We start from the raw sequence: 72,089 nt of genomic DNA, 5'->3' as shown, positions 1-72,089 counted from the left end.
TGCTGGTGGTGGAGCGGCAGCGCGTCATGGCCGCCCAGGTGGCGCTCCGACGGCAGCAGGCCACCGAGGTGAGGCGGCACGGGATGCGGCGGGGCGGGACGGGACGGGACGGACGGCCTCTGTCTGACGGCGCCATCCGATCGCTCTCTTAGGACAAGAAAGGGCTGACGGGGAAGCCGGCAAGTCTGGAGCGCAAAGCCGTCTACCAGAGGCACGTCCGGACGCCCAGCCTCTTGGCCAAGAGCATCCTGGAAGGTAAGAGCATCCCCTACCCCTCCACGGCTTCCCGCAGCACCGCTGGCAGGGGGGAATCCCCGCTCTGCCCCGGGAAGACCCGCACCTCCCGTCCAAGGCGTGAAATGCAGCCTCCTTTCCCGAAGCAGGCGTTAAAGCGCGCCGCGCTACCAGCGCCGGGCGACGGAGACTCCTGCCCTTCGAGGCTGGAGCCGATGAGGCAGAATTTCAGTTTCTTGCCCTCTCCGCCCAAAATAATGCCTGAAATGCTTGCAACGGTAGTTCGAAATTTGAGAGTTACTGTTACAAGCTGGCAGTCTTTTTACACGGCTTTTTACACAGCGTTTTGCAGTACAGGGTAATTTATTTTCAGGGTAGTTCATTCGCGGGTGTTTTAATCAGCAAATGAGTAAATAGATTAATTTTTTCTTTTTCTCTGAACGCCCAACGCAGCAGTTCCATTTGAGACATTATCAAAAGTAAGATCTGCAAAGTAAGGTGCTTAGTTTTTTCACTGTCGAAATTATTAACTGTGGAAGAATCATCTTTTAAAGATCGTTATTTTAGTGAAAGGGTGTATTTCTTCCACCACGCCAGTTTGGGATTGTGCATATATTTTTTCCTATGTGTGGTTTAATTACTTTCCAAACCATATCCCCATAAATAATTGTAATTCTCAATTAATTTTTTTTTTCTGAAATAGAAGGCTCTTTTCTTTGTCTGTTCAAGCTCAATTAATATTTAGTCCTTTTAGAAACCTCTAATTTACATCTACAGTTCATTTTTTGGAAAACTTTTCTGTATTCTTTCCTCTGATTTATCGTAACTGTCTTTTTCTTTTCTCCTAGTTCTCCTTGGGATTTTCTACCATCTCTAGCAATGTGTACGTAGTGATTCATCTTTAGAAAATAGCAAAGACACCAGCTGTAGATATAGGTATCATCTTTGGAAAAGGGGAAACGTGTATGAGAGGAATGGGGGTGAAAACAGGTAAAATCCTGTTCTCCTGACTCATGTAAATACTTCCATTAATTCAATGGAATTACTTGTCTGGGTAGAGCAAACAGGATTGGATCCTATCTGTTACATTGAATTAAGCCAGGTAGCTTGGTAATTGAATGCACTGGATACTGAATTTCTATGTTTTATTGAAATTTGAGTTCAAAAGAAATAAAATAATTGAATGCTTTCCATATGTGTTAAAAGTGAATGGTTATCTCTCTCCTTAAGCCTCAGAATACCAGTCATAATACACCATAGGGCTTTGCCTTTTTTTTTTTTTTTCTTCTTTCTCCTTCCTCAATTTGTTTGTCTGGATCTGCTTTTTAAAAAACTACTAATCAGCTAGCTTTGATGGATGCTAAACACGTCAAAAAAGCGGGGCTTGCTTATCAGCACTGAGGAACTGAATGTGCCTGATCCCTAAGCCTCTGTGTCATGGTGACTTCTGTAGGTGCTGATGGTGACCGGGGTCTGTGGCAGCACGGTTCTTGGTGGGACTGGCTCATGGAGCTGTTTTACAAACACAGCTTTAATGTTTACGTGGCTTAATTCCTAATGCTGCTTTGTTGTTTTAGGTTACCGTCCTATTCCAACAGACTCTTACCTGGGAGGGAATTCGCCCTTGCCACCTCCTGTAAGTGACAGGATGAGAAAGAGACGGGCTTTTGCTGATAAGGAGTTGGAGAACATTATGCTAGAGAGAGAGTATAAAGAGAGAGATATGATGGAAGCTACGCAAGCAGCTGCCCTTTTTCTCCCTAACCGTATGGTGCGTGGAGCTGAATACAATTCGTATAAAACAACCTTCAACACTACTCAAGCTGATAGTCCAAGCAAGGAATTTTCAAATTTTTTACCAACCTGCCTTGATCTAACAATGCAGTATTCAGGACCTAGCAACATGGAACTAATTTCTTCAAATGTCAGTGTAGCTACTACCTACAGGCAGTATCCCCTGTCTTCTAGGTTCTTAGTGTGGCCAAAATGTGGCCCCATTAGTGATGCTCTCCTCTACCAGCAATGCCTGTTAAATGCTACTGCTGTCCAAGCTCTCAAACCTGGGACAGGTTGGGATGCCAGGGTCTCACAAAGTCAGGACTGTCCAAACACTGAGCATGACATCATGCCTCCAAAACTGGAAAATTCATTAGTTCTGACTCACACGCGAGACATTCAGCAGTCACGTAATGAAATACTGTGCCTTCATCAGGAAGCTCGAGAGAGGTCAGCTTTCTCTCCTCCAAAAAGGACTTTCTCCCAAATTTCTGATAAGGGTTCTCTGTCTCCTCAGGAGCAGGCATTAAGCAAGATCAGCAAAAACAGTACCAAACCCCCTCCACCGCTCAAGTACAGTGCATTTCAGTCACTGTTCCATCAGACATTTCCTGACACTCCAACAGCAGAGTTAAGAATGTCATTTTTGAAGGAGACTTTTGAAGATGCTTCTAAGAAATACAGGGAGTGTGCTGTTAAAGAGAACCAAAAATACAAGTTTACTGTAGACAAGTGTGCAAAAGACTTCTTTGGAGCCAAACAGGCCACAACAAAACTTTCAACAAGTGAGCCACTGTCATTTTCAGTTGAATCCATCCTTAAACGGCCTTCTTCTGCTGTTACTAATGTCTCTGAATGAATAAACTTTACCTTCAGAGCAGAGAAGCTTTCTAAGCTTTGCTTTCTGCAGAATTGCTCCTGCCTGCCTTATATCTTAAAAGATTTTTAAGGAGGAATTTCTGCAGTAAATGGTAATGCTTTCTTTTATTTCAAAATTATGTACAAAAATATGCATGTTTTCTGAAAAACAAATTTTTTAAAATTGAAACTGCATGTACAGTTTGTAAAGTGTTTTTATTTTAAGCAGCCCTTCAAACCATTCAATAAAATGAGTTTATTTACAAGCATAGACTGATCTCTGTCATGTCTCTAGCATCTTGCAGGCAAGTATGCCCTACTTTCAAAATACACTTCTTATTTTATCTGCCATTATAAATGTGCTTACTACTTAAGTTGCTTGGGTAAGCAGTCATTTCTCCTTTGAACCTCCAGTAGCTATGAGAGGAGGTAACAACAGTTCATGTAGTCTAGTGTGAATTCACAAGACTTTTTATTTATGTAAGTGAGGTTTGGATCAGATTCCATATACCTTTCTTATTCTGAAGGGGGAGTGCAGGCTAGCACAAAAGACTAGTCTATTCCACACCTCTATATAAAACTTCTGTTACTAAAGTGGGAGAGTTACTAGTTTGATTTTGAGGGGAATGGCTCTAGTGAGCTTTTGATAAAAAGTCAGCATTTTTTGAACTTCAGTTTTTGAATAAAAGTCTGCTTTTTAGAATCAGTTTTTACATTGTTTTAAATTTTCAATGCACTTTTCTTCTAATTTCTACTCCCTTCAATACTTCCCTTCTAAGAACATTTCACTTTTGACCGGCAAGAGCCTAAGAGTCTTGTTTTTTGTAGTTGAAATGTAATTGTAATTTGTAATTGAAGTTACCTTCAGGCTGTAAAAATGATGCACAGAATCATTACTGCTAATGAGAAATCAAATAATGGCCTCTCAGTTTTTTAATCCTATGTCTGTGTGTAGGGATAGAAAATAAAGATAGAAATAAAGGAGAATATCCAACCAAAATTATCTGAGAACTGAAATTGCCTCAGGGTTATGGGAAAAGGCTTTGGTAAATCTCATTTTGACAGAGGTCGAAGCTTTCTAAATTGGTGACTTTTTAAGTTTTTTCCCTAAATGCTGCTGCCAGCACATCTAACTACTGCTAACAGACAATCTGTTAGTTACTTTTCCTCCTTAACATTTTAGTCCTGCACTCAGTGCTCATCCAATTGAAAGGAGTTGATGCTTGTTCTTGATTTTCATGGTTTTTCTAGGGACAATTTCTGCTTGGTATTTGTAGGCAGAATGTAATATTTTCTAATTTTATTACACTCTCTGCACAGGTTAAATGCTTATTTTGCCTGTGAATTCCAGATTCTGTGACTAAGTCATCTCTTAAGTGTTTAGTGTTGCTGTTGGGCATGGTGTTGGAGAATACCAGGACCCTTTTTGTGTACGGGAGGAATCGTCTGCCCAGAGTGCTTCTCTAAGCTAGTTTGTAAAAGCAACAGACAGGTTAGAGAAAACACATTTTACATAATGTGTAAATTTTTGCATAACACGTCCTACAAAGCTCATAAAAACTTTATACCAGAAATGCAAAAAAAAGTTGTAATTTAAAAGAATCTTGGGCACTGGCTAAAGTTCCATTTTTCAAAATAAATCATACCAACATTTTCTTATTGAAAAATAGGTTTCAAATACAGTAAGTTGTTTTTAATTTTTTCAATCTGTCCTTTACCTAGTTGCCATTAGAGGGAGTTTTAACTTGCTTGAGCTGAATCTGCTCATGGATCTGTTTAGCAGTCAGACCAAGTTAAGCAGCTTTTACCTGCAATAAATGGAGAGATATTCCTCATAATTCATATTTGTTTGTTTTCACCACTGTTTCCTTCTTTGGCTTTGTTGAACATTAAATGCTAGAAAGGAGGTTTACTTAAGCAGGACTTTTTTTGTAAAAATGTGATTTGTTTTGGTTTTTGAGCTGTTGGTATAAACTAGGATCACAGATGAAAGAAAGTTCAACAGTCTATATACTGAACCAATATCAGATACTGGAATTAGTCCCATGTAAATATTTTTTCTGCCTGACAATGTGTGCATCTAACATTGTTCAGTTTTTCCTCTGAAATATGTTTCCAGGCAATCACTTTTCTTTATTCATCTCCTAGTAAAAAAGACCAGAAAACCAAAGGCCTCTTACAGACTGGTACCTCTTGATCTTTTTAAGAAAAAATCGACCTGAAAAAATTCGAATCCTGAACATATACCAAGCATTTGTATTTATAAGTATATATTAATATTTGTGTGTACACACATGTTGTGGTTTAAATCCAGCTGGCAATTATGCACCATGCAGCTGCTCACTCTCTCCCCTACTCTCTCCACAGAGGAGAGAAGATCACAAAAAAAAACCTGTAAACTCGGGTTGAGATAGGAACAGTTTACTAATTGAAACAAATTAAAATGTAATAACAGTAACAACACCAACAACTATTCTGTAATAGTTGTAATGTCGTAGCAATGAAAAGGAGAGACAGAAGAATGAAACTGAAGAGGGACGAGTGATGCAGAATGCAATTGCTTACCACCCACTGACTGATACCCAGCCCATCCCCCAGCAAAAATCAGCCACTGGGCACGACATTCAGTGGTGTGGAATGGCCCTTTGGCAGTTTGGGTCAGTCACCCAGGCCATGCACCCTCACAGATTCTGGTGTGTCTGCTCAGTGCCAGAGCATGAGACACTGAAAAGTCCCTGACTTTGGGGAAGAGCTACTGAGCAAAAACTAGAACATCAATGTGTTATCAACATTATTCTCATACAAAGCACTGTACCAGCTACTGAGAAGAAAATTATCCCCCCACCCAAACCCAGGACAACACACTGTTATATATAGTATATGTATGTCCCAGATTTTTTTACTCAAATTCCAGTCATCAGAAGATGAGTGATATTTCTACTACTATTTGAAAAAATTGAGATGAGACTTGGACAAATTGCTTTGATAACAAACAAGCGTCACTGGAGTCAGCATTTCTTACAGTCACTTGTTCATGACTTGCTACAGTTTCATTACATCACCCTGTACTTTGTTTCCTTTTCTTTCTTAGACCCTGGGCCCTACTTCTCATTCATCTTGAAAATTTGCTGCATCCCTAGGTTTTTTTTCCTTTCCTTTATTAAAAGTGTGTAAAAAGTCTCTTACTCATGGGGAGGACGATTAGTAGCTTGAGCAAGATGATTATGACTTAGGATATGATTTTCCTCACTCAGTTTTACAGTGGTTGTATAGCACTCTTTAAGCCATAAGCTTCTCTAGAGGAGAAGTAGCCAAGTGCCTACATCTGCTGGTGCAGCTGTGCAAACTCACGGAAAAGAGGAGAAGGCATTGCTCTGAAATTGTCCAGCTCTTACTGCAAGCCACTGTCCTGGCAATAAGTCAGCTGGTAAAATATCTCATGGTCCCCCTACACTCTCTGCTTCTTCTGTACAATTTCTGTGGCATTTTTGGGTGTGTGGATGCCTGTATCTCCTGTACGGTGCAACTGGTTTGAGTACAAGATTCACATTTGTGCTGTAGTTATGGCTGTCAGGTAGCATTTCTCTTCTTATGCCCTTCTGGCTTCTACTTCACAGCTTTTTTCATGTGATGGCAGAACATGACTCTTGGGAAGTTCCACTTTTGGTGTTTGGACAGGAGGCCAAGAACCTCTGCTCGCTGTGGAGAACAAAACAGCTGTGGAAAGTAGTATGAACAATTATTCACTAGGTCTGCAAATTAGCATGCCTGGGAGATGGCATAATCAGAGACAGCCAGCTACTTTTGGAAGTATGGGCCCTCTATACACATACTGAGACAAAAATTTTTATAGGTGTGTAGAGGTGTATAAACATAGAAAACTAGAGGAATTCAGAATTAATAGCACTCCAGGCAGTACCTGGCTTATTGCCTGGCATTACTCCCCTGGCCCAGGAAAAAGCTGCCTCTTTCCCCCCGGCATCTTTTGTATAAGAGCAATCCTTAAAAATACTCAGTTCTTGAGCTTGACTCCAAATTTTTGAAGTGGACTCCTGAAAATGGATAGCAGTGCCCTTCCTTGGCAAGGAAAGCATTTAGCCTCAGTGCTGGTGGTGCAGAAGTTAGGCTGCCCTGGGGAGGTAAAGGCAAAGCAACAGCTTTCTGTAGTGCTTGGGCAGGAATGGGTTTGCTGGGAGAAGAGGTGGATTATTGACGGCTACTGCAGTGACAGTGCTTGTCCCTTGTGAAAACTGAGCACAGGAAAATTGCGATAGGGGCTGTGGAAGGTGTGGGGAGAGTCCCTGCTCTATAGGTTGGGTTACCAGCTTTACCTCAGGTATTGGCTTTACAGAGGTGGCTGCATTGATATCTTGACAAAGTCTGTCTTAAAATTGTCCATTGTTTTAGATGTCTTTGAAGCTGCAAGTTGAGGTGCTGGGCTTGAGGAAGATACAGCCAATATAACTGGATAACCAGAAACAAGTCACTCAGCTGGTGTCAAGAGCCAAAAGCTTGTGAAAGCACCAGCTGAAATGTCTTTTCATTCTGGCTTGAGAATAAGATAGCCCTGTGCAGTCTGCTTGTCCTTCTGCTATGACAAAGACCTCTCCAAGTTTTGAGCTCCTCATCTCCTTGTGGTCATAAAAGCAAGTCACTTTTTGGCCAACTGTGAAGGAACAAGTCCTGGTATAGTTAACAGCTCTGGAGCTTGAACATGAAACAGATCCCAGCTGTTCTTGTTCTGGAATCAGAGAATTTGACACTGCCTCAATTTCTTGATTTTAGATATAAAACAGAGACGTATATTCTCATTTTAATTTGACAGCTTGTTTGATTGACCAAGCCTTTCAGTTTCTGTACCAAACACTTTCCATTCAGCTGACCTGGATGTGAAAGCTGGCACCAGGAGCCATTGCCCATGAGGTACGAGATTCCCACTGTGTCACTGAGTTTCTCTGTTAAATTTCTGTTAGTTGAATAGGATAAAATACACATAATGCCTCCTTTAACTCAGATAGTAGTGATCAGCTATTTTCTGTTTGCTTGCATTGAAACCCGGACAAACCATGTCTTATGCAAGAAGGGCCGCTGGGGAAACATGGAAACCAGTGTCAGGAATGTCACTGTGACTGGAGAGACAGGAACCAGTTGGTGTTTTATGGGAGGAAACATCCTTCTTAAACAGAACTTCCACAGTGCCCAAGAGAAAAAAAAAAGAGTGGTTCCTCATATTCAGTTATGTTGAGATATGATGTTGGAAGAATTGGAAGAATGAAAAATTACATTGAAAAAGGGCAATGGCCCTTCTCCCATTTTTATAAATACTAATTTCCACCTAATGAAGAGCAAAAAACTGCATAGGCAAGCCTACAGATATGTTCACCAACAGGAGCCCAGAAAGTATGCACTTATCCATGAAAGATGGAATCAAGAAATAATTTTAGAAGAGATGCAGAGGTTTTAGGAATGGTAAATTTTATGGTCACAGTGTCTGGCTGACAGCCTCTGAATCTATACCCTACTGCATTTAGTCAAATCTGGGCTTAAACTAGTTTCCAGTTTTTCACTCATTCTTTGCCAGTTTAGTTGAACAGGAAACAGGTACGTTGAACTACTACCATGTGTGACGTACTCTCTGTATTCCTGTATCAAGAGCTAATAGTGGCACCATTTACACCCTTCCTGATTTTTACCTATCCATAAAACCTCCTCAATGAGGTGGCCATTTCCAGTCTCCACTTTTAATGTCAGACAGAAGACGTGGGTGAACTGTTCACCTTCAGAGTTGGTTTGCTATTGGGTTGTGAAAATCACACTGGAGTTCATGTTCCGTGGGAAGATGCTCTCAGTAGTCACAGAATCATTGGAACATAGATTCAGAAAGACCAAAAGTATGTATACAGAGAGAAAACCAAAATCTTAGTGTAAACTATTGGTAAATCCAACCCCTTTCGGGAAATTTTAGACCTGCAGCAGAATGTATGAATGGAGAGCAGAAAAGCATCTTCAGAAGATCTTAGTGTCTTGGAGACAATGAATGTACAGGAGTCTTACACTTCAACCCATGTGCAAAAACGATTTAATCTTTCATTTAATTTAGAAGTTTTATTTACACTTATCATTTCAACTGTCCTTACCCTGTAAAGCAATACTACTTCCTCTAGTATATCCTCAAACACATTTAGTAGTTAGAAGGTAGTGCTGCATGAAAGAGCTGCAGGGTAGAATTGTGGTGGCACTGAGGCTGGATGGCAGCTCTGGAGGCCAGTGACACTCCTGCCCATAGCAGGCTGCTCAGGGCTCCATTCATACTGGATTAAAACCACCTTTAAGGATGGAGGCTCCACAGCCTCCCTAGGCTGCCTGTTTCAGTGTTTGAGCACCTGCATAGGAAAAAAGATTTTTTTGTTTGGGTGGAATTTCCTGTATTCTAGTGTGTGTGCCTGTTGTCTTTATTCCTGTCCTGGACACCACTATAAGATCTGTCTTCTTTTCTCCCACTAGATAAATAGACAGTGATAAGGTGCCCTGAATCTTCTGTTCTCCGGGTTAGAAAGGCCCAGTTCTCTCATCCTTTCCTGATATCAGAGATGCCCCAGTGCCCTAACAGTCTTCAAGGCACCTTTGCTGACCTCACTCCAATAGGTTCTTTTGTACTGATGAATCCAGCGCTGGACACAGTAATCCAGATGTGTCTCGCAGGGCTGAGTAGAGAGGAGGGATCAGTTCCTTCCATGGGCTGGCAATCCTGCCAAATACAATGGATGTACTTGCCAAAGTATATGCCACTGCTGCCTGCTGGTCAACTCAGTGTCCACAGACCACCCTGACTCGGGGCATGACCTGAAGAACTTGTATTTCCCAATACTTCTGTAATTTTCACTGGAATTAAATTAATTCCTCTTAAATGACTGCATACTAGACTATATTCATGATGAGCATTGATTCTTACAAGAGCAAGAAGAAATTACTTCCTATGACTTTAATACTTCAAGGTCTAAAAAGAAAGTAAGAAAATGAATAGTTGTGAAATTCTTAAAGCATATCATCAATCATACTGCAGACCTAAGGAAACCTGAGTGGTTTAAAGGGATGCTAAAACTTCATCTGGGGCTCAAGATGGGGGTAGTTGTGTTAGAACACAATTAAAAACTTTATGCTAGGGAGTTTCCTCAGCTTCAAACACAAGGTCCACACCATCTCTTACTGCACCTTTCCATAGTACTCTTTTATAAATGGATGGAGAAAACAGAAGTCATAATTAAAAATCATTTCCATTCTCAGTCTGGCAAACTGGTCTAGGATTTGAATTTGGGGAGGCAGGGATTCATATTGAGATTGCTTAGCCATCAGTCTACCTCTAGGATGTACACAGAGAGATAGGATAGCTTGGTCTCTTTGGAAACTGTCTCTGTTGGTACAAAGGTACAGGAGAAAACAAGATCAAAACTGACAAGAGGGACTAGTGGGTGAGCCCTGCCGGACTTCCTCATTCTTCCTGGCCTTTGAGAAAGTGGGGAATGGCAACAGGGTCCTGCTGGTGGTCCAGCATCCACACACTTCCATAGTGCCTGCCCCAGCTGGGCATGGAGAGCACAGACACAACCTGAGCGCCAGCCTTGCTGCAAGAGGACAGCCAGCTGCTGCCACAGCCAGTGGGTGGGTGGCAGCCAGTTTTGGAGCCTGCTGATGGAGATTTTTCTGTCAGAAAACTTTCGTTTTTTCAGACACTGGATCTGTGTTTTTTCAGATGCCCCTCCATGCCAAACCACTTGCTTACAAAGCTTCTGTGTCCTGCATGAGCAGAAAATTTGAACTAACAGCTTGCAGATGTAGCAGTGGGGGAGCGTGCTCTGCTGGGTACGAAGGTTTAGTCAGAGGCTCTGCAACACAAAGAAGTGAGAGGAAAAAAGCTTTTGAGATAAAACTCCTCTTCAGTCCATTAAATTACCTGCTCAGAATTAGAGGAGAGTGGCCCAGGGATTTCAAACTAATAACAATGGAGAGTAGAGCCATGGGGCAGTGAGCACTGTTTGTAATGATTTAACCTCAAAGCCATGATGGTGTAGCTAACCATAAAGGGGTTTGTGTCTAACAGAGGGTAGGAGCCAGAGGTTATGCTGAGTGCATGATCTTCTGTAATTTATGGCAACTGGTAACAAGTCCAGGCTTACAGAAAGGAAAGCATACATATGTTAACAACTGGGTCCTTGTAGCAGTGTCTTAATTCAGCTTCTGGTGTTACTCCCAAGCAGTGGGACAGAGCAACTCTGAGTTGTCTCTTTTGTGGGAGCGAGATGGGAAGGGGAAGGGAATACCTCTGCAGGGCAGTAGTAACAGACAGCTAATCTTTGCACTCCACCATTTCTAACTGCTCACTGCACAGCAGCTCACACTTCAGCAGTAAAGCACACAATTAGTTGATATGGCTTAATACCAATCCAGCAGACACAAAAGAAGTGGAACATTGGCATGTGTTTTCTCAGCTGTGTTGCTTCAATATTCCCTCGACACTTACTTTGACATCTGCTAATGCAAATCAAGCCTTTCTGCAAGACACACCTTGAAGCCAGGGTCCCAACAGAAGGTTAGGAGCTGGATTCTCCTTTCTTTGAGCTGGATTCTTTGAGCTGGGTTCTCTGTAAAACCACTAAAAAGTGGGTTTCTCCTACCATTAGGAGAGGGCTTTCTCCTACCATTTTTTTTTCTCTTCGCATGGAGACATCTGTTTGGAGTATCTTCTTTATCCAACATACTATATCAGTGAAACTTGTTCAATTTGCTGTCCTTGAGAATGCTGCTGTCTGCAAATGGACTGAAATAATTTCCAAAGCAAAGTTGAGTAGATGTGAAACGTTTTGGGAAACTGTGTTAAAACTACATTTGTTCTCATGTGCTTTCCTGTCATCCTCTTCCATGCAGCTAATCTTACCTACTTTCCTTAGCTTCTTCTCTTCCTGCCACATATGATATTTCCTTCTGCCTAGGGCATTTGAGCAACTCCTCCAACATAAATGCTTGGCTCTTTGCTTCCCTTTACAAGTGGCAGCAGTTGAGTATCAGCACTACTTGTTCTTAGGAGTGAGCTCTTGTGCTACAAAACAGCCTTCCTCAGAGCAACTTGTAAAGACTTTCTACAAAGCAACCAGATCAGCATGCTTGTGTGGAAGCTTCAAAACAAACAAGGAATAATAACATATCTCCTACAGCTGCAAAATACCACATGTGGATGAAGATAATCCCTTCATTAGTTTCTGAACACAGTCTCACCAGAGACTATCATAAAACCATGTGATGTCCCTGAATGCTGGATTTTTCATTTGGGCATATGAAGAAACTGAAAAATGTGTAAAATGAAAATCACATGTAGTGCAAAGCAGCCCCATAATGCTGGAAGTTGGTAACATCTGAAAGTGAGTAGTAAAACTGACACATAAAGATGTGTTCTGAGCCAATTTACAGCAAAGGGTAAAGATCATACCGCATTTGAGTCAGAACAGGGAAGGTACTACTCCCTAGTGACTGTACATCCAAAGAGTCTGTTGTGTACTGATTATACCAGAAAATGTATGGAATACATTACAATCTTACATGTTCCTCTGACATGCTATTTCAGAAAACACCATGAGAGTGGGGTAAAATGTAGGGCTCAGTCTTTCAACCTGCAGTCATAACCATCCCAATTTCCATTGCTGTCAAAGATGAAGCAGAGATGTTCATCTCCACACACAGCCACTTGTTAGGAGACATAAGTATTCTGACAGAATAAAGATTTTCAGCAGAAGCATTTTTAAGCTTTTTGGTGCTTGTTTGGACTTAACAGCCAAGTCCAGAAGGCAGATCTCCAAAGTGCTTGAATGGGGCATTCTGCAGTTGCTTATCATGCTTGCTTAAATTGAAGTGGTTATCTTGAAACTGTTGTGTCATTGGTTTGCTCAAGAGCTTCCAAATGTGGTTTAACTCTTCAAAGCAAAGCAAAACAAAACAAAATAAAACAAACCAAAACCCCCAAAACCACAAACAACCAAAAACCCAAAACTCCTCAGTCATGTATTCGATATTTTATTAAGCAGATGATCTGATTAATTCCTTCCTATAGTTATTCTGAGCCATTGTCTCCTTGCAGCTGTTTTATATGGAGGAAATGTGGTTTTTTGTTAAGCAAATATGACTGCAGTGTGTGGGAGACTAAAACCATGAGGCAAAAAGCTGAGGTACATGCAGAAACTTGTATTTGAAATTCAGTGAAAATGAAGGCCATCTGCTGTGCCATCCACAGCATCTTACTGCTAAAAATGTCTATGAAAACAAGATACAGTGAATAAAGAGACTGATAGTTTGACCGAAAGAAAGACCAAAAATACTGTGTTCAGCAAATCCAGTACCTGCATGTAAAACAAAGTCATCTTGACTTCTGCCAAGTTATCGTTAGAGAACATTGATATTGGAAATATCCACTTATTAAATTCTTCTAGATTTTAAATTGCTGAACAAGAAGTGTCACTGATATGGAAACTACCATAATTTCCAGCTCTGTTTGGCAACTCTTCACTTTGACAGGGAGACTGGTGACTAGTTAAACTTACTGAGTAGTAAATACAGGCCATCTGCTCCTGAGAAGAGGGCAGAGCCGGCAATGCCCTCCTTTGGTCTCTGCCAGCTGAAGAGCTCAAATTCATGGACCTAGAAGACAGAGAGGGTCTAGTAGATCTATGCATAGGAGCATCATATGATCACAGGATATATGCATGAGAGCATCAAGATGTGTTGCATTTTCTTAAGAAAAACTTTTATCAAGAGAATGGTTGCATCCTAGAGAGCCACCCAGAGTCAACATCTGGTGATCTACTGCTAGCCATTCCGGATCTGGGTAGATTGTGTGAAACCTGGCTTAGACCTGGCAAGGAGATGGCTTCCATATTTCAGCCTGGTTTTCACAGACTGCAGGACAACATGCCATACAAGCAGGATTCTTGTCTCTGCTTCAGACAACTTCCTGGTGAAACTTTTATTTCCAATCCTCACCTGAAAGGTGGGAGAAGAGTACTCTACAAACAAGGACAGTTTGATGGGGTAATGCTCTGGTGTCAGGAGCTTTGATGCCATGAAAACTTTGTCCAAGGCCTAGTAAATACAGTACCTGCATGTGTGGCTTCTGTGTGTGGAGAGGAAAGGGTGAATCAGCAGCTGTTCTGCCAGTGTCTGCTTTCCAAACAGCAGCCTGATGGCTACTTCTTCTTGCTGGGAAGAAGCACATGCAGACTAATATATTGTTAAAAATGAGCATCCTCACATCTATCTACAGATCACTGTACTGACAAAGTGATGCAAGACCCTCACAGTTCTCCCAGCACATACAGAGATTTCCAGAGTACTGATATTTGCCCTAGGCAGAGGCTGTGTGGTTCACTGTGTCCTGCCTAACACGAGACACCTCCCTGTGGGATGAGCTTTGAGAAAGTGTGTTCACCTCTTTGATCTCTTCTCTACAGCCTCTTGATGAGGGTAGAGACACCTTGTTAAGATTGATGGACTTCACTGAAAAACACGGAATGTCCTTTTCTGCTCTGATAACTCAAAGAACTTCATAAGGACAGTAGGAAATTCCATCCCATGAGGAGATTCTTCAGCAGTTTGAGGGGATTTCAGGGACTTTGGGTGGCTTGCTGGGACAACAGGGTGAAGCAGACTGTATTGTGGTCTAGAACAGACCCCTTACCATAAGTTGTTCTCAAGTGGCATCAGGAAAACTTCCCCAGGGTCTTCAGTGAGGTGTGGAGGTTGGTCTCACAGTCTGCACAGCACCACACCTGGAGGCAGAGCCACATCCAGACACCCAACATTTCAACTCTCTCATTTCACTGCTAACCCACACCTTCTGTGGCAACGTAACTTTAAACAAATGTAATAAAAACAAGCTTCCACATGGTGTAATCACTAGACATTTTCCCTCTCAAAAGGGATATGTACATGAAAAAAGTGAAGCACATGCCAGGGATAAGAAAAGAGCCATGTAAAATGAAAAGAGCATGTGGCTGCTAACACCAAAATCCTCAACATTTATTGCATGATGCTTCGTGCCTTCAAATGCTTTGCAGGGTTAGCAGAGTCCAGCCAGGCCCTGATAGGAAGCGTGGCTTGAAGCTGACTGGAACGTGTGCAGTGCTGAGTGAAATTTCTTCAGGACTCACCTTGAAAGCAATAAGCTGAATAGTGAACCCTGAATGAACTTTGACTGAAGTGTTTACTTCAGTGCAATCAAGTGACTGGAATAATAATAACGATAATAATCATTTTTACTGTTGCAATATAATTGCAATGAAAGCTAGCTAGATACTCTCAAAGCTTCTTGGAAGGACTTCCTTATAATTTACACCCCATAGCTGAAATACAGATCCTGGTACACTCGTACCATACATCTGTTCTCCTGACTTTTTAACCATAGAGTGCTAGTTTATTACTGAGCTTAAGGATAAAAGAAGCAAGAAATGAAAGTAAAAAAAGGTTTCCTCTCCACTAAGTGCATTCAGATGTCAGCCTCCAAGAGCCCTAGACAATGTTTCATTCCTGGATTGTTTTACCTTCCCACTTCTGAGGCAAGGTTGTTATCAAATAGGTTTAAATACAAAAGGCTTGGGTTTTCAAAATGGAGAAATATTATTTGAAAATATTATCAGTAAATTAAATTAAAATTAGCTGTAGTGTATCAGCATGTCAAAGCTTCCAAAAGGACAGATTCGTGAAACAACTGTTATGAGTCTTCCATCAATCCTTGCTTTGGTGAAAGTTTTCAAGAATGTCCGGGCTGGAGGTGGGAAGTCCAGCAGTGATTCATGCTACACATGAACATACACCTGCTCCAAACAAATATTGCTATGGTCAGTTGTTGTCTAGAGTTGCTATTGTCAGTTGTGGTCTCAGTGTAGCTGACCACCGGACAGCATTTAGAGTTTGTGCCATCTCACACACTGAAAGAGAATAAACTTTTCAAGAGCTCCCAAGAAAACAATTAACATTTCCATATCTAGCTTTACAAGGATCCTTGCCAGCCATGTGCAGGGACTTCCCATTCTTCATATTCCTACCCTAGAAAGCATTCAAATATAGCATCTGCCTGTACCCACAAAAGATACGCACTACACAAGAGCACATGAATATATTTGTCTTTTCAGGCAACTCTTCAGTGGAAGTGATAATGTAAACCTTCCTCTGGTGGCTTAGTTTAGCCAAAAGAGCATTTCAGCTAAATCCAACCTCCTTCTACCAGTTTCAGAGACAGGCAGGATTTTAATGACTTTTGCATTTTTACACCACCTTGCAATTCCTTCTGATTCTGTAGGCAGTCTGGAACCACAACATTTGACTTATTCTGTGGAGAACTTGAACATCTCAGCAGAAGTCTTTTGGCTTCATGGAAGACTTATTGTGATAACAGGAAGGATGTATACATGCTTAGTTTAAAATGAATTTGAAAAGCTACTGATACTGATTTGTGGACTCCTTTTTAGTATACAGAGCATCCTCTTTTTGCTCTCAGCTCCTTACTCACTTTCCTGAATGTCTTTTCTCCTAGGATACATGAATTGCTGAAGCCACTTTCTTTTCTACAGCCTCCTACATTTCTTGGAAGAGTCTGACAAGACAAATTCCTCTTCCATGCTCCACTTTGTGCAGCTGGAGTAGCCTTAACAGAAAAGGTTAAACTTTGAAGTCTCTTTATTACAGAGATACATTCAGAAACAGATAGGTTGCTCAAAACATGATAACAACCAAAGTATAGAGATGGGTCTAGAGACTGCTAAACTGTCTTGTGCCAAAAATATGTTTCAGAGGGTGCAACAGATCACCTTCTGGGTGAAAGACAAGGAGGTATTTAAAAGCATTTCTAGGAAAGCTGAATGCACATGTACTCTATCAAGGTATGAGGGGTACCCTCATTCTTCCCTGTGTGAGCAGGGCCAGCAGTAAAAGAGTAGAAAATAATCTGTCTAGAAAGATTAGAGAGTCACAAATGAAGTGTCTGTGCTAGGAATTCAACTTTTTGGTGCCTGTGATCACAAGTATCAGGCTGTGGGCTATGATTGCTTGCTTCATTTCTCCCACAGTACATGCACACTGCGCTTTAAGGGTGCCACAGCATGCGACTAGATAGCTATAGGGAGAGAAAGTTAAATAGGTCTGAAGTGCAGCAAAATTTTAAGTCAAGCTGAAGGGATAATATAGCAAGGAGAGGCCCCCCTGCTGTTTGCACCCTATTACTGCCTAGGTAAGGAGTTATATGTAAACTTCTCATGGTCTCTCTCTTGACAAGTTCCTGATCCTGAAAGTCTCTTCTGTATGTTGCCAGAGACTATCTAAGCCTGCTGCTTCCCTCTCCAACCTGAAATATTCACAGGTTCCTTGCCAGGGGCACACACCTTTGCACGTTCCTCTACTTGAAGCAAAAAATTTAGTGTTTCTCTTTAAAGTAGTCCAGCAAGCTAGACAAAGAAACTGACATATAAATTGTAGTAATTTGGGCTTGTAGTTGGCACCTGTGGATATGGCCCTGGCAGCTAATAAGTCCCAGCTGGGCTGATGAGCCTCTGGCTTTTCTATGTTCTGCAGGCAGTCAGCAGTAGAGCAGGATCTGTCTCTCAGATATCTATACACCCTCCCCCTGCCCAGAGCTCACACTGCCTTGGCTGACAGAGCAGGGAAGTGCAAAGCTGCCTGAGATGTGATGTGTGATTCTGACCTCTTAGACAAAGTTGAAACCAGTGTGTTCTGTGCAACACAAGGCTAATGCTGCTGGTCAGTGGGAGAGAGGAAGGAGCACAACCACCTTCCCAAGAGCTGTCTTTCCTGACACCTTAGATGTGCTGGAGGAATTGCTATGACAGCAGTTGATGAACAGGAATTTCTTGCTGATGAGCACTTTCTTTGCTAGCACACGGTTGAGGCACCGTGTATTCCTTTCATTGCTACTACCCTAAAATTTCTATTCCATTTCTAGTCCTGCAGCTACACATTCCTCAGATGTGCCCACCCTCCAACACTGCCTTCCAGTTATCCTCGTGCACATTTTGTCACATCCATACATTTCATGCATCAAGTGTCTTTATCACAGACATCTTAAATCCAGCTTTTATGAGGGATCCTAGTGATGCCTTTTCCTGGTCTTAAAAACTGAGAGCCAGACACAGTTAAGGGATAAGGGGTTTTACCTTGGTATTTAGAAGGATCCTTATGGTGCACCACTTCGCCAAGGTGGGATGCACCGCAATGCACCCCCACGACAGATGGTGTATACAATTTATAGACCTTACAAATTAGCATATCTAACAGGGGTCCCCCATGGGAGGCCCGGATGAATGGTGTGATATTCTCCCACCCGTGGCATTCCCCCCTGGATGGGCTGAGTCTTTAGTTTACAGGATGTGTTCTAGGCAGGACCTTGGTTTCCCAAGACAGTGTAGGGTTTTCTGGCCTCCTACCACAAGGCCTTTGGGATGTTTGGTCTCCAGCCGAACAGAATACTAGGGCTGTGCTAAGTTATCAGACTTAAGGAATTACAAACATGCGCGCTAAGAATATTTAGGAGATATAGAAGTTATATAAAAGATATGTAAAAGAAAAGGCAAAAAAATCACCTTGGCATCACTAGTCATTCTGTGCTGGACCAAAAGGTGCTCCTCTACATCCACCCGTATGCTATCTGTAGGCTGCTAATACCCTCCCTAGCAAGGGTAATATTTTTATTTCCCCCTGTGATGTATGCATGTGGCATCCTTTAGACACAAACCCTTTTTGAAGTCTGACGCTAAGACTGGACCTAGCAATACTTATGTTCCATCAGCAGTTTAGAATATAAGGGGTCCACTGTGAATTTTCTGACTCAGTGGAAAGGTCTTCATGACTCTTTTGTGTCTCTGGTGTAAATAATTCTAAATTTATTCTAATTCAATGTGTCCTTCTATGTTTCATCCATGTAGTGAGTAATAGAATGGATCTTGCCGTCAAACTTCGGGAAGCTGCATTTAAAAAAATTAATATTAAAACCATATTTGCTAATACCTCTGAGAGTGATTCTCTAAGTGACCTAACCTACTCCTTTGCAACACTCTGGGTAAGGTATTCACCCACTCAAAGGCTGCTTCTACCTCTTCTCAACTCTGCAAGTTGTGTTCAGCTGAGCTGCTACTGAGCCTTAAGTCCACTAAAAGACCTGTCTTATTCCCTGACATACACTTTCTTCTATTTGGCAGTATTACTCTAGTTCAAGTTTGATAATGTATGTCTTTTATAACTAAGGCCATAGGACTTGAGTTGATTCTACTCATCCTACTGTGAGCTTTTTGTGCTCTGTGTGAGTGAGCCTCCTATATATCACAAGTAATCTGACTTCAGCAAATAGAGTGCTTCCATGTGAATGGGCATGGGTCATGAGAATACATGAAAGCACGATTTGCAGGCTGGCACTGCTTAGTCTGCATCTGTTTCTTGTGTTCTTGCCCAGTGAATTTGCCCTTACCCTTTCCAGCTGCTTTTGTGAACCGGGAGGTCGCACGCTGAATGGAATGGCCTGTGTGAGCACTGCAGACACATTCCCAGTCTGATGGCATCCACACGGCTGCTTAAAACTCATGCTTTATGCAGGGGCACAGTAATTTCATATAAAGCCAGCTTACAGCCCACATCCCCTTCTCTACAGAGTCATTTTCTCATGGTGATTAAGACCACAATCAGCTTTGCTTGCTGTTTAAATAAAGCTCAGATTTGGGAACAGACAGGCTGCTTCCCTCTGCCTATAACTGAGAGCTGAAAGCACAGCCGTCTGAATCCTATGAAGATTTTTGGCCAGTTTAAAAATATTTTCTGCATTTGCCATCCAATATAACTGCATTATGAATAATGATGCTGTGGTGCTTGAGGGGATACAGATCGGAAAGACAATATATAACTGCAAATGAAGTCACTGTTTACTATGCACAAATACGAACACTGAAAAAACCTGATGACTTTTCTTTCAAATGTAAGTAGCTTGTTTAGGTGATGATTCAGCCCGAGGACTGGAGCACTGCTTTCTCTGCATCCACTTACCATTTGTGCATTCATAAAACAACAAACCGCTAATTCTCAGCAACCATGGAGAGGCAGAATAGCGGTTTCCTCTCTTACATTCTTTTTGAAGACACTATCCAAACCTGATTTTTTCCCCCCCAAGTTCATGTGTTCTCAGTCTTACACCAATTGTGAATTAGGACTGACTCCTTACCACCCTCGCAGCTCAAATCAGAGAGTGGGGTCCCTTTTGCGGCAGCTGCCTGGTGTTTGGGATGGATATGACCGGGCTGCAGCGCAGCTCCCGTACTCTCGGTCCTCGCTGCTCTCCTCCGCTGGCCGCACAGCGGTACTGCCTGCATCCGTGCTCCGACCCCCTGCTTACGCCTTCCTGAAGCAACCACCAGCGGCCTGCCGCATCCCTATTTCTCCCAATGCCCACTAGATGACGCCTCTGATTTTAACAGGAGTTGTTTAACCATAGGAGTGGAAGATTTCATAGCTTCACTCTTAATATTCCGCATTCTACTTCTGTGGGTGTGTGCGTGTGTGCGACTGAGCATGTGTGTGTGATGCAAAGAAGACTTGAGATCAAGTAAGACAGGAAAACATCTTCACTGGTGTGTGTTTTCAAAGGCTCTGAGGGGGCAGGGACACATACACTTTCACACCTTGTCACTTCCTGGCTTGTGGAATACCAGTGGCAAAGAGACACTGTTAAATAACCTGCTGCAAAAATAATACTGTGGACATGTGCAACCTGAGACCAAACTCAAAAAGAACTTTAAAAAGACAGCAACAACATCAGTAAACAGGTGCATTACAGGCACTCTGTCTTGTAGTGTATACCTTATTTACATATTTACATATGCAGCAATAAAGGAAATGGACAATGGAGGACAATGGAGGTCTCAGTCGCCAAAGTCCTTTAACTGCTGGTATGCCTCAGAAATGCCTGCAGCAGAGCTAAGTCAGTGCCCTAGTTAAAGAATAGCAAGGGACACTCCTTTTCACCTACCTGCCTTTCAGCATAAATGTATTTGAGCCTATAAAATCAAGACAGAATTTTATTTTAAAGTTACACAAAGCAGTTAAGACTAATGTTAAATACAGACCATAAAATAGATTGACTAGTCATTGTTACTAGTTACAACAAGTTTATTTATTTAAATTATCTTGATTGGTTTATAACAGGCAATTACAACTTCTTCCTCTAGAAGCAGGTGCTCCTGCTTCCTTTAGTTATTTCTTTTCTGCAAGTGACATTGTAAATGTGGGTGGGGAAAATCAAAAGTTTTATACAGCAACATATTCCTGTGCTTGGATAGTACAGCCTTCAGTTTACAAAGGGCCGAGGGTGAAATCCTGTCATTAGAAACTCAAAGTGTGTGCTGGCTATGGGAGGACTCTGCAGTGAGAAACACAGCACAAATGGAGCGTGGCTGTTTTCTGTGACAGACCTGGGCCTGTCCCTGCAGTGCTTCAAAAAGAGCAAAGAGGAAAGGTAGGTTCTAATCATGAGGAAGTAAGTGATCATGATGCTAGAAATAGCAAGCAGTCACAAATACTATCACGTCGAAGACATTTTCTGAAAGCTGTTTCTTTCTGATGTATTAGGAGGAACTGAAACCGTTCACAGGTTGACCTTCCAACCTTCCATGGCTTTTCTTTTTTAACCCTGGGATTCTTGAGACTGACAAGTGATTCCTGCCCTGATTTCATTGTCAATCCTCCTGAGAACTTCAGAAATGTCAGTTAGCACCACTGTTGGCCAGTAGTTGAAGGAGCAACTGTGCTGTTTCATTACCTAGGTGACTTTTCTTTTTCATATGTGTGAACCATACTAAAAATGCCTGGAGAGTTTTATATTAACTCAGTTTCACCCTCTGTGGTACCAATTATTACTGCTAATCTGTACTTCTGTTGCTGTTTACAGCCTCTTCTGTAATGCACAAAACTGTTTCTTAATGTGAAAAGAACAACAAGCAGGCAAATTGCCCTACATCTCTTCAAATGGCAAAAGTGTTCAGGACTTCCTTATGCAATAAGAAGAATGGGCATATGTCCAGCATTTTTTCCTGTCCAAAAATGCATCCAAGCACCTCAGGTCATCTCATCCCTTCATACCTTCTGAGTACTGTAAAACATCACAATACCCTTACATTCACAGTGTAGGCAGGCTCTGACTTGTGACTCCTCAGATCTGTCTGAAAAACTTTACTTCTAAACAGTGCTATATACCTTTCTCTGCAAAAAAGGCCTCAGTGATTTCAGGGATTCATAAAGGGAGGGAGATGTCTAGACTATGGCCTGAATTGCTTTTCTTTCCCTTCAGTTGGGTAGAAAATGGATAGAAATGAATGTGATGTATTAACATATACTCCTTTTGCTCACTGTCCTGGAACATGACATGGGCAAAGTAGCATTCCAGTCTGCAGTTGTTAAAACATGCTGTCTCGTACATTGCTTGACATAGCTTGCTTTCTTTGGTTAAACGAGACCTACAAGCAAGCCTGCTAGACATGATTTTCCCCATAATTAATTTTTTTTACATTCTTCTGCAATAGCATTTGAGGTATTCTTGCCTCCAGCTAAAGAGAAAAGTTGAATTTCTTGGTCTCAAGGTGGTATCTAAAATACAGCTGCACAGACTTTCTTTAGCTTCCAGTTCAGGGTCTGAGCACCCTGTGGCCTTGTGCAGCCCATGGGTGATGTGGAGAAGCACTCCTTTTGCTTGCCAGGCATGAGAGATTTGGGTACTGGGTTGGGTTTGAGGTGGAGTGGGAGATGAATAGCAGCTCTGCTTTGGGCCAGTTATTTGTCTTCTCATTACCAAGCATGAGCAAGCCTGAGCAAAAAACCTGGTAAGGTTGATGCACATAGGCTCAAGACAATGCATAAATTCTCTGTCAGAAAGCTCCTTGTGGGGCTGTGGTATGACTCCAGAGTCGGTTTGCTACAAAGCGTTTTGCAAAACAAGACTTCTCTGAAAAAAAAATCAGGTCCAAGATGAAAGGACAGTGAGTTATCGTAATCATTTTTGTGGCAAGTTTTTATGGAAAAAATTTCTGCTGTGAAGCGGCATGAAAGCGCTTATTCTTTGTGTTCCTTCTTTCTGGGGCAGTCACACTTTTACTGACATGCTTGGTGATTTAAATTTCCACAAATAACATGCTGTTGATCTTCAGCACACATGGCTGGTAAATCCCAAATGCGTAACACTAATCAGTAAATTTGAGAGCCCATCCTGGAAGCACTGATTGTACCTTGTACAATCAAAGACCTTGTTCTTGGATGTTCCTCAGACCATCTTCAAGATCATACCCACGAAACCTCTCACAAAAGCTTGATGCTCTTTTTCCAATTTCACTACATTCATGTCCATTCTTTCATTGAACTTAGAAAGAAAAATAGGAGGAATGCTCTTGATTTTTGTTGAATATGTTCTTATATGCTTAAGCTCTTTGAAATCAACAGAAGCATTTATATGTAAAAGTGTTGTTCAGCACAGATAAGGAACACAAAATAAGGGAAATGAGTTGCATATCTGCTGCCTTCTGGAGTGCCATTTAATCAGAAAGCATTTTAAAAGGTTCTAAAAACATTATCTTGGTCAGAAATGTCAAACATGCCCCCTACAATACTTTTAAACAAATGCTATCTGTAAGAGAAGTGTAAAAGCTGCCCTCTAATGCACAGCAACCTGGATGGGGCAGAACCTTCCCACATCTGTTGCAGAGAACTTCTCTGTCCCTTTTTTTGCTCATTATCAAGCCGCAAGACTCTACCTGTGCTTCACAAAGAGCAACTTTTGTGGTGTTTACACAGGTGGGCTAGGCAAGGGGGTGTGAAGGCTTTTGGCAGCTGTGCAAAATGCTGATGTGAAACTATGAGAACATGAACATTTCTAGGGTTGAGTTATTTAAAACACACATTTTTGAAAGTGAATTGAATTCCATGCTTGCAAAAGATAAATATAATGCTAACACAACAGATCAGAGACTGCAGTCTGGTATTCATTGCCTGAACACAAGTCAGAGTGACTCTTTAAACCTTCCCACAGCATCTGCAGCCACCAAACCTTCACCATGGTCTGGAAGGATTACTTGTGGAGGGTGAGAGCTTAGCTCATTTCCTCTGCCCTTGCAGGCCTTGGTCTTTCTGTTGAGGCTGCTGCTTATGTGATAGCCTGAACAGCTGGTGTGTAATGGGAATATTCTTGAGAAATTCAAATGGGGGACTTAGATACGGAGGGGCTTCCTCCCCTGCAGAAATTATTAGAGTTGCAGTGGTAAGAACAGAATTTTGGGGGTTCTCTCTGAAAAGAGAAAGGAGAAGTGCAATGTGGAGGCAGGGAGGGAAGTGTGGCACCTTATGGCCACCTTGAATCTCCTGGGCTGCAGTACTGGTGGGTCGAGGCAAGCAGCAGCAGAGGCTGAGCCTCCCTGTTATGGAGGCTCAGTGGAGCAGAAGTGAAGGCAAGCTGCATGCAAAGCTGGGCAAAAGGCTGTGCTTGGTGAGCCTTCCTATCCTCCAGGATCAGAGGTAGGCACAGAAAGAGTTATAATCACGATCACTCCCACTCAAGACATTTTTGAGTTTATTGTGTATTCCCCCATTCATGCATAAAGCAAAAACACAGGGAAGGAGGCAGACAGAGAACAAATTGACCAGGGAGAAGGTGACTGAAATGGAGATTTGTTTCTCAGAAAGCAGAGCTAAATTCATGGACAGTATTCATAGAGTTGCAGGGTGGCATTTCATGGTTGTTCTACTTATATCCTTCTTTGGCACAGATGGACACTCAATGAGCAGTAGCTCTCCTGGTGTGACCCAGGAGTGATGCTCTCTGTGCTTTGTACAGTAAGAGTTTCTCTGAGGTAACTCAGGCTGTTTTTCATGAAAACGTTGGCATCTAATGGAACACAGATTACTGTACAGAACTACATACAGACTGTGTGCAGCTCCACCAAAACTTGCAAAGGCTCTGGAAAGAGATGCTTTTCTTGTCTGCCCTAGTTTTGGGTCCCTATTGATTTCAGTGCCTCAGGATCAGTACCAGGGATTGAGGGGAGGGCATCCCTTCTCCCTGTGGTGAGTCACAGTGCCATTTGTCAGCCTCAGCTGCCCAGCCATGGGTTGGACATGTTCTTTCTCTACAAGGTGTGATCATAACTGAGCTCCCTGGTTGAAGCAAACATGCTGAGAAAGGAAGTCTAATTGAGCCAGCCAAAGCCACAAGATTGATCCATCCCAGGGCCCCGGTGCAGGACTGAGGACTTCCTGGCCCTCAGTTCTGTGCTCCAGCCACAAAGATGCATCTCTCACATGGTTAGTAATTGAACATCATTAACATCACTTCAAGATGAAAATGTGGAATGGCAGCAACTAGACTTCATTACACCTTCCCCCACACCCCTTACCTTTGTTTCTCCTTTTCTTTACATGTTTACACTCAGATTCACCAAAAACTTCCAAATCTCCTCCTCCTGCATTTATCCAAGCTGCTGTAGTGCAACACATATTTCTGGGGGAGGATGCTGAAGTGTGACTAGCACGAAAAAATTTACTTTCTATGCAGAGCTTCCTGAGACAATAACCCAGTTTTTGGCCAGTCCCTCCCATTGTTTGGCTCATGAGATGGGTGGGCAAGGGAGTGGGAATCTCCTGTTGGACCCTGGCGCCTGTACCCCTGCCAGCAGGGAAGCTCACAGCTGGGGACCAGGGCTGGGCTTGCCTCAGCTGTCCCCTCTGCCGTGTTGGCCACAGGCACTCGTTAACAATGTTTGGGCTGCTTAGTGTCAGGGCCTTTATTGTGCCAGTTCTGCTACCTTTACAGGCTGTGCTACTTAAGCTAACAAAAAGTTTGTAAGAGAATAGGATATGAAACACATAAATAAAAGTATCAGGTATCTCTAAAACATGTGTGGATTAAGCTGGTGAAAAGGTGAAATTTCTCTTCCCTGTGAGTTAATGTCTGTTTTTCTTGGAAACTGTACTTTGAGGGCTGCCCCCACTTCTGCTAAAGTGATAAAAGATATGTTTTCTTATCTGAATGCAATGACATTTTAAAAGGCTCCCTTTGTTGTTTCTAAACCTCCATGTCAACAGTTATACCTCTTATACAATTTTCTTCATATTTACTTAATATAACTCTACATTGTGTTGATATAAAACTAGACAGCATACTTTTAACTTCTCAGTACCTTTGTTGGATGGAATTCTTTACAATGCCAGACTAATCTTTCAGAACTGACAGCATATTGGCATGGCATGACAATTTAAATCCACGTTGGAATATGTTTATCCATCACCTGGCATTACGATACTTTTTTTTTTTACTTATGGCTTCTAGACGCTGTAACTTTTGTTTCAAGCTGAGTGTTCTTAAAGGTCAGGTGTCTCACTTCTAACTCTTTGTTACAAAAAGGTTTTGAAACTGTTTATTCATTGATATCAGGAAGGTATTTCTCAAAAGAAATAAGAAAAACCCTTTGGACATAACTTTTATTTTTCTAGCCTTTGTTAGGTAATTCCTCTGTTAATAATATACTTGTGAATTTGAACAGAAAAAGTTTATTCTATGACCATAAGGATGAAAAATTCAATTGTTACTTTCTAGTAAATACAAAAGGATCTACTTTTTCAGGAAAAGAATCATTAGGATTAAGTGTAGTTCGGGTGAAAGGGAGGGAGACATCCTGATATGGGAAGAGAAACTAAATTAAAATTAAAATTCCTCCAAAACCCATTTTTTCCTCAGCAGTAACTATCAGCAGAAATAGTCTGCAATTCTGCAAAACTATACCTGAGAATCTCCACCCTGATAGTGAGACACTTCCTGCCTTTACTGGAAGACAACAAACACATGACCTGCTTTGTTTCATTTAAAACTTATTCAGAAAATGCCACACTTCCTGCTCTTTTGAGGCCAGGTGAATATACAGTTTGCTAATTGGATCTACCCTTTAGTTTAAAGCTCCTTGTTAGAATGATAACAATGACCCACTGCCTGGCAGCCCTTGTCATGAGCAGCAGAATGAATAAGCTATGGTCAAAAAAGGACAATAGGTTTAGCCTGTGACTAAATGGAACAGAAGGAGCAGTCATGAGTGGTAATGAATGTTATACAGAAGATGCAGAAGGAAAAAAATCTGTGTTATATGGAAGACGCAGAAGGAAAAATCTGTGGCTGCCAGACTTCATTGAAGAGTTTAACTCACTTTTGTTCTCTACTTCTCCTATGTTCTCACTCAGCTCCTGGAAAAAGAGCAGACATACTGAGACTCTGTTACTTTAGCTTGAGACAGAGCAAAGCTAGGAATTTGCTTTTTCCTGTCCCTTCCCTATGAAGATTCAAAGTGCTGGGAAATAACTTGGGTATTAGTTTTGAAGAAGCAACCCAGCTAAAAATCATCACCAAGCAGAATTTTCCTCAGAAGCTACAGATTCATGATCACACAGAGAAGAATATGGGCTGAAATTTCTTAAAATGGAAAATATTATGCAGCCATCAACAAGGGTGATTACTGAAAGAAAAACTAAAAGGAGAATACAATTATTCCTTTACAATAATATAAAGGGGGAAAACACAGCTATGCAGGAAAGGATTTATTAGGTAAATTCCCATGCTATGAGCAGCCTAAAGATGAAGTCAGTGTTATTAGTATTTGTTTTGACAATAGACAGTATGAACTTTGCTCATCAATGTAATAACAGAAAATAATTCATGTGTGTCACTTTTGCTCGCACATTTTCAGGGATAAGTTCCTGCTGGATTACTCTGCACTATGATTTCTGCTATCACTGTTGACTGAAAACAAACCAAAGCAAATTAAAATCCTGCTATTTACAACCAGCCTGGAAAAATACGATCAAAACAGCTAATCCTGGGTTTGAGTGTTCAGTTAAAACCTACATGTGAACGGAACCACAGATAGAAAAAACGATCTGCTTCTACTCCATACTTCCGAGTGGTAGCCCTTGACCTTGAGCTCTTTTTTGGGAAATGAACTTGGTACAGTTCAACGTCTTTAATGCCCAACCAGCAACATCCTTGCTTCTGGCTTAAGATATTCCAAGTACTAATCTTAGAAGTAGCATGGGCAATGCAATTATAGAAGTTTACATGAGCTGTGATTGTTTGATGAATGATACCTCAGAGGAAAATAAATTCTAGTCATGTGAACAGAAAAAGAGGCAGATGTTGCTGTTTTCTCATTGTCAGTGATCCTGGAAAAGAGCAGGAATGGGTGTGTATACTCTGAGGAGGAAAACACCCGGAGAGGAAGGGAAAAGAGAACAGAGATAACTTAATGTGATTTCAGGTCTTATTAAAAATGTCCTCTGGAAATAAACCGTTCCAAAGTGATGTGCAAGCATGACAGCTTGAGAGGGGAAGGACCTCTCAGGTCACAGAGCCCACCTCCCTGAAAAGTCACACCCACGATTTAGAATGTATCAGCCCTGCAGCCAGAGGTTAATTAGCAGCGAATTGCTCTCTGCAGCCATACGGAGAAACCACTGCAGCCAATGTCTGTTGAACATAACAGTGCTCACTGTTGCAAAAGCGACCAGAACAACCTCAGCCTTCCTGGCTTGTCAGCTTTGAAAGGTATTTAACAGGTCATTCATTGCAGCAGTGGATTAGTGGAGGATGAAAAATGTATCATTTCAGTTCTTCTCTCCCAGCAGCAAGCAGCTGATGGCAAGGCATGTTAAACATGTTTATTCAAGCAAACTGTGTTCCTTTTACTTTTGCTGAATAAGTGCAAGTTCTGCAACATATAAATGTTGCTGGCACGGCTGACTGCTGTGAAAGAAATGTATATTGTTGTCTGGAACTGAATGGCTGTTTAACACAGTGGTGAAAACAGAGCTGTGGAAAAGTTCTTAGAGGTAATGGATTTTCAGTAGCCATTCTTTAGCTCTCCTTTCTAGCTGCTCATGTACACAGGGAGTGACATTTACGTTAGTGATCAGCAAAGTGACCACCCATCTAAAACCTTATTTAGCTGGGATCCTTCGAAGGGCGCGCCCAGGTATGCTGTGATAGTTCAGTGGGAGCCTTGACTTGCTGTGAAGTTTTTAATCACTCATTACCAAGGAGTTTTGAAGATAGGAGGTTCTGTGACTTCTCTGCATGCTGCACAAATCAGGCTGTGGCTAATTCAGTGTTCTGAAGCTAACTCACTCCACCACTTGGACTCAGTAAAGCACAGGTATTCCAGGCCTGGCAAAGGCAGCTTTTTTGCTGTTCTCTTCTTTCTTTTGATTGGTTTGGGCAATGGTTGTGGTTTCAGAGTGGTATAATGATGATTTTGATCCAATGCCTTTGATTCATATCTTCCTCAAAATTTGCTCCAAAGTACATCTCAGAAAGAAAATGTGTTTTCTGCAAGCAGTTTTAATATGTTACAGACTATTTAAAAACTGTTAATCCCAAAATCTCAAGGAATTTGCACATGATTTTTTACTACCACCTTTATTCATTCAACCACTTCCAGGTAAGTCTGTAATTATCATCAGTGACTTTGCAAAAGATTACAGTTAACTCCATCTGTGGTGCCCATCATGTGTAGGCCACTGGAAATACACAATTTACAGTTCCTTCTCAGTGTCTGCTGTCTATGCCAAGTCCATGGGGATCTCCTGCAAATGATCCTCAGATACATTGCATGTGTGTAAAGAATCTGAATGACCAGTTATCTGTGTATTGCTAATGGAAAATACAATAGTTATTTTTGCAGTTTGGAAAATCCCCCTTGAGATATGTATTTTAACAATAATTTTAACTGCATTTTATAGAAAGAAAAAACTGTAGTGGTAGGAAATTTGGAGATCGCTCCTGTGATGATTTGGACACTTTAATCTTTTCTGCATCAGTGATGCTGATGAAATATTGAGATGATGGTGATGAGAAAGAGAGCTATGCTCTTTGCAGTCTGGTCTCACTGGTATTTCATGGCCTGCCCTTTCACTTTAAAATAGGAAGAAAAATTCCCAAGGACACTATGATTTTTCTCCTTATACTTGCTAATAAGAAGAAAAGCCCTTGGTATTGAGGGACCTTTTCATGAATGTGAAAATTTGTACTCTCATGTCCCCAGTAAGAATGAAAAACACCCAGAAACTGCAGACCTGTACCCAGTATCAAATGAATTACATTTGTGGTAAAATCACAGCCTTCAGTGGCATGATAGGGAAGACTTTGTGCACCAGTATTTTCAGGCATCAGTGCATGAATGAGCTGCAATAATATATGCCTTGGAGGTTTTGCCAGGTATCTTGATTCCAGCCAGGACAAGGTCAATTTTTGCAGCAGCCAGAAAGAGCATGGTTAGGGCCCAGAGATTTTTCTATGCCACATCACATCTTTGCCAGGGACAGTGGGAAGGGAGTCTCTTCCAAGGAGAAGGGTTTCCTTCCTGTCAAGTAAACATGATGGAAGGAGAGGTGGGGTGGTTCACTGGTTCCAAGCTGGAAGGAGCAGTTGGATGACGTTGGCTCCAATCCAGAGGGACAGGTTGAATAATGCCATTTCCAAGCTGTATGGAACAGTTGAGGTGGTGTTGCTGTGGTCAGGGCAAGCTCTACAATGAGCATTTTGCAAGTGAATCACTCTCTCTTTTGTACACTTTGTTATGAATATTGTTGCTGTCAGTGTTTGTTTTCTCATCTCATTGCTGTTTCCAGTAAATTTTTTTAATCTAAACCCATGGCCTTTATGTATTGTACTTCCAGTTCTCTATTCCACTTCAGGAAGAGGGGGAGTGAGCGAGCAGCAGCATGCTTTGGAGACCACTAAACTGGGGAGTACTCTTTCTAAACCATGACACCAAGCTTTGCCTGAGCTGTGCTTATGGTACTGAAAGCCTCCTGACAGAAGGTGTGCAGGATGGCTGATGCCCTGGACTGACCCCAGAGCAAAGAAGAGGGAAAGGAAGGAAGAAGAAGGAACTGTGTGGCTTTGACAGCAGGGGCTGTGACAACTTGCTAGGCATGCTCCAGATAGGTCACCCTTTCAGCTCCAAGACGTGGACAAAAATTGGACAGCATCCAGTAGCAGCAGTGAGAAGCTCCAATTCTTGTCGGAGAGTTTCCTGACCAGAAAGAAAAGTAAATGGCCCCTTTAAGGAAATAAACGCTTTCCTAACTTGTCATCTCTTCAGACTCCCATATAACTTCAGATTCCCATATAACATCTCAGGAAGTAGAACAAGTGGAAAAACAGATTATGCTAATGAAAGCCAAATCCTGTCCCTAAGCAGAGATTTTGGTCCCTGAAGGGAGAAGTCAGGGATCTTCACATCCAGCCACATGCTGAAGAAGCCAGCATCTTCACAGAGTCCACAGTAAAACCACACAGTGCATGTTGGTTGGCTCAGTTGGCATACAGGTGTAACAATGAAGGGCATAGGCATTAACTACTGAGGTAAAATTTAAAAAATTATTATCTTAATTTTGGCTGATTTCTAATTTCTCCATAGCTTGAAATGACCCAGGTTTATTGTCTTTTTTTTTTTTCTTTTTTTTTCTTTTTCTTTTTTTTTTTTTAGATAGATGCTCTATTGTTCTGCCCAAACACTTCATTTTGCAAGAAAAAGAAGGCCTGATCAAACTTGCCTCGGTAGATGTCTGACTCACTTCTGTTGGGCTCTTTCCACTTTGGCAAAAGGCACACTGTAGACATGAAAAGAGCTGGTAAGATGTTTAATATGAGAGACAGTTCCCTTGCAGAACAAGGTGGTGAGAAGGAATCTGTATGTTTAAGGAAGACTAGAGTGGTAGAACTGACACACTGAAAGTGATACTTTTATGCTGAATTTCTTTGAAAATTAATCAGTTGGGTAACACTTTTTGCTGTAACTGTTTAAATATTTGAATTCTTCAAGGCTTTTTGTTATTCAGACATGGAGTAGGAACAATAGAGAAGAGGAAATAACATTAGCAAATGTTTGTCTCAGACTTTGATGCTGTGACAGAAAAGCTCATAAATGATCTATGGTCCATTGAACCTTTTCCAACACTACTTGTAACTTTTAATGACTATGAAGTGTATTCCATTGGCTTCAAAATGAAAATTGCTGAATAGAAAATTCTTTGATTTAGAAGGGAAAGAAAGTCATAAAAAGGGAGTCTCAATAAACTCTAAACAATAGAGAAGGAAGATTGTATGACTGTTTGTACAGATGAATGTATATTATTTTTCTCAGAATGTATTGACTTTACTTCCAGTCTGGAATAGCTTACCTTTTAGAACATTAATATAACAAATGTACAAATTTGTATCTTCACTAAAGATGTCTTTCCATATAAAGTGCCTCAAAAAAAAAAAAGGAAAGGAGTATTCAGTATTTTATTATTTCATATTAATACTTGACAGTTATCACTTAGAAGTAGCATTCGGATAAATAACTAATATATGACGTATAGAGTCTCCATGGAAGAGAAAATGGTTAAAGTCCATACTGAGAAAGACTTTTCTGGTGACAAGTGATTAAGTCGTTCCATCTAAAAGACTTCTTGGCCTTGGGTCTGGACATGAGACCATAAAAAACCAGTCCGTATCTTGAGAGCTTTTTTTCCCACTCTACTCTTGCACTGAAGCAGAACCTTGTCAACATAGGAGTTTGCATCATTAGCATGAGTGTTTTATTTTCTGAAACATAAAGAAGAGAGTGGTGTCAATGGGAGAGCAAGGGATGAGTGGTGAAGGCAAGGCATGGCTTCTATGGGATTTGCTGAAACAAATGCAAGCAAGAAAGAGACATCTTGATTACTCAGTGTGGCAGAGCCATGTGTTTTTGTTCCTGCCCAGTCACCTGGTGATCATGTATCTTTATTAATCCTTTCAGATGAAACTGTATTTAGCATGTCACTGAGAGTGTATGGATGCAGGGTCTACTTGATAGTGAGTTTTCCGCCCTTGTTTAGTTTGCTTTTCAGAACAAGAGTAAAGGATGTCTGCTGCTCTCAAAAGATACTTTCCACTATCCAGTATAATACGTGTTAGTGAAAAACTGTACTAATGCTCATAATATCTTTCTCTAGTGTCTCTACCCAGGCTGATATTTTTTGCTTGCAAATATTACTATCACTCTTTTAAAGGAAAAACATTTTATCCCTCTGATCTTAGAACTGGCCTTTAAAACAGATCCTCAGCCATTGTTAGTGCTGCTCTATTTTTCTGCTAGGTCTGTTCTTAATTTTCAATATTTCACTTGTGAGTGACTATTCAAGGCTATGATATAAACAGAACTTCAAGAAGTTACCACTCATCAGCTGAGGCACTGCAGGGTCCATGGACATGTTCCTAGTTTGCCCCCATTGCAACCTTATTGGACGTAACCTGCACTGTCTCCATTGCTTCTTACTTGTGATGTGATGTTCCACCACAGGTAGTATCTCCCTGATATCCTTCAACTCTTTTGATCTCATCTAGTAATATGTCAAGGTGATCCAGAAAGCAAGCACTTTCAGTTCTCATTGATTTCTCCCCTTTTCCATTTGGGTGTACACAGTTACAGTTTCAAACTGTAATTGCCAAGGTGCCCTTGTGAAACAGGTAGGCACAACCACGTGTCATATGCACCAGCCAGGTAAGTAAATGACAGACCTGTCACAATGGTAAACATTGTAGCTAGGTAAACAGTATGAAAAATCCCTCTACGATGGGGTATTTCAATGCTAAATTCTTTGGCTTTATCCATGCCAAATTTGTTTCTTTCTATGTAAATTTTTATTCTTCCTAAGGATATTCTACTCATCAAATTTTATTGGCATACATGTAAGTGTGGGAAAACTGTACATCTAAATATGCACGGAGACTGAATTTTCAATTTGTAGAAGTACTTACGTGAGTTGTAGGTGCTGGATCATTCAATTCCTAAGTGTCAGATCTGCAGGAGTGCTTGCCTGGTGCCTTGTGTGTTTCAAGGGAAGGCAATGTTTATGAAAGCAACTCAGAGCCTGTCTTTTAGCTCCTTGGTACTTTGACTAGTGCATATCAATATGATTCTGAAGAACAAAAAATTGTCAGGCTACTAGACCCACAAGTCATCTTATATCTCAAATTGTTTCTGCTCTAGTCAAATCAGAAGGGTAGGAAAAGGCATGAGAGAGCTCCTTGAACCTGTGGTGACTCCTGCTAGTATCCAGCTGCGCCACTTGAAAGTGTTTATTTTGTGGTATGTGTTTTTCTCCCTGGAAACTTGTCAAGTGGCAAAGTAGGGTCTCTGCTTTCTAGTTTAAGTATTTTTTGGGTGATAAAATTAAACCCTGTCACTCACTTCTCTTCCAGAACATTATTATAATGACCAGTTTTTCCAAGACAGAGTTTTGATGATAAGCTACTTTATCCATCAGCTAAAAAACCAAAACCCCCAGGTTTAAAAGCTAGTGATTTTGCTTAAAAAATGTGTAAGAATGAGAGATCTTCAAAAACACTGAAGTCAAACCTAATGCACTAAAGCAACTGTATGTCGCTTTATTTGAAAAATTATTTGTTCTTTTTTACCTTGAAACCGCAGCCTAGTCCTCTTCCACAACCCATTTTTGTGATGTAAAGATGCCATATTGCTTCATGCATGAAAGTCCCTGATACTGTAGCTAACATCTAGGGTATTGGCTTGGACTTGCTCAGCCATAATTGATTTACTGCCTTGGGTGAGAAACCACATGGAGCAGCCTCTAAGCATAATTATGACCAATTGCACCTGTGCCCCTTAAAGCAAATGCTACCAAAATCTCAACTCAGCATAATTCTACCCTCTGTGGTACCTGAAAAGAATAAATCACTGAACAACTCCATGGAAAGAATTTTATTTCTTACAGGAAATCAACATTTTTCATAAACTTGCTCCACAGTTCAGGGAAATATGGGAGCCAAGAAATTAAAGATCCCGTGTGAGGCAGTGGGCTTGAGCTAGGCTATCTGATTTGTCTCACTGTGGTCACACCTCAGTTGCTCAGAGGAGCTTTTGGAAGTGTAACAGGACCCTTCATTGTGGTGTAAAATCTATCATGTTCAAACAGAGAAGATATATCAAAATGTAATTTTTCCTCTATTTTTCAAAAAAATATTTTAAGAAATGTTTTGAATTGCAAGGCAACTAATTTTGTTTCCTAACCTAAATCTGTATCCTTATGTGCCTTTTGGGATAGTGGTAGTTACATTTTCTAAGAATGCTTTTCCAGATTCAAAATGTAGCTTATATTTGCTTACATTTAATTGCAAAACTCACCGTGCTGTTTGCTTAAATTTGTTTGAAAGTAAGTAAGGAGCACACATTGTAGTTAAATACTATTTATTAAAGATGTCATTAAATTTTTTGTTGAAATATGTCCTGGAGAAAACAGGACATATTCTTTCTAGTGAAACACAAATCTTCCACAAAATACTTGTTATCTTGGAGAAATAAAGCATCATGTCCTCCCAAAATACATTTTTTTTCCTGAATTTTTGGTACCTGGACAAACATATTTTTGAAAAAGATGAAAATGTTGAAAAAATCCAGGCAGATGTAATTATTTTTTTTGGGAGGGGGGAGGAGGGGATTGGGAGGGGGGGCAGGTATAAGGAAAAATGAAGTTTTATGAACAGCTGTATTTCTTACAGACCTACCATAATAAATGAGCATTTGTCAGTAATCAAAAGAGAAAAAGGGGTATCAGACGTATTCTAGTTTCAAGCTTCCATGGGATTATTATAAGCAACAGCAAGCAAAAATATAGCTGAAATGTATTAAAATACCCGAGGACCTTTCTTAAGGGAAAAATAAACCCAGACTTTCTCTTTGCATTTTGCTTTTCACTCTTGGCTAAGGCAAACTCAGAAAGGTATTGTTTGGCTGTTTTGGGCACACCTTCAGGTAGTGTGGGTGAATCCAGGGCTCCTCAGGCCAGGGTGAGCACTTGGGATGTTTCAGTGGAAATTCAGGGAGAAGCACAGAACTGAGGATGGGCTCGGCTGGCCGGGGCTTGCCCAAGCTTGGCACAGCCCATGTGCAGTGCTGTGCTCACCCAGCTCAGGAAGGCTGCACTGGAGCACCCTGTATCTTCCTTGTTTTCCTTGCCTCTCCAGAGACCTGAGACAGCTTTTGCCTGCCCCTACAAATTTCAAGCCAGCCTCATCTTCTACAGTGCTTCACCTGTGTTTTGCTGCTGACAATTGTCTATGTGCCAGTAAGGATGCCTGAATATGTTGTTCAAAATTTTCAGCTGGATATTGCCATATGGTTCAATTTTCACTCAGAAAATCATACTTTTGCTTTAGAGTTCTTCTGACATCTTACAGCATTTTTCTGAGCTGCTCCTACATTTCTGCTGACACCTTCAGTGCACAGGTGTATCACAAGGACTTTATGCTGGCTGCGCATAACAAAATATGTTTAAATCAGGGACAGCTTTTCCAGCAGAAAATGTGGTAAAAAAAACCAAAACAACCCCAGCTTAAATAATGCAATAACACTTTCTCAGGTAGACACAAAAAGAGGGAATGTATTTAACCTGAGGTTAATTTTAACTTCTCAAATCTATCTTAATCTCTTCTAATTTGCAGGTGGTGTCCTGTTGATGTTGTTGTTGTGGGGTTTTGTTTTGTTTGTGGTTTTGTTTGTTTGTTTTCATTTTGTTTTGTGTAATAAGGTGAATAGAAAATCAGTGATTCCAAGATTCAGTTTTGTTTGTGAGTGCCCTCCATTGACATTGAAAGCCTGGGCAATGTTTGACAGGGCTTGAGATAGTGAAGTCCATGTTTTGTTGTATGTTTTGTTCTGTGTTTTGTTGCACTGGCTGCATGAGGCTGACTTTATCTGCTACAGAGAAAAAAATCTAGGCTTGCTCCATAACAGTACTTTTAATCATGTACCTAACAATCTGCTCATTCTATTCCAAGGTCCCAGAAGTTGTTTTGCTGGAGTGTTTACCTAGTGTAGAAAGGAATGTGACTAAAGTTGTTACATTTTTGGATCTGAGTGGCAATTTGTATGCATCTGATGTATTGTCTTCCCTCTTGTCTCTTGTTCCTCAATGTGTACATGACTTAATAAGCCAAGACTTACTGTCTTGTGATAATCACAGAATCACAGAATGGCTTGGATTGCAAGGGATCTTAAAGAGATCCACCCCCTCTGCCCCTCCAAGGCAAGAACATCTTTCACTTGACCAGGTTGTTCAGAACCCCATCCAGGAAAAAAAAAAAATGTCAAGAATTGCTGCAGGAAAACCATTCAGCAGCTCAGCACTGTGCTTTTCTTCCTCAAGTAATCCTTGTCAGCTGTAATACCAGATTGCCATCCTTGTGAGGCAACCACTGTAGGGCCCAGTTGCCAGTGGTCTGCTGCACAGCCCAGAGAAAAACCACCAAAATAATTTCCCATGAACTCTAGCTGAACCTAGTAAAATATGGGCCACTCTGCATGCTGCAGTAAATGAATGTGACCTCCATTTATCTTTCATAATATCAATATTTTCTGTGGTTTAAGGCATTCATTACTTCCTTTTGCTGTCAATGAAATGAAGGAAATACATTTCAGTAGCACTTTACAGAATGTACTTACCTTCAGTCATTGCTGTAAATATGCAGTGATCATATTTTCCCTGTGAAAAATAAATCAGAATGTTTTGCCAGTTAGCTCACTCAAGTTTCAGCTGAAGCTATGACTAGTGTCAGTTTTTCCCTTGTTAGTAAACTTCTTTGCTACATCACATTTTTAATGCATTTGACTATTTCACAGTTGTAGTCAATGATGTGTTGGAATAAAATCAAGGTCTGCTGAGTATAATTTTTCATGTTTTGTTTAGAACAGCGTGGGTCCCATAAATAATAGGGGGATTTGCAGAGTGCCCTACCTTTACAGTATCTAAAGTCCTGAACAGAGGAATGAATGAAGGATTAGAGGCATCAGTCATTGGCAAACAAAGACAAAATAAAAAAATGAAACATGATTTTAAGGCACCTAGGGAGAACAAGAAGATAGATATGGGAGAACCAGCATGTGGAAAATAGCTTAAAAGTCAAGCACATCTAGAAGGATAGGTTTTAAAAGTGGAAAGAAGACCAAGGAAAGGTATGAGCATGCCAAGAAGCCTGTTACAGTAGAAGCAAGACTAGCTGCAGGTCTCAAGCACTGCAGAGGTATGTAGACACAAGAATACTCACTCACATGTTCTGGGGATTACTTCAAACCTTTGGTCTCTTAATTTTCTGGGATGATGCTGAGAAACAAGTCACCAAAATATCAAGGACTCATTAGGACTACTTAGGAAATGTATAGCCTTTAGTGGTATCTGTAACTTTCAAAGCTGAGGTTGATGCCAAAGCTGAGCTTAACACCTCTGGCCTTGAGGTTGCTCGCCTGCTGTTGACCCTTTACAACCCCCAGAGATTACAGCCCCCTTTACAACCCAGAGGTTGCTTGCACACTTGAGTCTTGGGAAGATCTCTGGCTTAGGTCTCTGACTGATGTGGACAATGCCAATGCACAGCCTTGCTGAGACTCCTGGCTTAGCAGTTCTTGGTGCCCTGGGTTCACGCAAAAAATGTATGGGAGCTCTCTCAGAGGCTGCTGGCTCAACACGCACTTCTGTTTAAAACAGATCAAAACAGGAGGCAGTGTCTAGGAGCTCCGGTGCATGTGAGTGGCCTGACAGCTGTCATGTAGAGTAGATTGTGCTGGGATGGGATATGGGATGTGGAAAGAAATGAATACTACAGGTGTTTAATTGCAGCATATTTAAATATGCTTATATAAATGGGGGGAGGTGTAAGGAGAATTGTGGAAAGGAAGTATCCTGCTGTCTCTTCTCACTCGCTCTCTTCTTTCTCGTGTGTTCTACATCTCCACTGAGGGCTTTGCCATGTCAGTGAGGCAAATGTGACCATAGGGTAGTCTGCATAAGGCCTTTTATTTTGGTTTTTTTTTTGGTTCCTACTCCTTCTCCCTCTTTTGAGTCTATCACCATCCCTTTCTCCTTCTGAGAATACCATTTCATCTTCCTCTCTCTCTTCTGCCTGTCACAGCTTTTTTTCAGCGTGCTACTGCCACAAATCCTTTTCTCAGTCTTTGCTTTCATTTTTCAACCACCAAAAAATGTTAGCCATGCAATGCCTTGATGCTTCCCCAGCCTATCTGGCTCTGGGGGAGACCCACATCAACTTTGCAGATGTGCAGAGTTTTCCTTGCTCTGCTCCCTCCCATGATCCCCACAGGAATCAGCTCTCCCTCTGCTCATTCTGCCAGCCATTCTGCAGGAACCTGGGCAGGAGCCCCTAACCTGTTCTACTTTCTTGGCTCCTCTGTCATGATGAGCACTGCTGTGTGAATGTACAAAGCACAGGGTGACAGTGACAGCTGTAGTGAGAGAGTGGCTGGAGAAAAAGCACCCAGGTGAAAACTGCTGTTTTATCACATTGCTGCAGTGAAGCCTTGAACCAGAAAATACATGGTGAACTGGCTAATTTGAATGCAACTGGTCTAAGTGGGTTTAGATTTAAACTAAACATACCCACTCAGCCTTGGCCACAATCCTTCATATTGTGTCTGAAGAGTTTATGGGAACACAAAGTTAATTGCTTGTGTGTTTCCAGAACTTCTATGGTATTTAATTTAAGATAACACATGAGGAAGTGTGTTTGCAGTTGAACTTAAGTTCTTTTTAACCTCCTCAGTTTATAGTACACAAATGTTATTTTTACAACAAATTTTTCCTGGTCACTACACAGTAACTGACAGATCTGATGCAGCCTGAACACAGAGGTTGCTCCTCTTGACGTCACTCACTCTCCTAGCTGGCACACTGCTCTGATATCCTTGCTAGTTGCAGTAAAAGTGTTCTAAGGGAAAGCAGGAGGTTGTATTCCCAGGGCTGCTGATTTGACATCGTTATCAGAAATACATAGTTGCATATTAAAGAAAAGCATGGCCATAAGCAATCAAAACAGAGAGACTTAATGTGCTAGTGAATTTTGGAAAAACTGTGCAGAATGCTCTTTGATTTAAATACATTGAATCTACAAAAGTGACAGGTCTGCTTCACCTCTCTAATAACATCAGTGTTGCTAAGACTACGGTATGATTTTGGTTGTTTTAAAAAGATACTATATCAATGATGAAAGTGAATAGTCTGATAGTGTAGCTAGCCTGTTCAGTGAAAATAACTAATAACTAAATAACTGTAGCTAACTTGTGCAGGGAAAATAACACCAAGCAACCTCCCAAACTTGGAAACAGAGAAAGAGAAGCAATATTTGTGGCTGATCTTGAAAAGAAAGGAGATAAAATGAGATGAGCTTAGGTCAATTTGCTGAAATCTGGTCCCAGACTGTTAGGCTGTAAGACTGCCTAGGAAGAGTGAAAGGACCACCTCAGAGGTGGGGTATCCCAGAAATGTTACTGCAAACCTTCTAATATGACCTAAGAATGACTTGTTTACACTTCTGTAAGAGCAATGCCTAAGATGTCAGGCAATAGGCATTAGCTGTGCCTTTATCTGTGTTTCTTGTCAAGAAGGTTTGGGCTTTTTTAATCCATAGGTTGCCCAGAGAGATGGTGATGAAATCTCTGTCGCTGGAGATACAACAAGCTTGGTAGGGCCAAGCAGTCTGACTTCACTTCAAAACTGGCCCTGCTTTGAGAAGAGAATCAGATCACAAGCATCCAGGGTCCCATCCAATCTGTATCATTCCATGTCTCTATATATTGGCCCCAACTACTTTCTGATGTAACGTTTCAAGAATAAAGCCAACCAATCAATGAAACAAACACACAAACAAACGAACAATTCCACATTAAAAATGGCATTGGGCTTTTCTTAGAATTATTTTGTAATGTGTTAAATTATTTATTTGTTTTAACTGTGGAAAATTTCAATGCATAGTTATGTCTGGCTTCTATCACATTGAAATTTTGTATTTAAAAATATAAACTATGAATTAGTGGTTTTGAAAATTGTGTAAGAATTCATAACAGAGATGAAATACATATTGTTTATTAATTGTTGGTATTGGTTATTGTTTTAAAACAGATGCATGGTAATATAAAATGCTTGGTTCTTCCCCTTTCCACTGCTGTATGAAGCAGAAAAGCAGCAGCTGAATTTACTGAGTTAGTACATCTGTCCATGCAGTACCTTCAAAATCTGGAAGGAGTTTGTTCAGCCAGGAGAGGAAAAGGAGGCATTAGTTTTTCATTGGTACAACCCCTAGAGCATACCTTGACAATCACTTTCTTGCCCATTGGACAGAAGATATTGAAGGCCAAGGAGCCTTCTCATAGAGATCTGTTACAATGCTTAACTAGTTTATTGATAGTGATTGAAGTTGACTCTTGGTTTTTCAATCTCTGCTGTGAGCCTTCAAAAGGTAATATTATTTTGTTTTCTTCCTGTATGTTTGATAAAAGAATCCATATGTTTCGGGTCTTGTGTTTTCCAACTTCCCTTAAACATAGTCCTTGAGGAGTAAGTATCTGCTGTGTGAGGGAAAGTTTAAAATGTCTTGAAACTTTTGAGGTAGCTATTTGAATACTCCTTTTAACCTGTTCATCTGCAGTTACATCCTCTCCTTTGATATGCCTGACCAACAATAGTTTTCAATAATGCTGGCTAATCACTCTTTAAAAAACAGGCTCCCCCAAATGGAAACAATTTAGCTTTAAAAATATCCTATACAAACCTTCAGTTCTGTCTTGATCTCTTCTGTTTAGTCCATCACCCCCTTCTACAAGTTGGATCCAAATTATATTGCTTGGGATGGGTGCAGTTCTGATTACAGACTTTTTACTCCTGGTTTCTCCATTTCCATGTCAAGCTCATGAACATATGTATTTGCAGCCTGGGGGTGTTATAAATCCCGCCCTCCAAACAGAATCAGGAGGTAGGTCAGCTCTATTGTTTCATAGGGAATTAGAAAGCTCACATTAAGAGCATGTACTTATCTTAAAAAGGTCAACTGCAAGTTGTGACTGCTGATAGCATTGGAAACAGCAGATAAAATGCATTTCGTGTTATGAAGAAGACAAACAGCAAGCATAATGCAAGTGAAGACAGATAGCCTTTTCTTCACTGAAGTATCTATTACCTCTGGACAGACTACTTAAGAAAACTTTAAATCTAACCTATGGTCTCATATTACCTTTAAAAGGAAAAATAAACTCTGGAAAGTAACATAAAACAGTCTCTAATCAAAACTATTTTAGCACAGTCAAACAACTCCAAGTGGTTAACAAAAGCTTTTCATTTCACTTAATGATGACAAGCAGAAAGTACAGGTTTGTTCTTGGAAGAGTAGAAGATAACTAACAAAACCCACAGGTGACAAAGGAAGTTTGTCAGACACAAACTGGGAATTGTTTTATGAACTGTTCTAAGCAGAACTTTAATCATCTGACTCATTGGTTAGCCCTGAGGACTCTGTTTTGCCCAAGCATATTTTCCAATATGTGTTAAAATCTGAATTTTGTTTAACTTTTAACCTCAACAAAAGCAATCTGTACTACAACTGTTCCATTAAGTGCCTGGAGAGATGTCAGGAGATTAGTTGCTCTCAGTGGGAACAGCATTCTACATTTTCTGCAATGTATAATAAAGAAAGAGAAGAAGCCAAGAAAATGCAACATTCGGCCTTTATTCTGTGTCCCACAATCTTGTTAAGCATTACCTCTGAAGAGAGTTTTCATGTATTATCCTCCGCCTTCTCCTTCAGGAAGCTGTCCATCATAACAGCCTTTTGCCACGTTTATTCGAGACAACAAAATTTACTACAATACCCATGGCCTTCTAACTTTGTTAGCATTTTATTTGTGCTTCTTACATCTGATATCATCAGTCAAATAATGCAAAATGTTCTAAAGACATATTTCTTACTGCTCACTCACCACTGCCTCACCTTATTTATTTGTGAGTTAGTTTGTTTTCCCTGTATTTCTACCTTCTGTGCAGAAGGTATGGGTGATGCAATGGGTGCTAGTCTTGTGATGAAAGCAGGTTGTCATCACAAAGGGTTTTTTCCCCACCTGTGGTTTCATGACAGCCTATCCTAATAGATTTTGGTTTATCAGCTGGAGTTCTGCTGAGTGTGTTTCACAATGGTCTTGTCTCTCCATCCTACATGTTGATGGTTAGAATTTAGCACCGGGGAGACGGAATTCATTTATAAGTCACATTAAGACACAGTGACCCATCACTGCAGTGCTGTCATTCATGTATTTGCAGAGATAGCCCTGCAGAACTCATTTGTAAAACAACTTCCAAGATTTACTTCTGGGAAGACTTCAGCTCACTTTCATAACCTTCTTTCACACAGAATCACAGAATCACTAGTTTGGAAGAGACCTTCAAGATCCTTGAGTCCAGTTCATGTCCTAACACCTCAACTAAACCATGGCACCAAGTGCCACATCCAGTCTTTTTTTAAACACATCCAGGGATGGTGACTCCACCATCTCCTCAGGCAGACCATTCCAGTATTCTGTCACTCTTTCTTTAAAAGACGTTTTCCTAATCCAACCTCTATTTCCCTTGGTGCAGCTTAAGATGTGTCCTCTGATTCTGTCGGCTGCTGCCAGGAGAAAGAGACCAATCCCCATCTGACTACAGCCACCTTTCAGGGAGTTGTAGAGAGTGATAAGGTCACCCCTGAGTCTCCTTTTCTCCAGGCTAAACCCCCAGCTCCCTCAGTTGTTCCTCACAGGACTTGTGTTCCAAGCCCCTCACCAGCCTTGTACTCGCCTCTGGACGTGCTCAAGTGTCTCAACGTCCTTCCCAAACTGAGGGGCCCAGAGCTGGAAACAGCACTCAAAGTGTGGCCTCACCAGTGCCAAGTACAGCGGGAGAATGACCTCCCTGCTCCTGCTGGCCAAACTATTCCTGGTACTGGCCAGGATGCCATTGGCCTGCTTGGCCACCAGGGCACACTGCTGGCTCATGTTCAGTCAGCTGTCACCAGTGCCCCCAGGTCCCTTTCCAGCCACACCATCCCCAACCTATAATGTGGCAGGGAGTTATTGTGGCCAAAATGCAGGACTTGACACTTGGACTTGTTAAACATCATCCCATTGGACTCTACCCATCCATTTAACCGTTCCAGGTCTCTCTGCAGAGCCTTCCTACCCCACAACAGATAGATGCATGATCTCAGCTTATGGTCACCTGCAAATTTACTAATGAAAGACTCAATCCCCTCATCCATTCTTTGGCTCTAGATATTTGTTTGTCTCTGTCCGTGTCCTCGTTTTGGCCAGAACAGAGTTAATTTTTCCACATTAGCTGTGAGAGGGTGGATCCTAGATCTGCATGGGTCTGTCTATGTCATTATTCTATACCATGCACATCACTGGCAGGGGGAGGAGGGTTAGATGTGTGTGTGTGGGTGTGTGTGGAATGGAGGGATTTTCACTTTGGAGAAGAAGATGTGTGTGGTTTCTGGTTGTGAGCAAATGGGGTGGGCATAGGGTCCATCCGCCATCGTCCATTTTCTCAGGCTGGTGATGCAAATCACTTTCTCCTTTTTACGCTGTTGTTATTACTATTGTTGCTGTTACTGTTTGTTTTTTCATCTCATTGCTGTTTCCAGTAAATTGTTCTAATCTGAACCATAATCAAATCATTCACCTTTCGTGTCTCCCACTGGAACAGTGAGAGTAATGGTTTGTGGTGTTCTTTTCAATGGAAGTAATAAATTGGGGAACACTGTTATTAAATTGTGACAGTCTGATACTTCTTCTGAAATATTTTGGCCCTTAAACGTCTGCAGTGGGGTAAAGACAGAATGTGGATGGAGCCCTTCTCTGCTGCACTGCACAAACTGTCCTCAGGTAAAAGACATCTTCCCTTGCCTTGGTTCCTGCACTGCTGAGTGGTTCCATGCTTTCTGTCTGTGACCAGCATAGGCTATTGTCACTGGCCAGCAGTCTGAATAACTGTTCTGTGAAAAGGATGCAGTTTGTGATGGTAGAGGTCTTTCCAATGCCAGACAGTGCCTGTCATTTCTGCTCTATATTCTCACTGTCTCCATCTGTAGCTTAACTTATCTGTCCCCACATTTTCATTCATAGGTCCATTTTTAGTTCATGTGGAGAACCTGTGGTTTTCCAGTTTGATGTATTCTTGTGGAAGTCTGAATATAATGAGTTAAGGGCTTTTATACAGAATGTTATGCTTATCTATCTTCTATGTCGGGACGCTAACATATATGCTCTTTTCCCTCTGCAGGTGTGATATACTTGTGAACCAGACAAGGACTCCTCTAGTATCTGCTCATTCCAATAAAATGTAAAATAATATAATTGAATATTTGCAAATCCTTGCCTCATACAAGTTTGTCCACAGATTCTCGCTAGCCCATTATTTACATCCTTTGTCTTTTGTTTATGTACTTCCTTCTGCAGAGTTACAGGGACCCATGCCCTTTGTGATTTCTACTCTTCTCTGTAGTGTTGCTCTTGTGAATTAAGGGAGTGCCAGCTTTACTTAGGCTTAGCAGTTTGGTATAAGTAATAATAACGCTCTAGTCTGATCTAGAGTTCCTTGCTGCATGGAGAGAAGTCTGCTGTAGCACTATCCTTGGAACAGCTGTATCCTTTGCTCTTCCTCCTAAAGAAGAGCTGGGTCTTGTGGAATTTGCTTGTTGCAGAAGTCAGTAATTTTTATAGCTTGGTAATGTACAGGCTGATAGTTTTGTCAGACACTTGATTATAAGTCTTGAAAAGTAACCTCTTGAAAACAACATTTTTTCTGTGTTTAAAATATGTCCAGAACTCTTCTAGGAAGTAATTGATTCTTATAGCTGGCTGCTGATGAAAGGTGCTGTTGTAGCATATGTGGTGGTCTGTGTACATTATGGTTAAGACGCAGACTGCTCTGTTTTTGGATTTCACTTCACTGAGGCACACAATCATTTTGCAGCTGTTTTGGTGCAAGCTGAAGAACGTGCAGCTGCTGAATACATTATATCTCATGTCCAAGAGCTGGCGTGATTATGGTTTAAATTCTAGATTTTTTTCCTTCAGTGTTCTCAGTTTTGAATTTCATGTACCAGCAACAATGAACCTGTTTCTAACTCCATGTCCAGTCCTAGGTGTAGGCAAAGAGAAAGCAACCTCTGTGTATGGCACAGATTCTTCTTCTTTGTCCCATCATTTGTAACACTGGAAACAGTGTTTTGGGATTTCTGGCTATTACTATGTGCACGTCTGATTGTAAGATTTTAAGGTGGTGTAATGATGACCAAAAATTATCCCAACCAAAGAAACTCAAAAACAATTGAAAAAGAGGCAGTTATAGAAAAGTAAGTTTTTCAGGTCCCAATCAGTAGCACCAACAGTCTTCACAATCTGAGCAAAATGGGTTTGGTTACATCACCCTAGTTTCCAACGAACAGGTGTCAGTGCCCATGCAGAGTTAGCAGTAATTGGTGTGTCTGAGGCAGCCCCAGGAGGGTCAGGATTAAATACCCAGGCACAGATTTATGCAAATTCCCCTGCAGCTGGTTTAGTAAGCTCCAGATGAAGGTCCAAGGTAGGGTCAAGACTAACAGAAAGGCACCTTGTTTCCTGCTTTGAAAGTAGATGCTTTCCAGCACTGTTAATCTATAGTCAGGTGCTACACCTAAATTCATAAGCCTAGTGGAAGGTCTTTTGGAGCTGGATATGTCACATGCTTCATTCTATTTCTGACAACACTTTCATTGATAATCTGAGAAAATTCCATCAGATTTCTCAAGGCTGAAATAAGCTCTGCTTACAAGTTAAAAAGATTTTTTAAAAGTTATGCTGAATATTATTTTGTGCTGAGACAAAGGAATGAATGTTTAATATGTTTTCTGTAATTCTTTAGGTTTTAATAAGAAAAATGTGATTGTTTTTCTCATTAGTGTAGTGTACTCTTCATCCTCCTGAAGATAGTTATCCTATTGTCATAAAACAGGATAGTTTTATGACAAAAATCAGACTAGACTGCATTTCTTGCGGCAGGTATTTATGCTACAGTTCAGAGATTATTTTTCCTTAGCCAAAGCTCACCATTTGCTTGCAAAGTTTTCTGAAGACTTAAATGCCAACGTTCTACAATGACTTCTCAGGAGACTTGATTACCATCACAGACCACTCAGCTCAGAGGCTCCTGCTGCTCACCCACAGATGATTAACTCTTTCCACTGGGAGACGGTCTAGGATGTGCAATGGTACTGCAATGCATGACAGGGTCCATTTTCCTACTGACCTGTCTGGGAACAGACAGAGGACCTAAACCCAAAAGAAGGGTAAAGGTAGAGGCAATTGAACTAATTTAAAAAGCAGCTGACTAAAGAATTCTATACTGACCCATCAGAAAATTATTTTGGCAACTGAGCTGCTGCCTGCTTCTGCTTTTGAAGACCTTTGTTTCCACCACACACAATAGATTGGATTGCTACCTGCTACCGGATTTCAGCCAGTTCAGGGAAAACATGAAGCTGAATCAAGGACCGGGTTATAATTCCCTAAATTACATTTCTCAGTAGACAACCCTGATGCTGCAGTCAGTGTCTGGGACTGCTTTGAAATATGTCAGCCAAGGAGAACACTCTGAAGTATCTCCTAACCTCATTCCTCCAATCATCTCATTGACATTAATGTAGGGACATGGCAGAGGAATACCTTCCTGAGGGGCTCTCACAGAGGATAAAAGGCTGCCTGATCTTTCAGAAGCTGCTTCTCAGAAACCATTTCACCTAAAACCATGATGTTAGTATCACATGCCAACAAATAATTCAAGAACACTTCAAGGGTTTTCATGTGTGGTTGAAGAGAATGACTGATAGTAGAGAGCAGAAAAGAGAAGAAAAAAGGTATATGCATTTTGTCAGTTTCCTGTCTGAAATGATGGATGCTGTAAGAACATATTACCTTTTATTACATGTACGTTTCTAATGGTTCTGTTTTCTGTTGTTGACTGCGCTGAAAAGTGAAATCTCGTGTGTAACTTTAAAAACTGCCTTTTTTGTCAGTGCTGCCTTGATTTTGTCAGCAGGCATGGGTCTACTTCCCCACAAATTTGACCTGACTATTGTCTTTTTTTGGAAGAAACTGCATGCAGTTTTGGTGGTTATGACAGCAGGGGGACTAACTGCACTCACTAGAGTCAAACATCAATGGTGCCTGAGGACTGATTCTTGGCTGCAAAGATAATCTATGAAAGAAGTCCTCTCTCCAGTCATGAAAGTGACATTGTCCCGGGTCAAGGAAAGCAAGCACACTGAAAACCAAACCTATGGGTTTTTTTTTTTTTTTTTTTTTTTTTTTTTTTTTTTTTTTTTTTTTGTTGTTTTTTTTTTTTTTTTTTTTGGGGGGGGTGGGGTTTTGGTAGTTTTTGGTTTTGGTGGTGGTTGGTATTTTTTTGGTGGTTTTTTTTTGGGGGGCAGGGTTTTGGTTGGTTGGTTGGTTGTTGTTTTTTTTTTTTTTTTTGTTGTTGTTGTTTTTTCCCCAGTTGAAGTGGTATTTAAAATATCAGAGATATTTGTCTTAGATTCTGATTTTTTTCAGGTATTTTTATGCATTCACTAAAAAGCCAACTATTTTTGAAGGCAGACATCTCAGAAGTAGAAGAAGAGTGTATGAAGCTATTATCTTGTCACAGTGGTAAATGGGACAGCTTCTTGGCATAGTGGTACAGAGGAGCTGACAAAGAACTATTGTGTGGCATATTGTTCTGTGGGACTGAATCTAATATTATTAAATGTGAGGTTATGGTTTGTGTGCTGATGGCAATCTGGATGAGGAAACCATTCTCTCTTCAATGAGATCATATTCCCTTGTTCCTCATATACCTCACAGAGAAGATATGTGGACAAATAAATTGCTACTTGTAGAAGTGCATTTTTTGTTCAAGGTTTCTGCTTTCCTGAGTTTGGACAGGTATATTTTGTTGTATTATATCTGCATATAAAACACTGCTCCTACTACTATGTGGTGTCTCTCACAAATCCTACGTCTGTACATAGAAACTCTTTTAAATAAAAATTTAATTAAAAATAAGAAGTAAAATATTGCTTGACTATGAATAAAGTATCGGGTCAGTTTATTTCGTCTGTGGCCAGAATAAGACTCCTTTGGGATTACTCCAGTCCTCAAAATACAATTTTCCTATCCTATTCAAGGCATCTTACTAGATCCCTTGTTAAATGGAGAGATTGAATTTCATTGGGATTCCCAGTCTACTCTGACCTTTTTAAGTAAACCATAATAAAAAACACAAGTAGAATCTGACACCATAAGGGTATGCCATATTTGGGCCAGCAGGTGATAGTCTTTGGTATCTGTGGTGACCATCAATCTGTCATTTCTCTGCATTGTATATGCCAGTATCACAGACATTAGACAAACCAAAATGATCTCAAACTCTATCAAATATTTGTAAAATTTGTCACACTCTTAACTGTTTTTTAAAAATTAAAAAAATATTCTTCTGCCAACAAAGAATAATTATTTTATTTCAAAGACCCTTTTCTGAGTCTGGCACAAACAACTTCTTCTTCTTAAATTGTTAAATACTTATTTGTTTCCATTCAAATGCCAGATATTATCTATTAGAGATTCTTCCAGATTTTGATGGCTGTGGAAGATCTTCATGACAATCATATCTCTTCCACATTATGGTTAGGTTGTCATATGACACAATTTCATAGTTTTATTTTGGGTTTTGTCCTGCTTGTCCTGGAATTTGTAATAGTTTTGGCATGGATTTTAACAAAAGCAAAACTGGTCATTCTTTGTATTTCGTGACAAGGCTGAAACAAAAAAGCATATCTGAAAGCAGAGACCAAAGCATTTAATGGTAAATGATAGCAGATTCATCACCAAGTTAGACACTTGAAATATGGTAGTCCACTTTGAAAAGTTACAAAACCCATTGCCTGCCATTATTCTCTGCAGAGGATCTATTGCATCTGTCTGTCAGTTCACATGTAACTTGAATCTCTTGACACAAGGAAAAGGTAAAATAAAACGCTGTGTAAAAATCACTGTGGACTTGCAATGTACCCAAATATGATACTCTAGTTCAAAGAATGGTGTTTGAACCAGACTACTGTTACTGACAAACATATTATTAATGTTCAGCCATCACAAGCTTTTGATTAAAGAGAAAAATCCTGTAGCATTAGAGAAAACTATTTCTCTTTTTCCCCCCTTATGCTACAGTGGAGGAAAACTGTTTTTTATAAAAAAAGATTAATTGCACCTGCACTATATTTTTATTCTCTTTGGAAATCAAGAAAAAAGAACACTGACTTGACTTGATAGTATTTTATCTATAAATGACACTAAAAATACCCCTTAGATCCAGGAGCTAAGTGAACAATACATAATGCTTCATGAGGCATTGCATTGAGAATCCCAGCTATGTTCCAGATGTCTTAAAAAAAAACAAAAACAAAAACAAAAACACAAAACAAACAAAAAAACCCCACAAAAACCTAGCAAAAAACCAAGATTTGGCCCTGCTTGTCTTAACAAGAGGCTTTTGAATGTTCTCAGTAATGGGGCTTATTCTTCCACAGATCGCAGATGTTAGGTGCCAGATTTTCAAAGGTATTTAGAGACCTCAGGAGACAGACAGATACTTCTGAACTTTCAGATGCAGAAAGGCAAATTATGCTTAAGACCTAGGATGATTTGATGCCAGACATCTATCCATCCTGCTCAGACTGGTTTGAAAATCCAGTGAGCCTGCTTAGATCCATAGACACATTTTTATCTAATTTGAGAATCCCAGAATTGTCAACCCTGGCTCAGAGCTCATGAAAATTTGAGTGTTTGCAGAGGTATACATCATTCCACGTGCCCTTGAGTCTGGTGTGTCCTTTCGCCCTGTGACTACCAACTGCAGCTCAAGATTTTGTGTGTTAAGATTGGCATGCCACCCTTTGTCCTCTCGTGTTTTGGGTCCATGATGCTGGATCTAATCTTTGCTACCTCACACCTTCTAGGTTTCCACTTTAAGTTCACTCTGGATATGTCTCCCAGTATATGCCTCAATTTGTGAAATTCACTGTCCTCAGCCAGCAGACAAGTGGAGTTTAGGGCAGGGCATCACTTATGAAGAAAAAATCTATGGGAAGAGGCTTTGCCTTATGCAGACCTGCTGGTGGTAAATGTGTCAATGAGCGTGCTGTGCATGTGTTTGTGTGTCTTGGTGAGGCTGAGGTCCTCCAAGGGCATAAGGCTCTGATGCATGGAAAGATAAAGTGTACGTGTGCTGCAAGTCCTGGGTTCTCCTGAACAAATTTCCACTGTTTTGTCTTGGAAAGTGGCTAGATCACCAGTGATAAGCCAGACCAAGGGCTGAAAATCCCCAGTCTGCTGGGGGCGGACAAGCAGAGATGAAGGTCATGCTCTTGTTCTCCTTGTGCCTGTAATCAGGCAGATAAAAATCAAACTGCATCATACAAGATCAAGATGCCAGTCATGCATGAAGAGACATAATTACAGACCTCTGTACCTGTGCAGGATTTGGTTGTAATTTTATTCTTCAAGGATGATCCTGGAGGAGGACTGGTGTGTCAGAGAAGGAGCAAATGTCACTTTTTCTTGCAGATGCTGGTTGCAGTGATACAATGAAAGAGATTAATATATTCGGTGAAGTTGTTTTTTCCACACGAAATAGAGTGCTTTTTCTTGAGTTACACTTTTTTGGCTGAGTCAAGCATTTCCTGTGAGGACTGGATGTATTCATGCTCAGGCCCTGATCCTGCAATCTGATCTAACTGGGGGAGTTATGTCTTGTGCAAAGATGAAAAGCCCTCACAGGATCTCTGCCTAGGTGAAAAGGTCTGCCAGGGTAGAACTGATTGCAGAACTGGAACCAGCAGCTGTAAACCAAAACTGACCCAGAATAAAATACACAGGTAGAACTGTTCCCTTCTCCTCTCAGTCTTCAGTAGACTTTGAAAACCCAGTGTGGGAAATAATTTTTCAGTTGCTTGTTCCAACAAACTGTTCAAAGTTTTCTACCTTTTCAGGCTAACTTACCGGTTTTTATTACTTTTTTTTCCAGTTTTAACTTGGGCAGTGCTCCCCAAACTGCAGACAAAGCTGCAATTTGAGAAGTTATTTTCCCTCTGCAAAACAGTTTGCAATTTTTCATTTTGTAAGGAGTTGTAGGCAACCCTAAGGTGGCTTGTGGAGAATATGATAAATTTGCAAGGCATACTGTACTTAGAGAAAAAAGATGGAAAAGTTCCTCCACGCTTATTTTCTCCCCCATTTATAATCATTAGGATTTAAATGCCCCATACATCTCTGTCATTTAGATAAGAGGCATTGATTGCTTAACTGCTGCACAGACATTTCATACACCTGGTTTTAGATGACATTTCAGGGGTAGAAAGAGAAGGAAGTACTGTAAAAAATGTTCACAGTTTGCAATGTCAAACTTTATTACATAAAGTCATAAACAACCCCAATTAGTAGAAAGTGTGTTCATAGTCAGGGTTTTAAGCCAGTTCATTAAATGTTTCCTGTAGTTGGGCAAGGCATTGGGATAAATAAACTGACCCTTGATTTATAATAAAATACAGTAAAGTTTTAGAAAAACTTTGCTATTCCTACTGATTGATTTCTTGTCCAGCAAAGCCTGAGGAAGGGGTTAAGTAGAGGTCTTGAGGGACTACTTGACATCTGCTATACTTGTGACTTTTTGATCTTTTTTTTCCTTGCTTTGAGAGCTCCCTTATAGTAAAGGCCATGTGTGCCTGCGTGTGTTTCCCAGAGATGGCTGGGGCTGGGAGGGGCAGAGTGGCCAGGGGAGCAAAGAAAACAGCTCCTTGATGACAGATCAAATGAAGGAAAAAAAAGAGGAGAAAAGGGATTACATGCTCTGTAATCATGATAATAGGAAGGAAAACACTGGGGGTCTCAAGTGTGAAAGCCTTTGTCCAGAGGAATGTACGCATCAAGGATGGCTTGATACTATAAACCAAAACTCCCTGAGCGCCCCGAAGAGTGGCTCTCACCCTCTCCTCCATGTACAAATGGGAAGCCCCTATACCTGTGGTGCATTTCTCCTCCACTACGTGGAGGTCTGGGACCCTGAGTAACCCTGGAGTCCTGGCAGTGGTCTGAGCATCCATTGGGGTGAGCGGCAGGCTTAGGGCAGGTAGTGGGAGGCCGCCTGTCTCCTGGAGAAAGCCACTGAGCTGGCCTTCTGTTCTGACCGTTTTGGAGTACGACATCTAGATTCACTTGTACTTCTTCCTCTTGGCCTGTTTTTTTTTTTTTTTCTCTGCACCTCCTGTGGTGTTTCACCCTTAGGGGAGTGGCAGCTCCCAAAATTTGTAAATGTTTGTGGTTGAAGAGAGCCCACCAAAAATCACTAAGTTTTATTAGTAAAGGCGCAGTTGGCATGGAAATTAGTTAGTCCCTAACCTACTATATAAGCACAAAGCAGTGGACTTTGGATGAAAGGGTAGGCTGAAAAGGACAAGACGAAGGAAAAGACCAATTAAAAAATGAGAGAGCAAGAGGAGAAGAAAGCAAGAGAGTGAGAGAGCAAGAAACTGAAAAAGAAAGAGAGCAAAAGAGAGAAAGAAAGAAAAAGAAGGAGACAAAGAAAAAGGAAAGAAAGAGGGAAGGAAAGAAGAAAAGAAGGAAAGAAGGAAAGAAGGAAATAAAAAGAAAAAAGAAAAAGATACTGTTCTTTCTCACAGTTTATAGCTACCAACCATCCAACCATCCTCAGATGCTTCCACAGCCATCCTGCTATCAGCATTTCAGGCAGACACATTAGCCCCTTGTCTTCTGGGATTCTACACCTCCTTACTCTCCCCACCAGCTTGTGTCTCCAATAGTTAAAAAAAATGTTGTTTACAAAAAGGCCATTCAGGTGCTTGGTGCCTGGATGTCATCACAGGGGCTGTAGCTTGTCCTGGAGGCCTTTGTTTGTGACATGGGCTCTGAGACCTCTGAGGTCCATGAGGGGATTTCAGTGCATGGTACAGTTTCTTCCAGCTGTGGCCTGAAGGTACCATGGAAGCAGTCTTTCCCTGAGGGTCCTGGAGTGCCACTGAAATGGGCTGCTGCTGGGCAGCTGCAGTGTCCGTGGACACACAAGGAAGAAAGGGATGTTTCTTTGCTCACTGAGCCACACACAACTTCTTTGGTCACTTTTTCATCTTATGTACTTCCTTGGGGTAAAAGGAACTCCCTTGTTTCCTCAGTCAAGTTCATTGTTTATTTTGTGAATGGACAATGTGTTTAATTCATCGTTTACCCATCCCTCAAAGAACTTTTCTCCTATTGCTTTCCCTTCCACCTCCTTTAGCTGACTGACCTCCATTCCCCAGCTCTATCTCAGCAATGAGTTTGATCAATCACTAGCCTCTACAATCCCACAAATGTGAATGTTCAAAACTGTACTCAGGTTTTAACACAACAGCATGGCTCCATCTCCAGGTCTGTGACATGAGGATTTACAAAATAAGGAGCAATAAGTTCTCCTTCATGTGAGCAGAAGGGTCAATTTCCTTCTGGTGATCCCACTTTTTCTTTGAAACAGCTATTTCCCAGGAATGGGTGTATCACAGCTCCTTGTAATGTGGAATTTCCCCAGTCCTCCTTGCTGCAGCTGTGACAGATAGTTGTGCAAAAGCTGCTGGCCGATGTGCCGGCATCTGGAAGTTGCACAGTGACAAGCTCAAATGAGAAGTCATCTTGCTTTCATGTGGCACGATTTCTGTAAAGCTGGGGTCTCCAGTGAGAACTTAAACTAATCTCACATAGTTTATGAGTGAAAATCCATTTACAATGAGAATGACCCCCACTGACCAAAAATTTAAACAAATGCCCTCTGTATGCATTTCCTACAGTGGGGATCAAGTTCCATAGGTATGATGTAAGCAGGCCTCAAACAAGCCTCTCACCTACACACAGAACAGAAATCATTTGCAAAGAAAACTGAAATGACAGCCATGTGCATGGAATGTTTTATATGCCACAGCCAGGCTTACAGACTCCAAGGAGGAGGATCTTCTGATCTGTCGACGCAATTGAAAACAGGTGTCCGACATGCTGCACATAAAGAAGTATACAGGCAATCTGGGAGCTCTACGGAGATTCTTTCAACTTTTGAAAATATGGAGACAACTTCCCAGCCCCCAATCCCATCTTTCCCTCCTCCCATAATTCCCATCCTCCCTCTCCTCCCAGAAATGAGCAAACTGCTAGGCCATGATGATGCTGCCGCATTTAGTGGAAGAAAATGTGAAAAAGATTAAGGGGGATCCATCAAAATGTCAGCCTGATGTTGAACTGATGGAAAAAAAAAGCTTTTCTTAATTCAAGTGTCTGTCACAATTCAAGTGTCTGGGTGACCTTGTTTTGCAAGTGAAAGCTTTTGACAGTGACCCAGGCACGCTTCCTATGTCCGACTCCTATTTAGCAAATAAACTAAAAGTACTGCCCATATTTACGGTAAACACCTGATTAGGCTCTACCAGAAAAAAAAATACAGCTGGATAACACAGGACCAGATTAAGTTTCCTTTTTATTTGTTGTCACCAAATGCTCCCAATCTTTTTGAGCTATAAGGCTTGTTAAGTAGATGTTTTAAAATGGTGCAACAGACAACGCAGCTGTATTTAATTTATAGATAATGGATGCAATAATGTAATAACCCAACTAGATATGTTGACTTGTGAGCTAATTTAGGCATAGATGTTACAGCACTTGTGCAGCTGGAAATGTTGCCATCACACAAATCAGTTGCAGATTTATGGAGTCAGGTCCCTGTCTGCACTAGGAAGAGATGAAAGGCCCCAGTCAAATATAAAAACAAGTTCTGAAGAGTTATTGTAAGTTTAAGCAGTATTTGAAAATATTTTTTCAACCACAATGCAAACTGTAATATGAACCTGGAATTGCTTAACTATATGGTGATTTGGCAATTTTATATATAATGGATTCATAAAGTTGAGAACATGGATAAACATAAAAGAGCACAGTCTATTGTTTAGGAGGTGAGACAGAGGTGAGCATTTTCACTTCTATTATTTGCTTTGATACTGAATTATATCAGTAAAGCTGTCTGGTTCTCTGTTTCCCAGTGTAATCTCAGGTAATGAGGTAATGGTGTAATATTGTGGTATAATATATATATATATATATGTATTAATTATAATTTAATGGTTCCTACTGTTTTTGTAGTAGCAAGTTACTATAGTATTACTAAATCCAGGACCTGCTGATATTTGGCCACATAACAGAATAGAAGGTGCAAGAAATCTTCTTTAATCTCTTCATGTCCCTGGCAACTCTTGCCTGCTTTGCCTCTTTGGAAGAGGAGTAAAAATTTTTATGCATTTTCTGACTCTTTCCTGTAATCTCTGGAACAAAGCAAAAACATAGGCAATTTTGAAGTACTGCTATGACAATTCTTATCACTAACAGTGTGCAACATTTAAATGTAGGAGTGTATTCCCAACCACTAACTGGTGAGTCACTTTGAATATGCTTCTTTGTTGGTTACAGTGAACGTGATGCTAGTGATCAGCTTTCTTGAAGATAATTAATGGATGAATCAAAAATTAGTTTAAGAAAAAACAGGAAAATAGGGCTCCTATTCACAAATAGGAATTTATGCCTGAAAGCTGAGTTGTCTGATGCCTTCTGAAGCACAAATGCTGACCAAGGCTTTTAGTCTCTTTGAGATAGTCATGTTATCTTTCACCCTTCTGACTCTCTGAGGACAGATCATGATTGAATAAAGCCTGTAGCCTCTGACTCATTGCTCTCTCCCCACTATTTTACTATCTCTTTAGATAAGATGCATGAAAATATTTTGCACTGTGTCCTCTGCACGTTGACTAAAACTGACAAGCATGGGCAAGGTAGCGGTACTCAGAGGTACAAACAGGCAGACGAACACAGGCACATAAAAGTTCATTTCCTCAGGAAACAGTCTAAAACTGTTTCCTTGACTTCCTTACCAATCCATCTGCCTTCGCTGGCTTTGCTTTCTGTCTCATGCTGCCTCTTTCAATAACCATTGAGAAGGATTATACCGAAAATAATAAAGGGTTAGACAACAGTTTTAAAGATTTTTGAATTATTTTTATGTAAACTCATTATAGAAACTAATTTGGGATCTTTCTGAATCTTATTTACCAGGAAAAAACCCAATTCAGGCTGAGTATTTCCAGATTGGCAAGAAAATGCTAGCCAGACCCTTTTCTTGTGAAAATGGAGACGTTTCTGTGGCTGGTATTTGATTCAGCAATTTCACAGTAATGGGTCTAATGCAATTTATCTATGGTTTTAGAGCATCCAATTTCAGTCACTCCAAAAGAATGCCATCATGAGTTTATTACGCAGTTGGCATAATTTTCTCTGTGAACATGAGCAAAGGAAACTCTTGGCTAGAGAGAAAGTATAGGAAATTAGAATTTGTGTTAAAATCCACAGAATTATACATATATATACAAAAATGTACAGACTTAAACATATATTTGAACTTTGTTTTTTACTATTGACCTGTGTCTGGGTTACTGGAATGATTGCTGATTAAAAATGTATACTTAATTACTGATTGCTGGTAGAATGAGCAAAAACCTTAATCATTAATATACAGTAGAGGTAGGACATCTTGGAGTTAAACACTTCAGAAGTGTAAGTTGCAACATACGATTGGGGAAACCCTGCTTCTTTGACTATAACCAAATGTGATGTTATGAACATCTGCAAAGCACAACTAACAGCAAAACCGCCCCATTCCATCCACAGGACTGCTGTGGAACTGCTTCTTGCATTTCTTTACAGTGTGAAGAAACCAGGCTTTTCCTTGAGTACCCCATCTTATGGACATGAGTGGACATGAGTACAGATTTTTGTTTGTTTATAATCTCCTTTTTCTTAAATCTTGTCCTTCTGTTTAATATAAGCTACACTTTGGCTGGAATTACCTGGCCATTTTTTCTATTTATTGCTGATGTTACGGGAAGGAAAAGCAGCATTTTCTTAAGTCTGGTTGTACTTTACTGAGAATGCTTAGCTGACCAACAAGATGAAGCACAAGAGCAGAGATTTGAAGGAGCACTCCAAAGAGGTTAAAAGGGTGGATAAAACTGTGAGTTATAGATATGCAGCAACTGGCCTTAACCTGAAACTGTGTTAGGATGAGTGGTGTGTGTAGAATCACATCAGTTCCAGAACATGGAGTTCAAATCCATGATGCTTCAAAGCAATGGTTTCTATTTCAATGCAAATTTGACAATGATAGATGTTAATCACACTCCTTAATGAAGAACCAGAGGCATAAAAGTGAGTAGTGTGGCATATGAATCCCATAAAATAGAAAAGAACCACATGCAGTAGTCATACTTGACTTCTCAGGAAACCAATCAGCACCTCTAAAATGTGGCTACATGATAGTATACAATACTTCAAAGTTAGCGTAGTCTGCAGTTAAAACAATAAACCGAATTTTACAGAAATGTCAATTAGAACAGCAGGTGAAACAGGAGAATTAGTTGCTGAACTGAAAGAGTTTTCTTGATAACAGAAGTGTCAAGAAAATAAATTACTAGCTCTGAAAAATCAGATTTTTTTTCATTCACCACTATCAAGAGGAAAAACTGTCTGCTCTAACCCTGATCCTGAAAGGGTTTAATTTACTTGCCCAATTTCAGACATGAGTAGTCTCAGTGACTTCAGACAGAGGGTAGTCCTGCTGAGATCAATGGTGGTATTCACATATATAACGTTAAGTACACGCATGCATCTTTTCAGCACCCAGATCTCAAATGTCTACCAGAGAAATAAGTACACCTGGAAATAAATATCAAAGTGCAAAGAGAATCTTTTTTCCGGACTGAGATGAGTATTCAGGAAATGGACACAATAGCTCATATGTGATACATTTTATCACTTCTGAAAAGTGTAAATGGAATCACTTGTGGAAAGTGCAGGAAGATTACGGGGCAAGATTTAAGGAAATTGCAGTCTACAAGTCTCCCTCTCTCACCAATCACATGTTTCCTGGGATCATCAAAGTTTTTCCAAATGTCTTTGTGAGTTGCATTGTAGGTGAAGTTGAACATTTATAGGCTCAGAAATTTGTCCAAAGTTCTCATTTTATTTCAATACAACCTCATGTTACTGCTGTTGAAAATTCTACTGACAGTCTCATACACATAATTTATGACATTTCCTATCAAGATGTTTGGCTGAATTAGAAACACTTGTGAAGAAGCCCGTCTGCAGCCAGTTAAAGAGCATTTTTGTAGCAGAGGTGAGGGTTGTTGAGGCAACAAAGGAGGACTTACCTTACTTTTATTCCAATGGTTGTTGATCAAGCAATTGCAGTATAAACTGCTTACAGCTGTGGCTTTTGTTACGGTGACAAAGAACATGTTTAAGGATAGACAGAAAGGTATGCTGTATGCTAGTTTACAATGACCTTGCAGTTTACACACCAAACAGCCCAAAGCATATTTCTGCAACTTCCAGATTTCTTGGTGAAGTGGCACTGATTTGTTCTCTCTTGTTTGTCATTTGTCTTACTGAGCTGTGTGTCTCTCTGGATTTTCCAGCTTAACACCATGCTATGCCTCCTAGCTCACATATTTGGTTTTAGGATTATGAAAACTTCTATTTAAATGAATAAAACTAAAATTAGAGATGCCCATAGGTTTGAAGCAATACTGCTTTCCTAGTACAGGGAATGTAGTTGACACCAAATGAAAGCATTTTTATTGCTAAAATTCATCAATCTGAGCCCTTTTGAAAAATCAGACAGCTTATTTATCTGTGCAAACCAGAGATTTAGCTCTCTGTTCTTATACGGTTGCCTTTTAGTTGGGTTCTGTACTGTCCTTCAGAGACACGATAATTTCACAAGAAAATGTTAAGAACTGGCTTCCTTGCAAAGTTGAATTGTTGTTTGCCTTCGAGTTGTCCTGTCTGGGTGCAGAAGCCAGGGCATGAATACTCACCTCTTTGTACCTTCTGTATTACCCAGGTACACAATGGGACACAGGCCAAATTTGTTTCATGCTTAGCTGTCCGCAACATAGCTCTCTGTTGTAAGTCAGTAGTCCACTCTGCCTTCATGGTTAGTAGATAAGCAGCTCCAGAGTTTGCCTGTCTTCAGATGAGATTTACTGCCCTCTTGAGGTATTTATCTTTCTCCTCCAAGAACAGAAGTAGCTTAAAAGACCTTATGCCCTTTTGTAGGAAGTTTGTATCAACAACAGCCAGCTGACATAACTTGTTGCACTAGAGAACACCGGCTGCAATCCTCTGAAAACCTCACCACTTTCTGCACAGGCAGTTTAGAAACTGTAGAAGGAACTGGCTAAATTAGCTGAAATCAGTTTGGATTATCCTGTTATGATGTGGTCATATGGTATTTCTTTATGTCATGGTGCTCAGCTACATGGTAGGATGCTGCAATGAAGTACCCAAGAAATGATTCATGGAATTCTCAGGAATTCCATGTTTCTTCTTACTAGATTCATGTTTCTTCTTACTAGAACACCATTGACAAGCACTGACTCTGAAGACTTCGGGTGCCAAATCTTCTTGAATATGCACCACAATGAGTTGGAATAAATGGGCTCTTGGCCAAAAGAGTTAATTTCATTTACGAATTTCATTTTTCATCTAGCTGGTAAGATTTGCTTCCGTCTGGCTCATACTCCACTGGATTACTAACCTGACAACATTGATTTGAATACCTGCTTACTGGTGGTAGATTTATTCTGTGTTATAATGACAGCAGTTGGGCTGGATGCACTCAGCTCTTTGAAGGCCTGCAAAATTACAGCCAAAAGTCTCAAAAGGGTTTTGAAAATCATGGCCACTGGGATGGTAGTAATCTATCTGAGGGGAAATAATTTGTCATGCCTTTCTGAAGAAGACTCTATTGTCTCTGAGACGTTTTTTGATTTTCTTTTGGTTAGAGAGTTTATTTCAAACTTCATTTCCAGATTAAAAATGTCATACTTTGATCCACAAAACTCTTTATTTCACAGAAGTCATTTAGTTTACCCCATTTAGATTCATATATGTCTGATCTTTGATATCTGGCAAGTTAAAGTGCATGTATATAGGAGAGACACTTGCTGCTTATGTATTTTCTTTTTTCTATGAGCGAAATATATTAAATTGGACAGAAGAGATACATTTTTGGTGAATAAAAATAGGAAAGAAATTGGTTAAAATCCCCTTGTAGGATCCCTAATGAGTACTCCTTAGGAAAAAAAAAAACACCTTCAGAAAACCACAGAGGAAAGATACTATGAGATAAAGATATCATGGGAATCTTACACTAATCAAAATCTTCTGTGACTACCTTATTAAGATACTTGCTTTAAGAGCCAAACATATGGTAGAAGCTTCAAGGAGATAGACCCTTTAGCTCACCACCAAAAGTATATAATGCTCCCAGTTCCTTCAAATATTTTAGAAATGCTTGCTTAGGGTGTTTCATTCACTAGCAAACATGGTGATTTGTGAAGCACAACTAATGTGTCCCTGGGAAGTTCCAGCATGAAATAAGACTAGGTGTGAAAGCCTGTCAGGGTCCAAAGAGATATGATTTAAGAGGAAGTGCTCCCTGAAGATGTGAGGATGAGTGTTACTAACTTAATCCATATGATAATTTCTCCCCCCAAATGTATGTCAGAATATAGGGCAGAAATGCATGAGACAGACATTAGTCATTGTCCACGGTCATATTTTTTCCATGAATTTATCAGCAAGGGTTGCCATGCTGTGTTTAAAACATTTGTAAAACAGATTAGTATGCAAAGATGAAAAGTAAAGGAGCCACCCTTTTTGCAGTGTTTACTTGCAGATGCACACACACTTGGAAAATTTAAAAGAACTGGTTTTCTTGCAAATGCATCTTTGCAGTCATACACAGTAATTGAAATAACTGAAAGCTAGGTGTCTGGGCAGATAAAGAAGGGCAAGAATGTAACTTTTTGCCAGTGATGCTGTCATATGTATAAGTAGATGTATGACATAATTTTCTGGGGTTTCTCTTTTTCTTTTGTAGCATGAGTATTGCCAAAAGCAGAATGCCCTGATTTTTTCAGGTGATCCTAGATTTACTATTATCAGCACAAAATTATAATATATATAGCACTTATAATTTAATCTAAAATCAAACTGTACAGAATACCTCTGTACAAACACAGAAAAAAAAATACAATCTCCCTTCAACATGTAATCTTGGGAGAGAGCTAGACCTGGGGAGAGCTGTGGATTCATCTAGTTAATCCCTCTAAACTGTAAAGCCCAATTTTGGTAGTGAAAGGCATATGGTATATTAGTTCATGGCACAATTGAAAGAATATATCCTGGTTTTGGGACATAGTATGAGATGTGCTGGGGAAGTGTTTGCATTGTAAGTTTGACACTACACCTTGGACAAAAGTACCTGAAAAAGGGACAGAGGAGTGCAGGGGGGAGTCTTAACTCTGCTGCTTAAGTCCTTACCTGCTCCTTGCCACACTTGGTCTGTCTGACAGTAAAAGAGGTGACTTTTGAGCAAGTCTGACATAGCTCTGTCAAAGGTAGTTATGGTTGGAGCAGGTGGACCAGGAACATCACTGCACTGACCCAGTGCCCGTGGGACACATGAGGTGATGCTACTGTGCACATAAAGGAGAAGTGCTTCTGTCAGCTGCTACTCTAGCTAATGCGGCTTACCCAAGGCAAAGGCACTAATCAGTTCCTTCTAAGAAACACAGGTAGGCACTGGGACATCTTCGTGCAGAGTGTCAAATTACTTGTTTCTGTGTTCTAGTTAATATAAGGAGCTTGAATCTCAAAGAAAGCCTCTAAGTCACAAACACATTGGACAAATTGACCCCGGCTACATTTTTTTAGAGTTAAAGCAAATTGGTATTACAGTAGATGAACTCCCTTAAAGTACAAGCCAAGAATTTCAAAGTAAATCTAACATATTTCTGCCACTATTCTTTCTCTTACAACCTGAAAAAATGTAATTCACTGCAATCTTCTTAAAAATATCGAAATAGAATTCAAGTTCTTACTTCATGTCCGAACTTAAACCTTGCTGCTCTCTCCCTGCCTGAAATTGGATATAATTGTAATCCAAAGAAGGTCTGTAAAGGCCTTTATGTGGTTAATAGAAGAGGGAGTAGCACCTTTGCAGTGCTGTTTCCATTTTTCCTCTGTATTCTGTTTTCTTTGATATTGTAATTTTATTTGTTTTAAAATAAAGAACTACTGAAATAAACTGTGCAGCACTCTATCAGCAATTTGCAGCCTCGCAAAACTCAATGCAAAGGACAACGGCTGTATAGAATCATCTATATTTAAGAATATGCCATGCTGACTATATGTTTTTGCTGTTTTTACTGTGAAACAACAACAGACAAAACATCTGCTTTCTCATCCACTGATTCTTCCAAGTTCTTATATAGCTGAAATAATTTCACCAAAATGGTGCATTGAGCTGCTATGTTGCACCAAGCTGTAACTGTGCCACATCTTATGATTTTGTGATTCAATCTGAGTACACAGATTGTGTATTGGTAGTGGGGGGAAAGATGTCATATTTTTATTGGGAGAAAAAAAACCACTTCAAGACTTAGACGACTATTCACAGTATATTGGGAAGACTGAATGAATGGTACATGTGGTCAGGTTGCTTTGATATTTGATGTCCCATGAAAGTCACACATCTTGAAATTTTCTTCTGAATTGAAGATCTGTAACAGTAAATAAACTTGCTTCTCTCAGGGAATCACAGGTTGATTAGGTTCAAGTGTGATATGGAAAACATGCTAAATAATGTGTAGTGGCTTGACCCTGGCCAGGGTGCCAGGCACCCAACAAAGCCCCTCACTCACTCCTCTCTGTAGATTGACAGGGAAGAGAAAATTTAACAAACATTTCCATTTAATAATGCATTGAGATAAGGACAGGGAGATATCCCTCCTCAAATACCACCATGGGCAAAACAGGCTCTAATTAGAGATATTAATTGAATTTATTACTAGCAAAATGAGAAAACACCTTTTCCACACCCCTCCCTCCTTCCCAGCTCTACCTCCTCCCCCAGTGGCACAGGGAGACAGGGAATGGGGGTTCATGACCCGTGGCTTCTCCCACTGCTCAGGGAGAGGAGTCCTCCCCCTCCTGTACTGTGGGCTCCTCCCCCGTGGGAGACAGATCTCCATGAACTTCTCCATGGGGTCCATCCCACAGGCAACAGTCCTCCCCAAACTGGTGCAGTGTGGTCACTCTTCCACGGGTGCAGTCCTCCAAGGACAGGCTGCTCCAGCCTTGGAGCAGGGCCCCTCTCTCCATGGGTCTCCCACGGGGTCACAGCCTCCTCCAGGCATCCACCTGCTCCAGCATGGGCTCCTCCATGGGCTGCAGGTGGATCTCTGCATTCCCCAGGGACCCCCATGGGCTGCAGGGGCAGGGCTGTCTCACCATGGGCTGCAGGGGAATCTCGGCACTTGGAACATCTGCCCCTCCTTCTTCACTGACCTCGGTGTCCACAGGGTTGTTCTTCTCACATGTTCTCACTCTGCTCTTCTCTGGCCACAGTCACAACTGCACAATAAATTTTGGTTTGATTTCTTCTTAAATCTGTTATCACAGAGGCATTACCACCATTCCTAACCGACCCAGCCCTGGCCAGCAGCATGTCTGTCTTTGGAGTCACCACGGATTGACTGTGTTGGATATGGAGGAAGCTTCCAGCAGCTTTTTATAGCATCCACCCTGTAGCCCCTGCCCCATGCAAAAAACCAGGTTTTGCAAGCCCAATACTTAATGGAAAACACTTTATAAAATCTGTAATGAGCTGCTCCTGAAATGGGACTATAATGGCCATGATATTTTGGAGATGTTAAATACAGGAGAAACATTTCATAGGGATTTAAAAAGAAGATTTTCCCCTGCGGGTCATACTCAAACTGATACTTCTGTGAATTACTAAAAATCACTGCATAGGTGAAGGTGTTTGCCACGGAATTTGCTAACTCCGCTTTCTTCTGCTTTTGAAAGTACTTCAATTCCTTAGCTTTGCTATGAATTTTGAGAATTAACTCTACAGCATATTTGTGTTCTGGCTTTAAAATGACTTGGCTTTGTTTGCTCCAAGCCTGGTTGCTTGTCCCTGTGCTATGCAAAAAGAAAAAAAAATAAAGACAAGGAAAAAAAAAGTTTCCCAATTATTTCTTCAAACTATTCCTGATATTTACTATCAGACCTGGGCCATCTCCTCCCTTGAGCATTCCCTGCTTTTCACCAAGGAGTCCAAGTGTATTTAGTTTTTCTTCATATGGAAGCTGTCCCATGTCTTTGATCACACATGCTGCTGTTTTCAGGTTGTATATCTTGAGGCACAAATGGCCATTTAAACAAAAGGGCATCATCTGTGACGGGCTTTGCCCCTCTCTGGCAGCAGGTGCAAGACACAACAAACTGCTAATATGTTCCGCCTTGACTCTGACAGAGCACTGATGGCTTTCTATTTCCTTCAGCATCTACATACCGGACCAAATGAACAGTGTTTCTTGTGTGTGGTTAGTGTTTAAGGCCTCATTGTGTACACGGCCTTGAAAGATATATTTTTGTAGGTAAGCACCTCATAAAATATTTTTCTGAAGACATTTATCAAGAGAGACTTTGAGAAACTGTAAGGGACTGGGAAGGAGAAGGTGGGGGAAGCACAACATGTGCTTTTTCAGCTGCCACAAGGTCCTGCAGCAGCAACCTTCATGTGAGAGGCGACACTTTGCACATTACAACAGGGAATCAAAAGATTTATACTCAACACTCCATATATATGACTCTCCATGGCATAATTTTGAAAGGGTGATTATTGGTTTGACATGAGGGAATTTTTTACATCAAATGCTGAAAGTTCTCTATGTACATAGCCATAATCACCTGATGCTGCTTTTTCTTACTGCATAGCTTTTAATAATAAATAATCATAATAATGATACTTAAGTTCTCCATAATTATCCCATTTGTTTTCCAAGAACACCCAGGGCTGTTATTTATCACTTGATATGAATGCTCTCTGCTCCTCTCAGTCTGCTTACACATGCATATAAAAGAAGTGCAGACATATGGGAAGTGCCTTACTTAATTTGATGGCAGCTCTGTTCATTATTATCTCCCTGAGCTGTGGTAATTGTAGTTCAGTTGTTGAGAAATTATAAAAGCAGAAGCCGTAAGTCCCCTGCTAGGTTTCTCTGTGGGATCTCCCATTTTCCACCCCCAAAGGTACATGTTCAAAAGCAATGTACTGACTGTGGAAAAGATGTCAGGCAACACCTCTTAAGTTCTTGTATAAGTCAAGGGTTGAAGCATTCACTGAGCTCAGACAGGACCACTTAGTAAATATGTTCTCTATTCTTGAGTTTACACAGCAGCTTGGGCTAATGAGGGTCTTACCCTCAAGCACGTGCAAGGTGGGAGGATGGGGAGAAGGACACAAAAACTAGACAAGAACTTACCACAGTTAAAGAGAAAGGCCTGATTGTGGGAGATATTACAGCAAAATACCTGTGAAGTGTAATCTTTGTTCATATCTGGTTTCTGAAGAAAAATTGCCTTTTTCTGCTAATTGGAGGTATAGCGAACAGAATAATTTCTCCTCTTGGCCTCCTCTCCCCATATTATAAATCTTACAGATGAACAAGGTGATTTGGGATAAAAACAAAACTGGGCTCAACTACAGTTATTTTGTGAACTACTAGTTTCAGTAGGGTATTTCTATCTAAAATTTGAACTTTCTTCTTTCTTTTTTTTACTGTCATCTTATTGTTCAAACTGTTCAAAAGGAAAGAAGTCAGCAGTTCTGAAATACCACCTGAAAAATCAAGTGCAGAAGTACATGTAAGCAAGGATTTAGGTTTTCCAGAAACTGACAATAGATAAAAGCCCGTCCAGCTTCCTGCAGCTGCTTCTGTAAAAGACTTGGCTGGTAAAGGCAAGACTTTGAGAACAAATGACATTTGCCCCAGCTGTGACCAGAATTTCCCTGAGTGAAGTTCAGGTCTTGCAAGACTCCTGCTGCTGTTGCTGTCAGGCCCTCCCCCATCCATGCAGCCTGCAGTAAGCATTATTTCACAGTCTCAGCAAGCAGAAAGCAGTAGGAAGTCTTTTGAATTGCTTTCTCCCAATGTCATTTTATTCTAGTTCTTACAGTCTTTTGGCCTTGCCTTGACCCAGCCCAGCTAGTTGGAAAAGACCAACCTCACCTGACAGCAGCTGTCAAAGAATTTTCCTTCTCCCTGCTTTCTTCATCAAAATTAATTTAGATTGTAAATCACTGCCTTCTCTTGTTAAAAACCCCAGAGACAGCTTTTTTTAGTAGCTCACTGGGACAAGGACAAAGTACAAGGGACTTATGACCTCTTACTAGGGATTTCCTCAGGTCAACAATCAGTATTAGTAAAAGAGATAATGATAACATCAAATCTGAAATGTTTTTACTGAATACCAGATACAAATACAATTAAGTTCAAGCTTTAACTTCCTACCACATTTTCCTTCTACGTACCTTTCTGTTCGTGTATACTCTTTCATTATATATACATATCTATCTCCCTTCTTTTGTTCTTTTTTTCTCTTGCATCCCTATTTTTCCCCCGTATCTTCCGAAGTTCACTCTATACCTGTGCCTTTCTTGTAAAGTTACTCTGCTGCTGTCTTTCACAATCCTGTTTTCCTTTTATCCTCCATTTGATGGTTCCCTCCATTAGCATATTTTGCTCAGTTGCGAGTGGAAGCCGTATGACACTCGGCTGAGGTCACTCGGCTTGCTCATCCTGGAGGAGACTGAGGAGAGACCTCATTGCAGTTACAACTGCCTTGCCAGGGGAAGAGCAGGGCCATATACAGATCTCCTCTCTGGTGAGTGACAAGACCTGAGGGAATGCATTTGGAGGGTTCAAGCTGGATATGGGCGAAAGGTTCTCCATCCAAAGGGTGGCTGGGCACAGGAACAGGCTCTCCTGTGAAGTGGTCACAGCACCATCCTGACAGAGTTGAAGAAGCATTTGAACAAGACCCTTGGGCATCTGTTGTGTTTCTTGGGGTGTCTGCACAAGACACAAGGACTTGATGATCCTTTTACATCCTTTCCTACTGGGGATATTCTATGACTCGCTTCTTTGCAGGTACATTCTGTGCGTTCAGAGAGGAGAAGTTTTCTGGTGCAGCTATTTTTAATTTCTCTGCAAAACCAACTCAGTGGTGTTGGCACCAATCTATGATTTGGTTGCAGTGTGTTTCTTCTGCATTCTGTGAAATTTGGGGAGAGAGCTAATAAGTCAACCACTAGTGAAAATCCTAGCTCAGACCATAGAAGTCCTGTGGTCCTCCAGGTTTTGGTAATTATCCCGTGATCCCACAGGTAGGAATGACCCTCTGGATATAGGCAAGGAGCATTCTTTGCATAAATCATTATACTCTTGCCTGCCCAGCTAGCGAGTGAGTTATGAGCAGTGTTGGCCAGAGCAAGTGCTTTTCAGGACAAGATGCTGAACGCAGAAGTCTCAGCAGATCGTTTTGGGTATATGCTGACATAGCAGAGTTCAGATGATCCAGGAGTCAGCACTGTATGAGCCTCTTTAAACAAAAGCTGTAACCCAACAGCACATGCTTGGAAACGAATTTAAACCGAAGTGTTGAGCCTTGCTGTGCTCCCCTGCTGACTCAGTTATGTAGCAGCTTGCAGGTAACAGAGAAACTGTTTCTCTTTTCCAGCTGGATCAGAGGTAACCAGGCTCAGAAACGACAATGAATCTCTCCAGCCATGCGCTCATGTTCCTCCGGACTACTGAGTTGGTTGAGTATTTTGTTCCTTTAAAGAACAAAGCAGCTGAAACAGAAACTTTTTACTGACACCAAACCATCTTAAGTCTCAGACAGCATCATTTTGTCCTCAAGATCACAATAATGAGAACATTCCTAAAACCATTGCCTCATTCGCACAACATCCACTCTTGTACAGTTATGAAAATGTATCATGATATGTGAAAAAAACACAAACTTTTAAAAAAAGGCTGCTTTTTTTTTTTTTTTTTCCTTTAAGCTCTGGGAAATTCAAAAAGGTTATGAAGCAGAACCTTCTGTGGATTCATGTGCCTCTGTATGAAATCTCATCTGCATTTCACTTTACTAAGTTAATGCTGTTGCTTTTGATGCCATCACCAATTGTACAGACATTGTTTTCTAAGACTACTTTCCAAGAAGAAGTTATAACAGAAAAGACCATTCAGTTTCTACCCATCTCATAACAATGTTGAGATCAGGTGAAAAGGAAATAATCTATACAAGATTTTCCTCTCCCAGATGGACCATTTTCAGTTACTCCACACTGACGGCAGTCTTTTCAACGATCATGAAAATAACTGTTTGCAATGAAAAACTATCTGGTTTGGCCTGTTTGACAGAGGTGAGGTGTATCCAGCTTCTGAGGTCTTACCTGTGATACCCTGAGAGTTGAAGGGTATCCCTGGACTGAAAATTCACAAATTTGCTGATATAACTGTCTGCAGAGGGGTGTAAGCTGCTGTGACTTTCATGCCCAGCCATACTGATTTTAGTTATACAGAGACATGCCAGCAAGTAAAGAACAGACGGTGGGCCAAAATTATAATTGCTTGTTTAATAGAGGTTTCACATTGAAAGTAGTGTGAGAACACTTCTTGAGTAGCCCTAGGCACAGCCAATTGGTGTCCCACACTTCTGCTCCAGCAGAATACGCCATGAACACTCCTTATCCTTGACTATCTGCAACTAAAATCGCCAAGAACAAGTGGCAAAGATGTGTTTAAATCTTGGCTGGTAAAGAAAAGGGGTAGGGAATTCCCAATGGTTTGCTGTATTTTCTGAAATGACATGTATTCTCTCATAGCAATATTCAGATCATATTTAAAAATCGAAGTTTTTCTATTGTCGGTGAAAGACCCCTTGAACCTCGTATGATCTGCTCCTAGACTGGGATCTACCACACAAGAACTCCTATGCTTTAACTAGATTGTGCTGCAAGAGCAGGGCTTTACTTGAAGGCATTTAAATGCATTTTTTCTCCTGTTAAACATAGCTCTGCATGTAACAAAGTAGTTCCATTGATACTATTTATATTCTGGCTTCTTTCTATACAAATAGTACCTCCAGTAAAACTTTTCCTTTTGCAAATTAAAATCTTAGACTAATGTGTATTATAATCTGATTTTTTTTTCTCTCCATGAAGTTTTATATTTTTTCATTAGAAACCCCAAACATTTTGGCGTCTAAGTATATTTCTTTTGCAAAGCTTTAAAGCAGCAGTTTTGCTTGCTGCCAGCATGACACAATGCAAGAACACATTGTTCCTTACAAAAAAGAGAGGAAATTTGAAAAAGTGTGAGAAGGAAAGAGAGAGGCCAGGACCTCTTCTTTCTGGTCAAACCATCCCTGGACTCCTTCTGAGCCCTGTAGGGCGCTGGCAGGAAGGAATTTGTAGCCACAGGGACATGTTATCCAGAACCAAGGGTTGAACCTAATTGTAAGCAGATTTTGCCCGCCTTCTTTTCAATGAATGATGGCCCGCTGGCATGTGACTTGGCTTGGCAATTTCCCTACAGTGTCCAGGCTGCCATAAGGAGATACGTAATGTCTAGAGTGATAGGAAACTCTTTAGTGCAGATGATACAGAGCTGCCTCATAAAATGACTCACTGTGAATCCTTACAGAAATCTCAGCTATAAAAATGATAATGGAAAAAGCACAAGAAAATACAAAATGTCTTAAGAACAAATTAAGACATCTCATGTCTTCCATTTAATGTACAAAATAGACACATTCTACAACCAAACCAACAGCTTCTTCCCTTTGTTTTTGACTGGCCAGGCAAAATCTATAGGAAAAAGTACTGGAACTGTGGAAGTAGAAAGAGCTCTTGCAACAGGTAAAATGACAGCTGGCAAAGTTCTGACCATTCCTCAGGGAAGAGAACTGACTTCTTGGGAAATGCTTTGTGCCTGTAAGTTCTCTTTCCCCTTTTCACTCCTCTAGTCCTTCCAATAGTGGGAGGAAACACCTGATTAGCAAAAGCCTTTACCTGCATTTTTTTCCCAAAAGAATCATTGGATGTTAGTTCAGAAATAGAGTGAACTTTTGTGGATGGTATTTTTCTTGTAATCCCTGAAATGATTACAAATTATCACATATTTTAGAACACTGTGCTGTTTAAGTCACATTTTCAATTCTTTCATTCTTTACTTTGAATTCTCACATATTTTCACTTGTTTTTCAGTATAAGTTGTTGAGCATTTTTCAGTGTTTATCCTTCATTTAAAGCAATCTCTCTGAGCATTTCAGAATTGTCTGTGACTTTTATTCAATTTACTTGAATAGTAAGGACAAGCAGTAACACAAGACCAGAAGTAACGCAAGAATCAGAGAAGAGGGGAGCATTGAATATACTTCTACCCTTTCTCCTCTTTCCACCAAGGGAGATGATATCAGAACACTAAGTAAAAACACACGAGTCATTTTGAAAGAGAAAGTAGTATCTGCTTGCAGGTTGCACGTGTTATTGTGATGGTGATAGAGGGCACCCTGTATTCTTACTCTATGGTTGCTATGTCAGCATTTTAATGGGGTTTAGCAGCAAATCCTCTAATTTCTCACTTAGCTTAGATTCGTAGAGCTGTTCCTATGAGAATAGAACAAGATTTTCTGTGAGAAATGAAACCTAAAGTTCAGGTCCATGAACTCGTCAAACTCTCTCCTATCTCTTGCAGGGGAAGCAGGGTCAGAATAAGAGTCTGGTCCTCTGAGCAGCTGTAAACTATACAAGTATTTAGGATACTTGGTACAAGGAATCACAACAGATGTATTAAAAAACCAGGATTGCTTTGGCCTGTATAGAGAATGAGTGGAAGGGTTTTGACACAAATTGTCCTGTTAACTCACATCCACCCTAGCTGCACTCCTTCCCGTGCTCAGCTTTACCTCCCTTGCCCTCTCTCGATTGTCTCTCTGGAAGAGCATGTAACACCACAGAGGTATAACATAACTGTCTTTTAAGGACCACTGAACAACACTCCTTTCCCCCTCAGCTAATCCACAGTGCAAACATTGTAGATGTCAGCCCCGAGACAAAATGTGCTCTCCTCAGAACAAAGAATCAGTCTCAAGATGACCTTCACC

The 72,089-nt window shown here is 40.7% G+C and overlaps 1 protein-coding gene and 1 long non-coding RNA gene across 4 annotated transcripts in view; both read left to right on the top strand.

Annotated features, from left to right (window-relative positions):
* The window catches only part of DMRT2 (doublesex and mab-3 related transcription factor 2), a 4,514-nt gene extending 1,052 nt beyond the window's left edge, over positions 1-3,462 (top strand). Inside the window, exons 2-4 of one of the 3 annotated variants that reach the window (XM_038125847.1) lie at positions 1-68; positions 153-255; positions 1,812-3,446. The exon at positions 1-68 is cut by the window's left edge and continues 301 nt beyond it. In XM_038125847.1, coding sequence (XP_037981775.1) covers positions 1-68; positions 153-255; positions 1,812-2,869 — 1,229 coding nt within the window. In that variant the 3' untranslated portion in view covers positions 2,870-3,446. Of the gene's footprint in view, positions 69-152; positions 256-1,082; positions 1,225-1,811 lie in introns of those variants that run through there. The other 2 variants (XM_038125849.1, XM_038125848.1) reach the window with 2 other exon arrangements.
* Positions 3,463-21,274: 17,812 nt separating this feature from the next.
* On the top strand, positions 21,275-48,147 carry LOC119695723. The gene is made up of 5 exons (XR_005255347.1): positions 21,275-21,415; positions 31,470-31,614; positions 45,124-45,183; positions 45,300-45,485; positions 46,947-48,147. It is a non-coding gene; the product is annotated as an uncharacterized LOC119695723 (long non-coding RNA).
* Positions 48,148-72,089: the final 23,942 nt, after the last annotated feature.

This window comes from Motacilla alba, chromosome Z (assembly GCF_015832195.1).
Source record: "Motacilla alba alba isolate MOTALB_02 chromosome Z, Motacilla_alba_V1.0_pri, whole genome shotgun sequence".
NCBI classification, from domain to species: domain Eukaryota; kingdom Metazoa; phylum Chordata; class Aves; order Passeriformes; family Motacillidae; genus Motacilla; species Motacilla alba.
The sequence above is the reverse complement of the archived record's forward strand: the minus strand, read 5'-3'. Positions and strand labels throughout refer to the sequence as shown.